The sequence below is a fragment of the Leguminivora glycinivorella genome, chromosome 5 (assembly GCF_023078275.1).
Source record: "Leguminivora glycinivorella isolate SPB_JAAS2020 chromosome 5, LegGlyc_1.1, whole genome shotgun sequence".
Lineage (NCBI taxonomy): Eukaryota > Metazoa > Arthropoda > Insecta > Lepidoptera > Tortricidae > Leguminivora > Leguminivora glycinivorella.
In genome coordinates this window covers 24,578,789-24,650,877 of record NC_062975.1, presented here as the reverse complement: position 1 = coordinate 24,650,877, position 72,089 = coordinate 24,578,789, and the positions used below count along the sequence as shown (strand labels likewise).

At 36.6% G+C, this 72,089-nt stretch overlaps 1 protein-coding gene across 2 annotated transcripts; it reads right to left on the bottom strand.

The window, feature by feature from the left end:
* Window positions 1-22,670: 22,670 nt before the first annotated feature.
* LOC125226620 (elongation of very long chain fatty acids protein 7-like) lies at window positions 22,671-71,626 on the bottom strand. 2 transcript variants are annotated; one of them, XM_048130653.1, is made up of 5 exons: window positions 71,510-71,626; window positions 68,665-68,855; window positions 66,636-66,710; window positions 65,242-65,538; window positions 22,671-23,023 (listed from the first exon to the last, which is right to left on the bottom strand). In XM_048130653.1, exons 1-5 carry the CDS (start codon window positions 71,529-71,531, stop codon window positions 22,748-22,750), a joined length of 861 nt encoding a protein of 286 aa, XP_047986610.1. In that variant the 5' UTR covers window positions 71,532-71,626; the 3' UTR covers window positions 22,671-22,747. The 2 variants fall into 2 exon arrangements, with proteins under 2 accessions (XP_047986610.1, XP_047986611.1); XM_048130654.1 differs by lacking the exon at window positions 22,671-23,023 and adding an exon at window positions 59,852-60,230.
* Between the last annotated feature and the right edge of the window lie 463 nt (window positions 71,627-72,089).

Genomic DNA, 72,089 nt, shown 5'->3' with positions numbered 1-72,089 from the left:
TTGTTAATCAAAAGAACAACTGTGATCATAACAGAAAGAAATGTCCTACCTAGGACTTTCGGTTTTATAGGCAGGATTTCTGCCCACTGAGCCAAACCGTTTGTTAATAAAATAAATAATTAAAAAATTAAAAACACGACTGCGGTTTTAAAGCGAACTGAAAAGATGAAAATAATCTTTAGATATGCTGGTCAGTTAACTTGATTAATATAAATTAGAATAATGAGTGTTTAGTCAGGTACATAAATAGCTAAAGCAAAAGTTAATGCTCATGGAGGATGTCGTGACCGTACCTGGATATTTTATTTCGATTGCTGTCGGGGGACAATGGACAAAAACCTGACAAGAAGGTCCCCCGACTGCAATCGAAATAAAATATCCAGGTACGGTCACGACATCCTCCATGAGCATTAACTTTTGCTTTAGCTATTTATGTACCTGACTAAACACTCATTATTCTAATTTATATTAATCAAGTTAACTGACCAGCATATCTAAAGATTATTTTCATCTTTTCAGTTCGCTTTAAAACCGCAGTCGTGTTTTTAATTTTTTAATTATTTATTTTATTTCTTACATTTTAGTGACCACACAAACGAACCATAATTATTTTATTGAGGTCATGGAGTCGGCTCTTATATTATTTATATATTAGCATGAAAGCATGAAAGCATTTTAGCATGAAAGGTGTAGGTAACTTTATTTAACGGCATTCGCTTTTAGACGCTTGTACTTTTGTTCTGTGCTTTAAGCACTGACAGCATACCTATTGCATAGCCATAACTCGGCTACGAAGGATAGAGAGAATGGCACACTGTAACAACAACACTCTTTCTCTGCATCCGCACACAAACAGATCCTTCACTTGTCCGCAAAACTACAAATACTTACGCTTTATTTAACTAATACTAATGAGTTACCACGTAAAACTCAGCAGAATAGTAGTGACGCAGCCCTGGCCCGGCGTTGTACCGTGTACATGACCTCACTCGATTCTAACTATGAGGGCCTTCAACCATGTGCGTCGGGCTTCGCCCGACTCTATGTATGAGGGCGCCTTGGGCGCCCGGCCTTTAACCGAGTGCGTCGGGCTTCGTCCGACTCTACGTATGAGCCTTGGGCGCCCGGCCTTCAACCGAGTGCATCTAGCTGGGACGCTATTGCACAACACCCTGCATTTTATGATTAAGCACTGAGACTTGGCACAGGTTGTTCCTTGGGTGGCCCTGAGTAGATAAAGATCGGGAGGCATCGAGAGCCCCCCTTAATTTAGGAGGGAGGAGGGGGGGAAGGCTGGCGCCTCCGCGCTTCCTTTGAAACCATATTTCTCTAAAACTATACAAAATAGGGCATGCGATATATCATTTTCGGATAAATGAAGGACGAGGAATTCATTTTTGGAACAAAACAAATGTACTTTAGAACAAAAATACAAAGAAAAATGGGAAAATCTTAAAGCGAGATTTTTTTTTAAACATATTATTGCACGTTTTATAAAAACCGTAATAGTTATTTTAAAATAAAAAATACTATTTAATAGCTACATTTATCTAGTTTTAGAAAATGTATAATTTGATATAGAAATATATTATAGGACGAGTGATAAAAATAATTTACATCGCCCGAAAGGGTGATTTGAATGCTCATTTCAATAAGTTTTGTCAATGATTTCAGGTATAATCACTATTTTTAACACACGGAAGCCGTAATCATTGTAGTTTATGCCAATTTTAGTGATTAATGTACTTAAAATAAAAAAAAATACAAAAATTAAAAAAAATATTAAAAATGTGATAATTTTTTTGAACATTATCCTATTTTGTTCTTTCTAAACAATATATATCTAAAAGCAATAAATATCAATAAAAAGCCACATCTATGCAGTTTATAAGAATATATAGTTTGTTATATAAATATATTACGAAATGCGAGATAAAAAATAATGAAAATGAAAATTTTAATGTACGAGTCAGCTTGCATTATTCGATGAGGTGAGGTAAAGGTACTACCCGCTGTGCAGTGGAGTTCGTCTAGTAATACAGAAATATACTTATTCTAATAACGTTTACACATGTAGGTATATCACGACCCAGTACAGAAAATTGTAAAAATCCTATAATATAGTTTATTTTGATTGTAAAATAAAATTGCATGTGACGTATAATGTAAAGGAAAAATTATCTTAATCACGTCACGTTCTCCTCTCCTAAAGCAGTTCTGCATGCATAGGCTTGAAGATTTTTTAGTTTACTAGCAGAACTTAGTTACTTCCTTTGGGCCCCCTTAAATCGGTTTTACCCATCCATAAAAGATAAAATAAAAATCGTCATATTCTTCCTTTCAGTATCAATGATAGTTAGTTATTGCGCAATAGTGCCATAAAAAATAAACTAGATTCGTATTAGCATTAAACATTAATGATTTTTGAACTAAGACATTGCTTTTGTACAAAGGAGAACCTCAAAAAATGGTCTGACTAGACGAAAACATGTGTATCGGGGCTAGTACTCAAGGCTCTCAAAAAGTGTAGCTATTTTGAGTTATTCAAATAAAACAACATGAATAGTCTGAATTTAATTATGTATATATCACAACACCCACTGCATAAGCACATCAGGGTGGCTAGCCGAATGGCACAATCGCTCACGAAACGCTCACGAAACGAAGCGCTAGTAGATATCTATCTCTATCGCGCTTGCATATTGGCGCGACAGAGCCAGCGGCGTATCGCTTTCGTTTGGCGTCGGAGAAATGCCATTCGGCTACGGGGCCAGCTCCGAACATTTAATTTAAAAAGTCTTTTTTTACGGTTGCACCTTATGCGCCACTGTTTTTTACACCTGCATCCGACAATTTCGAGGCATGTTTCTGCAGCAACAGGCAACGTTGCGGGCAAGTAGGCTCCCAAATCCCAATTGTTACAGACTTTCGTCCAGCCACAAGTAACAAATAATGGTAAATTTTGAATTGGGTTTAGTTGACCCCATACATGGACACCTTGATATACCTATAACCCTTACAAAAATGGTGTAAGGCAGCTTTTGTCAGTGAAATGCTGTTAATTTGGCGGTCTTTTTTGGTTAATAACTATTTTCGGCACTCGTTAACCAAAGCACAGGACGCAGATCTGGAATAATAAATATGTCAAGTAAGAATTATCCATAAATTATGCAAATCATATAGATATCTACTATTTCACAAGATGTATTAGGATCAGATGTATATATCTGACCTATCATATCAATCGATCATTTCATGTGATATCAATAGTTTAATTTGAAGTACTCTAAATAACTACACTTTTTGAGAGCTTTGAGTGCCTTTACCTCACCTCATCGAATCATACAAGCTGACCCGTACCGTACATCACGATCGCCCTGCCACGTCACTTTCATTATTTTTTATCTCGCGTTTCGTAATATATTTATATAACAAACTATATATTTTTATAAACTACATAAATGTGGCTTTTCATTGATATTTATTGCTTTTAGATATATATTGTATAGAAAGAACAAAATAGGATAATGTTATAAAAAAGTTATCACATTTTAATTTTTTTTTAATTTTTGTATTTTTTATTATTTTAAGTACATTAATCACTAAAATAGCCATAAACTACAATGATTACGGCTTTCGTGTGTTAAAAATAGTGATTATACCTGAAATCATTGACAAAACTTATTGAAATGAGCATTCAAATCACCCTATCGATCGATGTAAATTATTTTTTATCACTTGTCCTATAATATATTTCTATAACAAATTATACATTTTCTAAAACTAAATAAATGTAGCTATTAAATAATATTTTTTATTTAAAAAAAACCATTACAGTTTTCATAAAATGTGCAATAATATGTATAAAAAAAAATCTCGTTTTTAAATTTTCCCATTTTATTTTGTATTTTTGTTCTAAAATACATTTTTTTTGTTCCAAAAATTAATTCCTCGTCCTTCATTTATCCGAAAATGATATATCGCATGCCCTATTTTGTATAGTTTTAGAGAAATATGGTTTCAAAGGAAGCGCGGCGGCGCCAGCCTTCCCCCCCTCCTCCCTCCTAAATTAAGGGGGGCTCTCGATGCCTCCCGATCTTTATCTACTCAGGGCCACCCAATGAACAACTGTGCCAAGTCTCAGTGCTTAATCATAAAATGCAGGGTTCCCATACAAGACATAGCAATAGCGTCCCCAGTAATCGGGCTTCGTCCGACTTTACGTATGAGCCTTGGGCGCCCGGCCTTCAACCGCGTGCGTCGGGCTTCGCCCGACTCTATATATGAGGGCGCCTTGGGCGCCCGGCCTTCAACCGCATGCGTCGGGCTTCGCCCGACTCTACGTATGGGGGCGCCTTGGGCGCCCGGCCTTCAACCGCGTGTGTCGAGCTTCGCCCGACTCTATGTATGAGGGTGCCTTCGGCGTCCGGCCATGGCCCGCGTGCGTCGGGCGTCGCCTGATTCTAAGTATGAGGGCGCCGTCGGCGCCCGGTCTTGGACCGCGTGCGTCGAGCTTCGCACGACTCTATGTATGAGGGCGCCTTCCGGCCTTCGGCCGCACGAAATTGGTCAATATGCTATCTCAGGCTCGGAATAAATGGCTTTGAATAGGTATAATAGAACTATTTATTTAAAATTGCAAACGGGACTTAATCGCGTACTTACTATGTTTTAAACACTAACCTCCGACGTTAGAACTCTCAGATACTTAGAAACTTTTTAGAAAAGTTAAAGGTAGTAGCTTCTTCAATCCATACAACAAATTATACGCGAGTCCCAGAAAACTACCAGTACCTAATGCCAAATGATCTACAACTACAGATGAATATTATACTATGCGTAATGAGATTCTTCTAATTGTTATTCGGCCAAAGAAGCCGTCGGCGAACCGCTGTGGGTCTGCCGAAAACGATTGTATTTTTTCTCGGAAAATCAGTCGGGAACCTGCTTCGATCTGTAAGTCGACGCAGATTTCTTTTGTATCGTTATGATCGTATTGCCTAATAAACAGACGTAGATGTACCTAGATTAAGTTTTAACGTTTTCAACCCTATTCGCGCGATTCATAGTCTATTAACTATTTAGGTCCCCGAATAACACCTATTGTTGTTCCGGATACCTATATTTTCTATTATGCTCTATCTAAAGTCTTCATTTTAATGTCTCATATTTGTTTTTATTAGATTTGTTTAAGCTACATATTTTGAAAACTCTTAATCTCTCAAAACAAGACATAAACGCATATAATGTGTATATATTATTAATCGCCTTTAAAAGCTCTTCATTTTGATACCCCACTCGATAGGTTTGCAAAAAAATTTTTTCTAAAGTTTGCGCATTATGACGTAATACGCCCGCCATGTTGAATTTTAAGTGACGTCACATATCCTATGTTCATTGGGGTGACGTAAGGATTCCAATGATGCATCATTTTTTTAAATCGGTTAAGGCATTCAGAAGTTATGGTGGAACAAAGAAACTCACATACATACATACTTACATACAAACATGAACGCTGAAAACAATACACTCTTTTTTTGGGGCAGTCGTGTAAAAATGGAAATTGTATATCAATATTCTCATCGACATTTGAACCTTTAAAAAAATAATGAAAAGCGCCAACAAAAGACCAATGTCATTCAAAAATTTTGATACATTAGTCGAAAATTATGTTCTGGCCGACTAGCCGACTAGTCGGCCGACTAATCGGCCACCCAAGCGCCGACTAGTCGGTAGTCGGCCTAGTCGGCCAAATCAATAGTCGATACATCCCTAATTTTTTTATATATAGTTTATATCGTTTCGTATCGTAAATATCGTTTTTCTTAATAAGCCCTTCCAAAGCCGTAGATATTAGGCTCACTCTGAGGCAGTGGGTATCAACGCGTGTGTAAACAGCGGCTATTGATTTCTTCTTCGCAATCAATTTTATCCTTTTGTATTGACGATACAACTTAACTGTATGATATTATACCTTCATCCTTCAGAAAGCGACTGCCATGTGACCTTCCAACCCGAAAGGTAACTAGCTTTATTGGGACTAGTCCGAACTACGTTTTCCTTCACCGATAAGCGACTGGCAAAATAATTAATTTAATATCAAAACACGTTTCGCACATTTTTGGAAAACACATTGGTATGAGCCGGGGTTAGAATCTCCGGACAAAATCTGGTATTATTATATACTACATTTTGCCCGCAGCTTCGCTCGCTTTAGAAACAGAAAAAGTAGCCTCCATCCCTTCAACTATCCCCACTTAAAAAGTCACGTCAATTCGTCGCTCCGTTTTCCCGTGAAAGACGGACAAACAAACAGACTCATACACTTTCCCATTTATAATATTAGCACGGATTTAGGTATATCGCGTATAATAAACAATAAAAAAAATAACAACACGACGGCCCTTTTAGTAGTGACTCATTATGAACAAAAAAGATCAATTAAATAAAATCACAGTATAAAATTAACTTGAATCACCTAGTGTGGGAATAACCACAAATAAACTAAAAAATGTACAAAAATGTTGGTACTGTATGGCATAGATCACGTAATATAGACTCCGCATTGTAAATCGTTTAAAACCAATTTAGTTTTACTTATTTTGTTTTGTTATTTTATTCCAGATTCATGCTGACATACCTATTCAATAGTAGATATCTCGTGAATTTCTAAAACTTGTGTGCCTGGGGTTTTTAGAAAGTTGACTTTGTTTACGAAAAGCTAACATTATTTTCTTTTTCTACTCCCGAACTGTAATTCGTCATTTACAGGGTCGTGCACAGATCTTTAAAACCCTACATAAAAGTCTATTCCCCAAAGCCAGCGTCCGCCGGCTTTCCGCGCATGCGCGCAGTATCGAAAAAACTGAAAACGCATTGTTTGGCTCTGTAACCATGGCAACGCATTGTTATAACGATACTGCGCGCGTGCGCGGGAAGGCTTATGGCAGCTGAGCTGACAGTTCAAACCTTTGCGTCAAAATACAGGAAACAGTGTGAATTTCACGAAAGTTATTCAAGAAAACTATTAAAAACTAAGTGCATGGTCGTAGAAAAATTATTGTATGCAACGGTGTTTAACTGAGTCAAAAAACACTCGCGGCGTCTTAATAACAATTTTCAGCTTCGCCTCAAATTGTTACCCACGCCACTCGTCTTTTTTGACCTCCTTTAAACACCTGTTGCATAAAATACTATTAACTACTCCAATTCAGAATCGATTTTTTGTATTGCTTGCCTTATTGTATTGAGATGCTCAACGAAAATTGTTTACATACCTAGTATTGCTAATACCTACACTATCTGACAAGTGATCTGTGTATGTTGCTAATAAGAAAATCACATGTAAAAAATCGAGGGATCCTTCTCACGTGATTTTATATTGTTATTTTCCGTATCATGACTTCGTGACATTCGTGATTGTTGCTCATCCTATAGTTTACTACGAGCAAAGACGTAATCTATAGATGAAGTGCGTTTTCACATTATCCGATCCGATATCGGATGTAGGACCGATATCCCATACATTTAAGCCGCCATCTTTAATTTTTGCCTTTGAAATCCTTCCGAAATTCGGATCAAATAATGTGAAAACGCACTCAGTGTAACGGCCCAGCCACGACATTGGTCTAAGCGCGGCAGCGGCGAGCGGCAGCCATACGTGCGAATGAAAAGTCCCATCGCTGTGTCTCGCTTCAATGTATGGCCGCCGCTCGCCGCTGTCGCACTTAGACCAATGTCGTGGCTGAGCCGTAAGGCCTGAGCGGACGTTCGGAGCGGAGCGGGCAGCGGGGCGGGCGAGCGTGCGTCCACACTATGAAGCGTCAACTTAGGACACTTGTATGAGCTTCAGTTGTTTGATATGCACGCCGCACGCCCCGTACCGTCCCAATATTGAGCATGCAATCAGGACTTACGACAAAAAGTCGTACCTCAGAGAAATGTACGGACGCCTATATAAGCGTGAGTATATATTACTATAGTCAATAACCCCTCACTTTTTTTTTTAATACCACGTCGGTGGCAAACAGGTATACGGCCCGCCTGATGGAAAGCGGTCACCGTAACCTATGGACGCCCGCAACTCAAGGGGTGTCACGTGCGCGTTGCCGACCCATTAGACACTTGTACACTCCTTTTTTGAAGAACCCCATACTGTAGTTCATCGGGAATACCTCGACAGGGAGCTCATTCCACAGCCGGAGCGTTCGTGGGAGGAAATTCCTCTGAAATCGCACGGTGCGCGACCATTTAGGTTGCAAGGTGTGTGGATGAGCGCCCTGTCGATGGCGAGCGGTGCGATGATGAAAAGTGGCCGTTGGCATCATGTCAAACAGTTCTTCAGAACACAACCCATTGTACAGGCTCACTAATGTTATCAAGCCGATAGAGTTCGTTTATGTCCCTTTCCGACATATTGGTGTGATAAGAAAGGGACAAACGAACTTTATCGACTTAATAACTTTAGTGGACGTCTATGAATAAGGGGGTACGGTCAACCGGGGTGGCTTTAAAACGCAGGGCGAATTTGAAAATCTAGTCTTAAGAGGATACGGTAGTGAAAATGCTAAAATGGAAAGGAGCTCCCCTTGCAACTTGGGAATTTTAGTTAAATATACAAGTGTTATTAACTAGATTTATCGAAAAAAAATTGTCCATTAAGAACAACTCATATATTGATTTAGACGAACACGATTTGCACTCATAATTTTAGAACAAAACGGGACTTAATCGCGTAAACACTTACATTTATATTAGGCCCGACGTTTCGAACATCACATTATGTTCATGGTCACGGGTAGACTGGCGAGGAATTGCATCAACATCTTCTAGCCGCGCGAGTTTCTCGAACTACCCGCACTTGTTCTTGATTATTCACTTTTGCGCTAGGGTTGTCACTTTGCCTACACACAACACTCACGACATCAGCCGGTGTGTCCCTCGGTGTTTTTTCACGCTTACATTTGCTAATCACTGGATTCCACGAAGAAGAAATTCCCTGTCCCTCATTTTGAACATAATGTGATGTTCGAAACGTCGGGCCTAATATAAATGTAAGTGTTTACGCGATTAAGTCCCGTTTTGTTCTAAAATTATAAGAACAACTCAGTCAAGAGATATTTCAAAAAAATCTTTAGAATCGAAGTTCCGTTCTCGACTCTTTCCTCCTTTAAAACTTAATCAATCGGAACGAAATTTGAGAATCTGAATAACAATAAAATAATCTATGTCAGACCGTTTAGCCTTTTTGGTTAATTGTTACCAATCTTGAGTATCACACCTTTTTTGCGCTACAAAAAGGCCGTTTTTGGAAATTTTTGGCTCTAGAATCTTTAAAAAGCAGAATATCAAAAAGACCAAAACGGTCCGACACAGATAAAAATAATAAAAATCAGTGTTGAAAAAATCATTGCTCTATCTTCAAAAACCAGGGAGGAAATAGTCGAGAGCGTTTGTATGGAGAATTGACCCCTACCGCATCGTCTTAAAGTCATACTGCAAGTAAATTCGCGATTTTATATGGTAAGTCTTAAATAAATAAAAAAATAAATAATGAGGACACCTTACACAGATCAACTTAGCCCCAAACTAAGCAAAGCTTGTACTATGGGTGCTAAGCGCCGGTATACATACTTAAATAGATAAATACATACTTATACACATAGAAAACATCCATGACAGGAACAAATATCTGTGCTCATCACACAAATAAATGCCCTTACCGGGATTCGAACCCAGGACCGCAGCTTAGCAGGCAGGGTCACTACCGACTGAGCCAGACCGGTCGTCCAAATTTGTACGTGACATTTTCCGTGGCTTTCTTTCTAACTATCGAGTTCAGAACTCATAGTAGCACTGTTAGATAAACATGTCTCGTCCCATTTCCGGAGTAACACCACACATGCAACACCCTTGAGATTTCGCAGAAAAACTTTAACCGAGTTGTCAGAAAGGACACTCCAATTGCCAGTGCGGGTAGTTGAAGAGCTAGCTTCAGAAAAAAGTAAGTATCTAGATATTCCCCGGCTACTATACACCCTGTTATTATTGAATTCCGTTAACTTTAAGGGAAGGTTCTTTAGGTCAAATGCAATTAATTTCTCTACAAAACTAGCGTCCTAACTCTTACGGTTATCGAATTATTAAAAAAAATATTTAATTACTGAACACGTGTGTGGCATTCCTTACCACTTCCTTATGTTATTTGTTTTGACATTTGCCGTCAGAAACTTGACACTGACTTTAATGTTATGATTAAGGTCCTATGACACTAATTAATTCATTTATTATGTATGAAAAGGAACATAATGTATTTTTTTCCAATTTAACGAAAAGCGATATACAGGGTGGTCCCTGGTGATGAACACGGTGGCGAGTCGAATTTAACGGAAAACAATAAAAACACGGTGTACAACTCTCTTAGATGTGTTATATATATATATATATATATATATATATATATATATATATATATATATATATATATATATATATATATATATATATATATATATATATATATATATATATATATCCAACGGGGTAATGCCGCAAGCATTATGGGCACTTTTGCACCGGAGGCGGTGTGGAGCGGTATTGATTGACTAATTACTGTTTGTAATTATTTTTAGTTAAGGCTTTTTTTTTTGACATATATATATATATTTTTTTTTTTTTTCATAAAATAATCCTTATTACTTTTCTTAAGCGCACTGCCAAGCTTTGCTTCTTCTTTTCTTAAGCGCTCTGCCAAGGAGTGGAATTCGTTACCGACGGCTAAATTTCCGAGCTCATGTAATCCGGCAACCTTTAAATCTAGGGTGAACAGGCATCTTCTTCTGGGCGAGCTCACTTCATCGTAGGCATTTGCTTTTGGTTAGTATGACTGTGGCCAATAGTAAGCCCATTTATAATTTAAAAAAAAAGTCTATAATTTCATACGTCTAAAGGATGGGATTAAAAAATCGGTTTACTTTTCTGCGAATAGCTCGATCACAAAATTATGTATTGAACAATGAATGCTGCCTATGATAAACTAGATACAACAATTAACCTATGTAAAATATGTCATTTTCGAAGCTAGCTCTTAGTCTATGAAGTACCGAGCACAGTTGATCAGATATATAAATAAAATATAAATATAAATATTGGGGGACACCTTACACAGATCAACTTAGCCCCAAACTAAGCATAGCTTGTACTATGGGTGCTAAGCGACGATATACATACTTAAATAGATAAATACATACTTATATACATAGAAAACATCCATGACTCAGGAACAAATATCTGTGCTCATCACACAAATAAATGCCCTTACCGGGATTCGAACCCAGGACCGCGGCGCAGCAGGCAGGGTCACTACCGACTGAGCCAGACCGGTCGTGATATTCATTGAACTCCTACCTCTCAGGCATCGCTGGACACAGATACATTTTACATGGGTTTCGCTATATAAATATGTCACTTTTTGAACCTAGCTCTTAGCCTATGAAGTACCCAGAGCGCACTTGATCAGATATTCATTGAACACGCCTGCGTCTCAGACACCGCTGGATACCGATTTAGAATGCATGCTGTTTCTTAGAATGGTACCTAGGTTACACTTATTGATCTAGGTTTTGGATGCAACAAGTTACCAAATTTGAACGGCCTCTTAGCCTATTCTATACATAACTTGCTTAACCTTAGTCAGGTATAATTTGAATTTGAAATACGACGTTATGTGCTAACCAAGTCAGTAAAAATCACACAGAGCTGCAATCAAAAACGCCGACAACAATGTATGGTGGAATTCTATACTTACTTCTTATAATTATGGGTCTATAAAAAAGATTAAAATGGCATAAGTATAATGTTAATGGCAATGACTTCTCAGTCGCACCGAGCCTTCGGTCCTATGCAGAGCCCTGCCTTCAGCCTTCGCCTTTAGACATTATTCTGCGTTAGAGCTAGGGTTCCAAAAACGGTTTTTTTCGGGCTTGAAAAAAAAAACATTAAAAAAACCGTGAAAAACAACCAGTTTTTTTTTCTGGAGTATGTTTTTTTATAAAGTACGAAATATCAAAATTTGCAAAGCAGTTAATACTTTTATACGGTTTTTTTAGACTGGATGTTAACTATTAAATGAATTTAATCAAATAACTTTAATTTCTGATCTTATAAAAGTAACATTTATGAAATCTGTACTTCGTAGTTATCACTATTTACTGTTGGCAACACCACCGCCCCTCCACGCTGCACGCCGCATCGGGGATTCCCCAATAAACGTTTGTATACTGAATGTTAATCGAATCAAAATGTACGTTATTGTTATTGAAACACGTTACATTTCACGAAAAACCGTTATTGTCGAATTATTTGTTCATCTGAAAAAAATACATATTTAGAAAAAAAAAACGGTGGTGCTCGGTTTTTTTTTCATGTCTGTTTTCATAATTCTGCATACCTACAATTTTTTTTTCTATTTGCGACCCTAGTTAGAGCAACTGAACTTTCGCCCTCCTCAAAATAGCGGTGGTCCACACAAAGTTTCATGTTAACCATCGTGGCTGTGTCCCTGACGCAGCCAACCCATTTTTTTTACTAGGAAATTATACACGGTGTAACATGAGGAAACCGAATAATTTTAACAGCGTAATCCTCACCATATTAGAAGAGTAAAATGTCATGTAAACTTTTCTGGATTTCGCCTACTTTCAGAGTTATAAGCATTTAAAAAAATAACAATTACTTATTATTTCTAAGAACAAAACACTGTTTTGATGGCGATGATGCCGTTATTAGACATAATCTAACTATCCTCGTTGGTAGATGTCAAAAAATAATAAGTAGGTAACTTTTTAGAAAAAAAAAATGTTTTTTTTTTAAAGTGCCAGTTTCACGAATAACATTTACTTTAAATGTGAAAATAAATCCAAAAAAGCTAAAAAAAATTACCAAAAAAAAATTTTGTTTGGCGAAATTAGCTTCCATCATTTATAACATTTTATCTTTATTTTACCCTCAGAAATGCGTAGTTAAAATCTTTCGGTTCCCTCATGTTACACCGCGTGTTCGATATCTGGGCGTTTTCCAAAATAAATCTCGAATATCGAATTTCACCAGATCTGGACGTGTCTGGGCTCATTCTTCTCATAATCACGAGCTGATTCAATCCTGATGATAAAAAAAATGTGTCCTATTTTTTTTTCTTTTACGTCACGTTTTTAGTACCAGGTCCAGGTGGGATACCCCCATTTGCCAGAATTTCATTTGCCATAATTTTATTTGCCATCCTATTCAACAATCATAATATTGTTTCTCATAACATCTTATGCCATAATCATTGTTTACTATATTAATCTAGTGCCAGAAACTTTGTTTCCCATAAAGTCAGTTTCCATAATGTCATTTGTCAGAATCATCGAAATCCGTAATTACCACATTCCATACCATCATTTGTCATACAAATTAGCGTCCAGAAAAGTCAATTTCCATAATGTGCTTTGGCAGAATCGAAAACTACTATAATAGGTACTAGAAGGACTAGAGAATGAAACTGCCATCAGAAAGTAGGTTAGGTTAGGTTAGAACTGTGACCCCCTGGAAAATGAAACTGCTGTCAGAAAGTAGGTTAGGTTAGGTTAGAACTGTGAACCTCTGGAAAAGGAAACTGCTTGAAAAGTAGGTTAGGTTAGGTTAGAACTGTGACCCCCCGGAAAATGAAAATACTATCAGACAGTAGATTAGGTTAGGTTAGAACTGTGACCCCCTGGAAAATGAAACTGCTATCAGAAAGTAGGTTAGGTTAGGTTAGAACTGTGACCCCCTGGAGAATGAAACTGCTGGAAAAGTAGGTTAGGTTAGGTTAGAACTGTGACCCCTGGAAAATGAAACTGCTATCAGAAAGTAGGTTAGGTAATAATATGGGCAACAATTAATATGGCAATAATTGCTTATGGCGTTTGAATATTCTATGAAACCATATTATTGCACTTAATAATATGGCTAAAAAATAGTATGGCATTTTATGATTATGGAAGGTAATATTCGGATAAACAACGAGTATGTCATATGATTTTTATGGTAAACAAATCATTCGGGCAAATGAAATTCAGGCAAGTTAGATTCGGGCAAATGAATATTATGTTAAATGACTGTCGGGCAAACAATAGACAACCGGTACAGGTACCAGCTTATTACGTGCATGACGTATTGGAAACTCGAATTTTGTATGGAAAATTTGGGACACATTTTTTATTGTCGGGATCGAATTAGCTCGAGATTCTGAGAAGAATGAGCCTTAATACGTCCAGATCTGGTGAAATTCGATATTCGAGATTTATTTTGGAAAATGCCCATCTACCGCTCCCTACTATTATAATAATTATACCTACTCGAAACGACGAACTTTTTTACCTCTTCCGTAACCGGTTTCCATCAGTTTTTCCTGGTTCTATCATAAGTATCATAACATACAAGTAAGTAATGAACTTCAATCACTATTCCCTTGAATATAACTAATTTGCATAACGACTCATACTTGTTAGGAAGGCAACTGTTTTGGCTATATAAATAAACAATATTTTTTATTATGTCTCAGTCTAGTTTTTCCAATTTGACCAACCAAATGTGCGGGTCAAAGGTGTCTTTAACGTACTTACATAAAAATATAGACCAAGGATGTTAAACATGATCTAAATACATCTAATCCAATAGTTATCAAGCCGATAAAGTTCGTTTGTCCCTTTTTATCACACCAATACGTCGGAAAGGGACAAACGAACTTTATCAGCTTGATAACTTTAGTTAACGTTTATGAATAAGGGGGTTATTGACTATATAAATATACCTTCCTAATTAGGTGCACTTCCGTAAACTATAACATAATATACTGAGAGAGTCAGATATATCTACTCGGTTTTCAATCACTACTGTGGTAAGGCACCTACATCGGGACGATTTCGACTGAACAGCGTAATACAGTCGAAATTGTCCCGCTGTACCTTTACTGTCTTTTTTTATCGACTCATCATTTTATAGTATTTTATGCAATAGGCGTTTAAAGGAGGTCAAAAAAGTCAAGTGGCGTGGGTAACAATTTGAAGCGAAGCCGAAAATTGTTAATATAGACGCCACGAGTATTTTAGACTCAGTTAAACACCGTTGCATACAATACTTAACTTTCGGGAATTTACAATGTTTTGACGCAAAGGTTTGCACTGCCAGCGCAGCTGCCCAAAGCCATCCCCGCGCACGTGCGCAGTATCGTTATAACAACGCGTTGCCATGGTTACAGAGCCAAACAATGCGTTTTAATCCGGTCAGCCGGCGGACGCTGGGTTTGAGGAATAGACTCTTATGTAGGGTTTTAAAGATCTATGCACGACCCTGTAAATGGCGAATTATTTTTTTATTTATTTATTTAATTATTATAATAAAAGGTAACAATGGTATAAAATATACAGTGCTCCACAAAACTAAGTTATAAGTTTGACTGTGGAGTCAAGAAATCAAATAATTCTAAGGTTAACAATCAGATATCATCAAAATTCACATTTGAGAAACATTAAAATAACATAAACATAAATGCAGGAAGACGATCCCTTATAGAGTTTCTAAGAGATACTTTTTTAGCCGTCTTTTGAAGGTATTTTTGTTTTGTTCCTGTGTTATGTCACTTGGCAATGAGTTCAGTAAGTAGGGTATGCGTTTTTTAAGTGTCCTATCACCGTAGTAATTCGACACTCTAGGAACTACATATTTGCCTGCTGATACGGCTCTGGTGTTATGGCTATGGTTAACTTGTTCAATAAGGTCTTGATTGCCATGGTTCCTCAAAGCTAACATATATTTAAGCTTTAATGACACAGGTAAAATTTATTAGTTCAGGATTAGAAAAAAATTGTTAAATCTCAATTATAGTTAATTAGATAATTATTTAATTCATTAAAACTATCTTTAATTAATTATTTTATTGTATAATTAATTATAAAACTGCTCATTTAGGGGCCCCACCCAGGTTAGGGGCATTATCGCGGCATGCAGCTTGCGATTACGAGGCCATAACCGTAAAATTTCACTTTTAGCGTAATGAAGCAGTACTGTAACCCATGTTCGCCGAAATTACGGGCAACCGCGGGAAATTGCTTTGAAGATAATTGGTATATACTCGGTATTTTCTGTAATATGAGGATATGACTAACCCACATTATTGTACACCACTAGGGAAATATTTTTTTTTGTTTTTTGCATCTTTGCAATTCGTTCATAGGGGTGCGTATCGATCGATATAACTTTTTTTATATATTTTTAGTCGTTATAACGATCATTTGATATCATTATTGAATCATATAACAACAAATAATATACTAACAAATTTTATAATACTTATTTAATATAATGATCATTTTTTCGAATAACATTTATTATAACATACTTTGAGTATAATGCTTATTTCTGATAATAAATAAATTGTATAACACAAATTCTGTCTAAAGCACAGTAATAATAAAAACAAATTATACAATAAATTAGATGCATCATGTACCAAAAAAGTAGATTAGGTTAGAACTGTGACCCCTGCACACAGTGCACACAACGCGCTGCTAATAAATTAGATCCATCATGCACGAGAAAAATAGGTTAGGTTAGGTTAGAACTGTGACCCTTAAACATATGTAAGCAGCTGACATACAGACTATCTTTGTATTACAAAAGAGAGCCATTCGTTCTATTTACAACTTAGGAACACGTGAATCAGTGAGAGAACTCTTCAAAGAAATTAATATCTTAACTGTAGCTTCCCAATACATTTATGATAGTATAATTTATGTTGTTAAGAATTTAGACTGTTTCACTAAGAATTCTGATATCCATAATTATAACACTAGAAACAAAAATAAGCTTGCCATAAAGAAGTTTCGTGTCCGTAAAGTACAGAAGTCATTTGTTGGGCAATGCATTCATTTTTATAATAAGTTACCTGACACCGCTTTGAGATTACCCCTCCCAGCTCTTAAGAACTACTTAAAAAAATCATTGATGTTAAAGGCTTATTACAGAGTCGAGGACTATTTGACAGACAAACATGCATGGCCCGAACCAGAAACTACAAAAAACGAATAGCAATTAAAATAATTGTATTATGTATAGAGGACACAGTTCAGATAAGAAAGCACATCAAATATTTTATATTTTATGTTGTGTAGGTAAATTACATATTTAATGATATTGAGATTCATATTATCTTTTTCTTCTGTGACAATTTGATATGTTTTCTCTGAAGAAGAACGACGTATTATTAAGCAATAATATAATTTATTGAAATTAATTTCCATAGAGTACCTAGTCTGTTCATATTCTTTGATGAATACTTTTGCATGTTAAATTGTATCTTGTTATTTAATGCATGTTAGTTATAAGATGTAATGTTTTGAAAAGAAGTTGCCCGCCGAGTTTCTTGCCGGTCCCATAGTGGATACCCCCCTCCCAACTGAGGGGGGACTGAAATCTTCTCGAGGCTGAGGCGTAGGGTTAGAGCCGGCGTAGCTTTATTTGACGTTCATATGCGCATTGTAATATGCCTACTTGAAAAATAAATATTTCATTTTCATTTTTTCATTCATTTTCATATGTACTGCTATCAGAAAAGTAGGTTAGGTTAGGTTAGAACTGTGATCCCTTCAAAAAAGAATAAAATTAATTCATGAAATGTTTTATACTGTTCGCTTGTTATAATTATGATACTAGTCGTATAGCAATAGATAGTTATACCATATAACGGTTATTATAAATAAGTGTTATACGAAATAATGATTATACAAAATAAAAGTAGATATTTTGTGGTTATACCAAATGTTAATTATGTCAAATGAGTGATTATATCCTTTAAATTTATACCAAATGTTGTTATATCAAATGTTACTATACCAAAAAAAGTTATACTAATCATTACACACCCCGTTCATAGTACCTATCTTTGGAAGTTGTATCTGTCTGTCCGTCTGTCCGTTTGTTCGTTTGTCCGTCTGGGGTCCATATTGGCTCATATAAAATTATTTGTTATAAAATTATTGTTTATACCGATTTGTGCTCCGAATGATCATTTCTCATAATTTTAGTTATCATAATTTTGATTCATTATTATCAATAGTACTACTATCACTGTTCATAATAATCATTTAGTCGAAAATTTTTTATCATAAATTCTATACAAATATTTAATAACATTCATAATTTTGTGTTTAAGAAAATCATTCATCATAAAATTATTTAAAAAGATTTGGGGAAGTTCTATGAAAAACTTGTGCCATTTATAGAAACGCGCTTGAAGCTTTTACAATGACATATACAATTTACATTAAAAATTCGTTTCTGGTTCGCTCACAGTCAACCTAACACGCTCCTCCTCGCTACGCTCGTCGTCGCACCTAACTGGACTGTCACATGTCATTGTGATCTCTGTTCTGTTAACAATAATATAACTATAAATTATATTACTCGCAATCGTTATGATCAATAAGTATATAAACATAAACATTAGTATAAAACGTATTTATGATGAATGACATTATGAACATAAGTCATTCGAAGTTACGATAGTTATTAACATAAAATTGTTATAAATAATGATCGTTAAAATGTAAAATTGTATGAGAAACATTTTCGGACTACCAATAATCTATATAACAATTTTATATGAACTTTGGCGCACCCGTCCGTCTGTCTATCCCTCTGTCTGTCCGTCAGTCTGTCTATCTTTCTGTTATGAGCCTTTTTCTCAGGAACTCGTGAAAGTATAAAGCTGGAATTTACATCAAATATTCAGATCTGCTGTCCGTTATAGCTGTGAAAAAATTAAACTTCTAAGCCAAAGCAATCAAAAGATACAGCGGTTTATGTCGCAAATATTTGACACGGGCAAGAAAATCAAAACCTACAGGGTACTTCCCGTGGACTAAGCATCTTGAGTATTGGTACAAAGCAACGTTGTTTAGTATAGATAAAGGAAAAAAATCGAAATCTGCAAACTTTTAGTTACAATATGTAATAAAAATATTTTTAATATTTTTAAACTTTGTATGGAACACTCGGTACGCGATTCGGCGATCCGCACTAGTCCGGTTTTTAACCCCCGACGCAAAAACGGGGTGTTATAAATTTGTCGTGTCTGTCTGTCTGTCCGTCCGTCCGTCTGTCTGTCTGTCTGTCTGTCTGTCTGTCTGTCTGTCTGTCCGTCTGTCTGTCTGTTTATCTGTCTGTCTGTGTGTGTGTCTGTCTGTGCCATCGTAGCTCCCAAACGGATGAACCGATTTTGATTTAGTTTTTTTATCTGAAAACTGAGTTAGTCGGGAGTGTTCTTAGCCATGTTTCATGAAAATCGGTCCACTATGTCGCGGTCGGGGTTTTTTCAAAATTTTTATTTTGTGGTTAGGTTATTATTACTTTAATAACATCGGAAAGTTCAGCATATTTCTTATACTTTAGCCATTCTAAAGCACAGTATTGGACAAGGCGCTGTAATTTGATTAAACAAGGAAAATAAGATAATCTATTAAAACAAAGCCGTCTTTTCAGAAAGGGGACGACTAGCGCCAAGTTCTGTTACTGTTTCATACTAAGTTAGTCCTCATTTTCTTCTTTTGGATATTAACATTCCTGCGGGTGGCGCAGGCCAGGTCATTGTGGCAATCTTTGGGGGAGGCCTAATGACCAGCAGTGGACGTCTTTCGGCTGATATGATGATGATGATGATTATTGTAAATGTTTTGATTCAATTCTTTATACATACCTTTGCCAACCCCACCTATGTTTTTTTAATCAATAAACAGGGTGCGTAGCCGAATGGCACAAACGCTCACGAAACGAAACGCTCGTAGATATCTATCTCTATCGCTTTTACATATTGGCGCGGCAGAGCCAGACTACGTTTCGTTTTCGTTATCGTCGCAGAAATATTATTCAGCTACGACATCAGTTGTACTCACGTCATTTAGGAGACCCGTCTTCAGGCATAAAGAAGTGCTCACGGTGGTTACACGCGCGGCGGTTTATTGATTGAATATTTGAATATATCTCACGAAATTCTAAGGTTTAAAGGCTAGGTTTCTCATTAGGAATTTCATTATAGTTTCTCTGTGACGACCGGTCTGGCGCAGTCGGTAGTGACCCTGCCTGCTGCGCCGCGGTCCCGGGTTCGAATCCCGGTAAGGGCATTTATTTGTGTGATGAGCACAGATATTTGTTTTTGAGTCATGGATGTTTTCTATGTATATAAGTATTTTTATATTATATATATCGTTGTCTGAGTACCCATAACATAATCCTTCCTGAGCTTACCGTGGGCCTCAGTCAATCTGTGTAAGAATTCTCCTATAATTTTTTTTTTCTGTTTGCAGCTTCAGACATCGCTGCGTTCAGGCGTCTGTCTCGGCGGGAAAAGAGAACGCAAAATTCTGCTTTGACCGCCACGATGAGAACGCCCCGCTTTGTGAGCGTTGCAGTTATACCTCTAGACACGGTACATTGATAAGAACACAAAATTCAGAACTACCAACCGCTCTCTTCCTTTTTTTTTTTTTTATGGGATATGAGGCAAACGAGCAGACAGGTCGCCTGATGGTAAGCGATCACTGCCGCCCGAAACACTAGAAGTGTCGGAGGTGCGTTGCCGGCCTTTAAGATAGATGGGTGTGCGCTCTTTTCTTGAAGGTTTGAAGGTCGTATGTGTTATAAGACTTAGGCTGGTTAGGAGTTGATGAGCATTTGATTTTGAAAATTGTGCTTTTATCATTAGTATTTGTTATTTTTCGTACAAACATAGAAACGAAGCCAAATAAAAAATAATTAAAATAAGGTACAACGAGGCAAATCTCGACTGGGGGGCAAATGTAAATAGTCCATTTTTTACAACGTTTGCATTATTAAGTAGAATGTCCAAGTGTAGAAGTCAACATCATAGTGTAATAATGGAAAAAAACGGATCAGTTACAATTGCCCCCGACGACTGATCTAGACCGGTCGTCAAACCGGACGTGTCGTCACAATAATTATGTACAATTCTTGGAGAGGAAAATGAGGACTGTATTTGTATGGTGGACCGATCATCCCCTATCCTCCTAACGCGAATAACGAAATTAAATCTAGCCCAAGATACTTACTGTCTGTTCCAATGAGGAAAGGACTTTTGTTCAAATGAAATCCATTTCGGGAACTTGGATGATGTTACATTGATCAGTGGACCAAGAAAAGCCAAATTGAACCTTTATTGTGATATAAATTAATTAATATTGAATTGGACTTCGTGTTTCGGTGGGAAATGGATGAAAATGGTATTTGAATTTGGTTTAAGCAAAATACGAGTAGATATGATTTTAAAGTAACACTTATTAATTTAATATTTTAGAGATAAAAGATTGGTTCGAGCCTTAATAAGACAAATAAGACCTCTTTTTGCTCGACTTGGCGGGGGCACTGCCGTGCCCCCATCTATACTCGCCACGGGAATTCGAGTCCAAAAAAACTACGACAGATACGTCAATGTCATAGCTGTCAATATCAATTATGTCTTATGTCACTGTCAAAATATTGTTCAGGATTCGTCAACCTTTTAAATAAATACATTCTTTATAGCATATAAGAAACCCAAAATACAATATTATATTGCAACCAAAAATCATGGAAAATATTTTTTTTATTCGGGTGTCCTAGTATTTCTGTAAATAAGTAAATACTATTAATTATTTAAATCAAAGGATTGAAATTATTAATAAATAAATTATTTTTGCGAGTGCTTTTATAAAAAAAGATTATACTATTTACTATTCTTTCTACAAACATTCTCTTGCAGTGGCAACATCGTAGTAGATTTTTGGACTTGAATTCGCGTTTGGAGTATAGTTCGAATCTAATATTTACGTATATCCTGGAATGTGTAAATATCAAAAAGAGATTCCTGTTTTTTTTTTTTTTTTCATCGCTAGCACAAAGGCCTACGAAGACTGGGCACCTGCTGAAGTGGTAAGATGGAAATCAGTACCACTGACTAAAAAAAAAGAACCTATACAGAAAAAAAACATGAAAATGTTTTAAATAATTGGCCGGCACTGTACCTCGTACCTCCTCAAGTAATTACTTTTATTACGGCTATAAATAACTGTAACACTCACAAGTATTACTTACTTCGAATGAATACATTATTACAACGTTCATTTCGGGGTTTAAGAATTGAATAATAATCATGTTCTATTTTTAGACACCTTTGTAACTATTGCAGTGACAGGTAGGTTTTAACCCATATCCCATAGTCGCTAGTTTCGATGTTTGCCAAAGTGGCACTGAAACCTAGATATGACACAGGCGTGATGATATGTTTGTAACTATAAGTTATTTTAGGCTATGATGTTTAAAATTAGATTTGAATATGACGACCGGTTTGTCTTAGCTAGCGTCTAGTGACCCTGCCTGCTAAGCCACGGTCCTGGGTTCGTATCCCAGTAAGGGCATTTATGTGTGTAATGAGCTCAGATATTTTGTTTTCTAAGTATGTAACATATAATTATTTGTATATTTATATTTATCATTGTCTGAGTACTCACAACACAAGCCTTCTTGAGCTTAAGGTAAAAGTTTGTTAATCTGTATAAGAAGTCCCATAATAATTCATAAAATAAAAAAAAAAACTAGCAAACGGTTTAGTATCACAATTTATTAAGTAATTCTTATCAATAAATAATATTAAACTAATTTAATTTCTATATTATCATCACATGCCTTTAACTTTAAGTGTTTGGTTAGCCACATCATTATTAACTATAGAGGTAATATATCCTTTAGAATCTTTCTTATTATCAGTAACTTTTTTTTTCTCATTAGATTTTATAGTTTTCTTTACAGTGTATGCCTTGATGTAGAAATCTCTGAAGAGATATATCATGAGCCCTAAGTTGAAGAAAATTGTAAATAATAGAACGTATGATGTCTTGCAGTTTGAGACTAAGGCGCTTAAGGTGACTTGTATGGTGATGAGCCCAAATTGGATCTGAAACAAGAAAAGGCAAACTTTAAAAATGCAAATAAAACTTTACCCTAACAAAATCACCAGTAGGTAAGTATTAAAAAAATCGATAAATAATACACACAATATAAACACACATTGTACATTTGAATCAATGGAACTCTAAATATTTCTAAGATCCCATAACATGGGACCAAGAATGGGAAAAAAGTTAAAAATATACTTTTTTAAGGAATATTTTACACTGGCCAGTGGGAACCCGGACCAAGGCGTACCACTTTTTGCTGTCTAAGCCGGCACCTACTTTAAATGCTTATCAGTACATCTATTTCATCAGGCATCTTTAATTATTTACTCGATAGCAAGGACGCCAGAGAAAATTAATGCACTTTTTGGTTCTACTTATAATAACCTTATAAAAAAAACATGATGCTATATGTATCATCAGATCGATTTCATCGTTAGTGCGAGGTTTTGAAACTGTAATTAATCTTATTGAAATTGTTATAGTTACTAAATTCTTTCATGGACTCACATTGGCTATTGTACATGTTAAATATAACATGGTGTGACAAAGGGCGCGATGGCGCGCTACACAACAAACAACAAATAAGAAAACTATACTAGAAACCAACGCGATCCTGGAAGACTAGTACATAATTATGTTCCCAGAACAGCATTATATTCCAATCACTGTTTTGTCATGTGCATGAAAGTTTTAATAAGTTACCAAAATCTTTAAGAAAGCTACCTGTACATAGATTTAGAAATAAGATGATGCAGTTTCTGACTGAAAAGAGCTATTACAGTGTCAGAGATTTCCTCTTTGAAGATATACAGATAGAATAGTAGTTAATTTAAGATTTTTGCATGCTAGTGCGACCAGTATAGTACAAATAGCAGAATACGCAACCAAATGACGTCACCTACCAACTAATATACTAATGTACCTTATTCTTCGCAAATAAACTTACTTAATTACTAAGTTAAGTACTCACCAATTGAAACGAAGTAATATACTTCTTCCACCACAAATACTTCGCCAAACTAGGGTACGCAGACAACCCATAATACCCATACATGACCACATGCACCAGCGAGTTGATAGTGCCTAGAACACCACAGCATCAGTAGGGTTATACTTGATGGCACACCAGGTGCTGAGCATCATCAGAGAGTGGTGGTATACGTGGAGGAAGGTCACTTGGTTCATCTTCTTGCGGAGAACGAAGAAAACTGTGTCGAGGAGCTCTGTCACTTTGGCTAGGAAGTATATGTAGGCGCCGCGAAGTATCTGGAAATATTTAAGGATAGTTTAACATTCTAAAATGTAACTGACGACCGGTCTGGCTCAGTCGGTAGTGACCCTGCGTGCTAAGCCGCGGTCCTGGGTTCGAATCCCAGAAAGGGCATTTATGTGTAATGAGCACAGATATTTGTTCCCGACTTATGGATGTTTTCTATGTATATAAGTATGTATTTATTTATTTAAGTATGTATGTATGTCGTCGCTTAGCACCCATAGTACAAGCTTTGCTTAGTTTGGGGCTAGGTTGATCTGTGTTAAGGTGTCCCCAATATTTATTTATTTATTTATTTTATTTAATTAAAGGGTTCGTCTACGGAAAAATATACTTGTGTTAACTTACGGGGGAAAACGTTTGGATAGGTACCATTTTCAGAATTTGGGACCCCCCAATTAGCGTAAGTTGTTAACATAAATTAACTCGCTGTCAGTTCTGTGACGACAATTGAGCATTTCTTTTTTTTTGCCAATAATTTTTTTTTTATTGTTTTAGGGAATTTTAGGTCAATTGTACTCAGAATCACGAGTACTTTCAATCTCACTGGGGGACAAAAAGTGTCCCAGAATTTCCATAAATATTTTTACTTTCCTCTTTTGTCATGTTGTATGGGGTACATGTTGAACATGTACGGAAAATGGTAACAAAATAAGAAAAAATTGTATGGGACAATTTTTTTAACTAATAGGATTAAAAAGGCTAGTAATTCTGAGTAGAAATAGCATTTTTTTTTTCAAAAATATCACACTTCATAAAAGTGGCAAAAAAAAAGAAATGCTCAATTAACAATAAAATCTGTTTAATTTTTTTTTTTCACATTCTGAATGTAGATTATCGTTTAAGTTTATTTAATTAACACAAGAACAATATTTTTATAGAAATGTCATGCTTTTATCGTCACAAAACTGACAGTGACTTAATTTTTATTAGCAACTTACGCTAATTGGGAGGTCTCAAATTCTGCAAATGCCCCTATACTAGATAACAGCTCGCTAGTTCAGCCCAGCCCAGTTCGCTGTGAATGGTAGACGATAATCGGTGTATATAGTATATACACCGTGTTTTTTTATCTTCCGTTAAATTAGAGACGTCGTTATTAAGTTTGGTTACATTGGTTACATTCGATTCGAAATTTTTTTTTTAATTTCATACATAATAAAACAGGTTTTATGATACCGGACTGAGACACATTATCCGATCCGATATCGGATGTAGGACCGATATCCCTTACATTTAAGCCGCCATCTTTGATTTTTGCCTTTGGAATCCTTCCGACACCCGATATCGGATCGTATAGTGTGAAATCGCACTTAGGCAAAATGTTGAAGTACCAAATATAGATCAATATTGTCTGGTGAACTGATATTATGTGGGCTCCTTTAGTTTCTCTTGAATTTAAATAAAACCCACGCATTTCGTTGAAAAGATGTTAACATAAAGTAAATGTTTGTTCTCGAGTGTCTCGTCTGTGTTAAACGAATGAGACCTTTTTATTGCTCCTAATTGCATGTTTTATTTGTGTATGTATTATAAATACATTGTAAAAATATAATTGCTTTATACATACGTTTGGCTTTAACAAATAGATGATAAACACTATGAATCAGGGTGAGAACACACATATCGTAAAAGTCATTGACTAAATACGACCTGTTTTAATTGATTTCCGTTAGCTTTAAGAAAAGGTCCTTTAGATCAATTAAATACAATAGGGAACTTGACTGTAGTTAAAATAAAATATTTTGTACCATGCACGAAATAAAGCATCAGATAATTATAAGAAAAACATGGACAGAAGTTATTTTTAAAACCAATTTCTATTTAATAACTCAGGTAGAAATATATAAAGTAACTGAGTTGACCGTGACGTCACTCAATTCAATTTCATATAAATTCCATATTAGCAAGTCGTTCAAATTAGTTTTGACAGTTCTTAAAAAGAAGCTGATTTGACTAGGAGGCAAGTAGCCTATTAGTTTTTTTCTAAGGGTCACTTGCACCACCGAAAATGGAGGGGTAACCCGAGGATAACCCACAATTTTATATGGAATTTGACAGTTGACAGCCCACTAAACTTGAGTTAAGCAGATGGCGCAAGTGGCTCTAAGAAACTAAGTACAGATATACTGCGAAAAGCTTTTTCTTCGTATTTTCACGGAAACGTACGACCGTCTCATGCTATTCCAGTCAGTGTCAGTACAAAACGTACTAACACTGACTGAGCTAACATGACAAATGCGAATGTTTCCGGAAAAATACGAAGGAAAACCTTTTCACACTACACCTGTAGTATCTTAGCCCTTAATGTTACTGTAATGTATGTGTACACACTATGCCACAACCTTTATTAAAATAGTAAGATACAGCGGGGAAAATCTCGACTGTCGGCAAATTGTAACTGTTCCATTTTTTCAATTATTACACTTTAATGTTGAGTTCTACATGTATCCACTGAACACGCCTACCATATATAACCGGTGAACACTCTATGAAATAATGCAAACATTATAAAACATGGAAAAAATGGACCTGTTACATTTGGCCCCCCAGTCAAGATTTGCCCCGCTGTACCTTACATAGCAGGTATTTCTACTTACATAATGTTGTGAATCCTTTCCTTCCGTGGCGCACTGAGTGCTCACCAATCCCCAGTTCGTTAATATGTCTACACCCTGTAAATAATAAATAAACAAGTATTATATTAAATTTGTTTTTTATCATGCAGAAACGTCTGCGAGCGACATTACATATTTTAAAATTAAGGGGGAGGGGATGGCCCCGGCAAGGCCAAAGGTCGCAGGTTCGAGTCCTGCCGGACGTGTGAATTTTTCAATTTTTCTCTTAATTTAAAAATATGAAGCATTATATTAGTTATTAAACAAGTATTAGTAGTAAATAGTAGTCCCCTGTGTGGTGACGGGCAAAAAATATCACCACCCCCTTTCTTCCCGCATGTATCGTAGAAGTCGACTGTAAGATATGGGTTAAATTGTGGCGTAGGCGAGAGGCTGGCAACCTGTCACTGCAATATCACAATTTGGATTTCTTTCAACCCCTTTTCGCCAAGAGTGGCACTGAAACTTAGTAATTCATGTGCTCTGCCTACCCCTTTACGGGATACAGGCGTGATTATGGTTATGGTTATGGTTATGGTTATGGTTATGGGTTCCGGTTTCCGCACTTAGCCTCAAGGCGTGATTATATGGATGAATGTATGTTTTATCTGCCCCACGTTGCACAATGTACAGTCAACCAATTGGAACCCTAGGCCACTCTACAACCATGTCAAAATGACAAGCAGTAAGAGATTTCTTACAATTTGATTTATAACGTCACTATTACATAGTTCTGCAGTGGCCTAGGGTTCCAATTGGTTGACTGTACAGTCTGACCAAAAAGAGTAGAAATTAACATTGTAGTGTCATCCCTTTCAAATAAATATGTGTGAGAAAACGGGACGACACTACGATGTATTCACTTTTTAATTTCTATTCTTTTTGGTCAGACTGTACATCTTACTACAATTGGGTAGGTAAAGTTTTATGAAGATAGGCAAATTATATATTTTTAACCGCCTTCCAAATCTCAAGGGTAAGGGGTTCTCAATTCATCTGTATTTTTTTTTTTTTTTTTTTTTTTTAATGTTTGTTCCTCGATATCTCCGTCGTTACTGGACCGATTTTGAATTTTTTTTTTCTGATAGAATTCTTTATAAGGATCACGGAAAGGTGGCACTTTTATTTTTATATCGTATTATTTGTTAATTATATTTTTTAAGTGACCAAAATGACGTTTGTGACCGAAATGGCGGATAATATCTCTCATCTCCCGATTATGTTTTTACATTCAGGTACAGTACAGTAAACGACCATTATAAAGAATTCACATCGGTTTTTCGTCTTCGTAGAGCGTTGTCTCTTTTTAGCTTATTGTCTCTTTCCAAAAACCGATGTGCATTCTTTTTAACCCCCGACGCAAAAACGACGGGGTGTTATAAGTTTGACGTGTCTGTCTGTCTGTCTGTATGTCTGTCTGTCTGTCTGTTTGTCTGCCTGTCTGTGTCTGTGTCTGTCTGTGGCATCGTAGGTCCCGAACGGATGAACCGATTTGGATTTAGTTTTTTTTTATCTGAAAGCTGAGTTAGTCGGGAGTCATCTTAGTCAAGTTTCATGAAAATAGGTCTAGTATTTCGCGGTCGGGGGTTTTTTCAAAATTTTAATTTTGTGGTTAGGTTATTGGCCATTTATTGTATCACTTTTCGACAAAAGCGATAATTTATTTACACATAAAACCTATCAGAATTAGATATATTATTAGTAATCATTTTTATATTAAAGGAAAAAATGGAAAAATTTACGCTTCCGGCGGGACTTGAACCCGCACCATTTTTGCAATCCGTGCAATGCTCTTACCAATTGAGCTACGGAAGCCACGCCGGACCTCGCAAATCTTTCCATGCCTTTCCTTTTTGTACACACGTCTTGGGATGACGTCTAGCGCCATCTACCGACAGACTATTACATCTTGTAACAGCACTGGAGTCTCAAGTTATATTGAGAATTCACCAGTAACAATGTGCTAACCGTACTAAATTAATTTTTCATTAAGCAGAAACGTTGCTAACGATTCTAAACATTTTTATATTAAAGGAAAAAATGGAAAAATTTACGCTTCCGGCGGTTTATTGAACCCGCACCATTTTTGCCTTTAATATAAAAATGTTTAGAATCGTTAACAGACGTTTCTGCTTAATAAAAATTAATTATTAGTAATGTTCTCTTAACCCATTAACCTTGTTGACTTTAAATTCGTACCACATCCAAACCGGTCTACGTATTTGTTATTGATATTTCCTACTTATGACAAATAAAACCTTGTATTTTAACCACACCGGAAAAAAGGTTAGAAAAACTGGCCAAACACGTGTCGGGACATGCATTCCAAGCTTCCGTGTCTGTGCCTCAGGGTGCGTAGCCGAATGACACAAACGCTCACGAAACGCTCACGAAACGAAACGCTTGTAGATATCTATCCCTATCGCTCTTGCGTATTGGTGCGACAGAGCCAGACTACGTTTCGTTTTAATTTGGCGTCGGAGAAATGCCATTCGGCTACGGGGCCTGGGTGGCTAGCCGAATGGCACAAACGCTCACGAAACGCTCACGAAACGAAGCGCTAGTAGATATCTATCTCTATCGCGCTTGCATATTGGCGCGACAGAGCCAGCGGCGTATCGCTTTCGTTTGGCGTCGGAGAAATGCCATTCGGCTACGGGGCCTGGTAGCTGAAATGACAATGTTGACGCTAGACGCCAAACGAAACGCAGTCTCTCCCCAATTAGCAAAAATTGTTAACAAAAATTAACTCGCTGCCAGTTATGTGACGACAATTTAACATAAAATCTGTAAAAAAAAATATTTTTTTCGCATTATGAATGTAGATTAACGCTTAAAGTTTATGTAATTAACACAAAAACAATATTTTCATACTTAATTATCGTCACAAAACTGACAGTGAGTTAATTTTTGTTAACAACTTACGCTAATTGGGGGGTCCCGAATTGTGAAAATGCCCATCTTACTCATCAATTGTCATTGACATTGACCCTAAGACCGTTTTCACATTATCCGATCCGATATCGGATGTTGGAACGATTTCGATAGAAAAAATCCAAGATGGCGCCTGTAATGTATAGGATATCGGTCCGACATCCGATATCGGATCGGATAATGTGAAAACGCACTAAAGCTTATTGTCAATAAATTAATGTGATCATCGCGTGTGTCGTTGAGTTGAGGTTGAGTAAACGTCATAACTTTGACGTTTAAAATTACATTTTCACCGCCGATGTTGTCAAAATTGGAGCCAATTTTGAAAAAGTGTGTCAAAAAAGCAATAACAAGCGGTATTATTTATTCAAGAAATTTTAAAATATCTTTATTCGAAAGTCGATGATGAATGTCGGTTTACTTACGGCTTGGTACGAACAATTTTTCAAAAGATGTCACACAGATATTAAACTAATCTTTTAAAATTAAAATGTTTGTATGTCTTTCCCATCACGGAACAATGGTGTTCCGGACCTTTGGGAGGCGTGCGCGGGGCCGAAGCCAACACGTAGAGTCCCTTTCGACACTTTAATGAAATGTAAGGGGTACACCGAGCGGATGTTGCCCTTGCCCGTATCATGGGACACACGCAGAGGCAACACCCGCCAGGGTGTAAGGACTATTTGAGAGTTAATGGAATCTAAAATGAACTGGTCTATTTTGATGAAAGTGATGGACTAATTACTGGGCTATGGATAAAAAACCGGACGCCTGCCTAATAAAACGGTATCCAATTTTATTTCCGGCAGACGGTGACTCGTCCCCACAAGATGGGCCCCCACAAAAAGCGACATCCAAGATGGCTCAAGGGCAACACCGGTGTGAGAACTCAAGGGTGTCGAGAGGTGTACACCGCTTTCTGCCCAGTGGCTGTTAAGCCACTGCACCAACTCGCGTCTTATGCAAATTTTCACTTCCACCCCTGGGGCATATAGCCCTAACGACTCCACTCTGGACGGCCAGCCAAGGCAAGCCAGAGGTAGAGAGTACTGTCCCACCCACCCGCCTTACGGGTAACAGAACTCCCCAGAGCACTCGGGTACGTGGGGTCGCTGTTCCCCAACAGCTCGCCACAAGCTGCCCTGCGTTGACTGATTGCACTGGTAAAACCAATGTTTTATTATTACTTTACACTTTTTGGTTAATTTCACAATAGGCTACTAGACTCATATCGAATTTGGCACAATATGATGTCTTCTGTTGTATTTCACATTAAAAAAAAACAATTAAATTAGATTTTGGGTATTGAAAGTATACGATGACTACGTATTTTCGATTGAAAATGTGTGTAATTTTTTTATTTATTTTGGCCACGGAAAACGCTGTCAGCGATGTATGTGACGTCATCGAATTCGAACCTTACTTTATGTCAAAACAAACACTGACTTATTGAACTTTATGCCTTCATACTTAAAACGTCAGAAAATGTTGTTTTCGAATAAAATGACCTGATGCATAGATAATCTATAGATTAACATGACTGTGTTGTTTTCGCCTGATTACGTAAAAGTATAATTTAAAAATATTTTTTGCTGTTTTTAAGTCATAATAAAATATGGTAATATTTTATTTCGGTTAATTGGACAGTGCTTAATCATATAAGACCACAGAACTTAATTTAGATAGAAGAAACAAATTCATATATTTGTATAGTGGCCGAGCGTGTCAAATTTTGTACTGAAGTTGATTCTTGCCTGTAATTTTAAATATGTCTCAGGCTCTTGATTGTTCATAATTTTTGTGTTGTTGAAATTGAATATCACGTAACGAGGCATTTTTAACCGTCGCCTCATATCTCAAGAAGGACGGTTATCAAGTCGTCTGTATGTTTTTTTTATTTTTATTTTTTATTTTTTATGTTTGTTCCTCGATATCTCCGTCGTTCCTGGACCGATTTTGAAAAATTTTTTTTTGATTGAATGTATATGCATACAGATTGGTCCCATTTTTCTCAGAACCCAGTTCTGATGATGGGATCCTGGAGAAATCGAGGGAACTCCTCAAATCTGAAAGGCATACATATGGTGATTTTTGTGTTTTTAAAGGAACAGCATGCATTTAGGTACGGAACAGTGACATTTGGTGCAGTGGAACTGCTGATGATGGCCAGAACGGAACTCTTCAAATCTGAACGGCACGCTTATAGTGACTTTGGTATTTTTATACGAACAGCATGCACTTTCATCCAGAACAGTGACATTTGGTGCAGTGGAATTTCTGATGATGGTCAGAACCGAACTCCTCAAATCTGAACGGCACGCTTATAGTGACTTTGGTATTTTTATAAGAACAGCATGCACTTTCGTCCAGAACAGTGACATTTGGTGCAGTGGAACTGCTGATGATGGCCAGAACCAAACTCCTCAAATCTGAACGGCACGCTTATAGTGACTTTGCCATTTTTATAAGAACAGCATGCACTTTCGTCCAGAACAGTGACATTTGGTGCAGTGGAATTTCTGATGATGGTCAGAACCGAACTCCTCAAATCTGAACGGCACGCTTATAGTGACTTTGGTATTTTTATAAGAACAGTAGGTATGCACTTTCGTCCAGAACAGTGACATTTGGTGCAGTGGAACTGCTGATGATGGCCAGAACCAAACTCCTCAAACCTGAACGGCACACTCATAGTGACTTTGGTATTTTTGTAAGAAAAGCATGCATTTAAGTTCAGAACAGTGACATTTATTTAGTTATGTTTGTTAAGCATATGTTTTGAAGTCAAAGTTTGTCAAGCTTCGATTTCTTATAATATAATCGGATTCATGAGGAATTGAGGAAACTCCTCAAACCTTAACGTTATACGTATATTCATTTGTGTTGCCATCTAATAATTAAAGCATTAAAAGCAGTTTTAAAAAATACACATTTCTACATAAACCAACATTCGCAAGTAGCTTTCACCAGAACCCGAAAGGCGACGGTTTTTTTTTCTTAAAAATTATTTATGTTTTGGTTGACTTCAACTTACAAAAATTGACGCCCGAAAGCTGCAAGCTGCGAGTAAAGACGGACAACTCAGTGGATTTCACTGAGTTCATTTGACACGCTAAGTAGATACGTTTGCTTGATCTATGGTATATATGACATCTGTGTATAAGACAGAGTTTAAAAAAGGGTCAAACTAGTAGTAAGACTTTGCTGTTCATTGCCTGTTTAACAAGGTAATATTGATGGATTATTAGTAACAATGTTATTTACTTATAAACCCAAAAATAGGTACAGAATTTTTCAGTGTCAATGTCTCTGTACACTGCGATGAAATAGCCCAATGTAAACTCTGTCAAACAATTCAGAAAACTATAGGTATCCTTTTCTCTAGCACCCTAAAGAAAAGGATGCATATAGTTTCCTTTGTTCTTATTTACTGACAGACTTGTTTGACAGAGTATATGTCATCATCCTCCTTGCGTTATCCCGGCATTTCAGCAATTCCCGTCAACTTTGTACAAAAATTAAGAGAAAAGTTAAATTTGTTTTTATTAATTCCTATTTTGTTACCAAGATTTTGTTGATTAATTGAGATTTTATTAAGTTTTATTTCGTCATTAAGGTTCTCTAGTATCTATATTTTCTTAATTATAACAATTATCCTGTATATATCTTACGAAAGTCGAATTATATTACTAAATGTTGGTAACAAAATAGGATCAATTAAAATTTGCTGACGTGGCATTGTACAAAGTTGACGGGAATTGCTGATTTGCCACGGCTCATGGGAGCCTGGGGTCCGCTTTACACAACTAATCCCAAGATTTGGCGTAGGCACTAGTTTTTTACGAGAGCGACTGCCATCTGACCTTCCAACCCGAAGGGTAACTAGACCTTATTGTAATTAATCCGGTTCACGAGGTTTTCCTTCACCAGAAAGCGACTGGCAAATATCAAATGACATTTCGCACATACGTTTCGAAAAATTAGTTGGTACGAGCCGGGGTTCGAACCCGCGACCTCCGGATCGTAAGTCGCACGCTCTTACCGCTAGGACACCAGCGCTCGAAATCGCTGAATAGTATGCGACTTTAATTAATACATACATACATACATACCAAATATCAAAAGTAGTGTCGATATTGTCTGGCGAACTGATATCCTTCTTTCCCAACAGTTCGGCCAGGCTACACTGGCCGTGGTCGCGGACCACGGTAAAATACATACATACATAATTACGCCTGTATCCCATAAAGGGGTAGGCAGAGCACATAAACTACTAAGTTTCAGTGCCATTCTTGGCAAAAAGGGGTTGAAAGAAATCCAATAGTGACATTGCAGTGACAGGTTGCCAGCCTCTCGCCTACACCATAATTAATATGTTTACAAAACGCGAGCACTTTTTATAATTGATATATTTTACTTACATAATTAAAAATATATGCAGACAGCACCACTTGAGATATGTTGTATAAAAGTAGAGTATTCTTGAGGTGGTAAGGGGGCCGATTCGACATATAAGAAGGGCCCAACTTGAGTACGAACGCGATGTACGCCAGCCATATTGCTATCACTGGCCATGGAGAGGTCATCAGGAACCAGTTGTCTACGTAGTCCACTGTAAAAAAAAAACAATTAGATGATGAAATGATAGACAGCTGCCGGCGTATCATGCTGCCAATTTTATCACTTATGCACGTGGATAAAGCATCCGTCACGCTTTAGCAAGTATGTCAATGTGAGAGTGACAGATGTCTTATCCACGTGGATAAGTGATAAAATTGGCAGCATGATACGCCGGCAGGTTAGCAAATCAAGACGCTACATGAGCGAAAATGCTAAAATGGAAAGGAGCCCCCCTTTCAATTTGGGAATTCCAGTTTAATATACTAGTGTTATTGACTTGATTTAGTTATCGAAAAAAGTTGTCCATTAAGAACAACTCAGTTAAAAGATATTGCGAAGGAATCTTTAAAATCGAGGTTCCGCTCTCGACCTCCTTCAAAACTTAATCAATCTTAACGAAAATTGAGAATCTGAGTAAGTAACAATGAAATAATCTGTGTCGGACCGTTTAGTTTTTTCTCTAATTGTCACCCATTTTGCATGTCACACCTTTTTTTGTGTCATAATCAAAACGGTCCGACACAGATGAAAATTACACAAACGACATTTTTTTTTTTTATTAATTTATTTAGAACACAAACAGTCACATAAACAAATGAGTTGGAGTACTACAATGTAGGTACTAAGTAATTTGGATAAAAAAACCGGCCAAGAGCGTGTCGGGCCACGCTCAGTGTAGGGTTCCGTAGTTTTCCGTATTTTTCTCAAAAACTACTGAACCTATCAAGTTCAAAACAATTTTCCTAGAAAGTCTTTATAAAGTTCTACTTTTGTGATTTTTTTGATATTTTTTAAACATATGGTTCAAAAGTTAGAGGGGGGGGACGCACTTATTTTTCCTTTAGGAGCGATTATTTCCGAAAACATTAATATTATCAAAAAACGATCTTAGTAAACCCTTTATCATTTTTAAATACCTATCCAACAATATATCACACGTTGGGGTTGGAATGAAAAAAAAAATCAGCCCCCACTTTACATGTAGGGGGGGTACCCTAATAAAACATTTTTTTCCATTTTTTTTTGCACTTTGTTGGCGTGATTGATATACATATTGGTACCAAATTTCAGCTTTCTAGTGCTTACGGTTACTGAGATTATCCGCGGACGGACGGACGGACGGACGGACGGACGGACGGACGGGCGGACGGACGGACGGACGGACGGACGGACGGACGGACGGACGGACGGATGGACGGACGGACGGACGGACGGACGGACGGACGGACGGACAGACAGACAGACATGGCGAAACTATAAGGGTTCCTAGTTGACTACGGAACCCTAAAAAGACCTGGAGGTTCATTACTGAATATAAAGATTGTTAACATACTAACAAAATTAGGTATGTAAGCTAATAGGTAAGCAAAAGAAATCATGAACTTAGGTAATACTTAAGAAATTATATATTTCTTCATTTTATAATCATGATATTATTCACGTCAATATACGTTTTGAAAAAAATAAATTTGTAGGCATCATCGTCATTAGTGTAGTTATGATAGTATTTAATAGGTGGCGTTAAAAATTTAGGTATGATTTTTAGTATGAATGAAGTATGTATCATTGGTACATATGGCCCTTTGAAGTTTCTATCTGAAAAGAAATCTACTACATATTTTGCGCACTAGTGTGAGAAAGAACACTACCTAAGCTACCTATATTATGTAGTGAAAAAACATAAACGTTGTGACTAGACTAGGTTATCACCCAAACCGGCAAAATAGTTTGTTGTCGTTTTATATTAAATTAATTTGGCATATTTAGATGTTATTTTAGTAATCAAAATGACTCATTTAAATAGTTACCCGCCAACTTGCCCAGTGCCCACGTCAATTCTATAAAAACTTGTTTATCAAAAGTTAATTTCCCATCATTATTCACCATTTTTTTCTGAAGGAACCGTTGCGGTCCAAGTTTAAATATAAATCTGTGTTCTCTTAATCGGCATAGATTTCAATAACGGTTAATTCGTACACAAATGTGTAAACACTTGGTAGTGATAATTTAAGTAAATAAGTAAGTAAGTAAATATTCTTTATTGCACCATTTTACATGTTATAAATATACAGAATGTTGATACAATTTTCCTAGAAAGTCTTTATAAAGTTCTACTTTTGTGATTTTTTTCATATTTTTTGAACATAATATGGTTCAAAAGTTAGAGGGGGGGGGGACGCACTTTTTTTCCTTTAGGAGCGATTATTTCCGAAAATATTAATATTATCAAAAAACGATCTTAGTAAACCCTTATTCATTTTTAAATACCTATCCAACAATATATCACACGTTGGGGTTCGAATGAAAAAAAAAAAATCAGCCCCCACTTTACATGTATGGGGGGTACCCTAATAAAACATTTTTTCCCATTTTTTATTTTTGCACTTTGTCGGCGTGATTTATATACATATTGGTACCAAATTTCAGCTTTCTAGTGCTAACGGTTACTGAGATTATCCGCGGACGGACGGACGGACGGACGGACGGACGGACGGATGGACGGACGGATGGACGGACGGACGGACAGACAGACATGGCGAAACTATAAGGGTTCCTAGTTGACTACGGAACCCTAAAAATGGCAACTTAAGATAGAGATAGATAGTATAATTTAAGCTGATTTTTGAAAATTGGAAGAGATTTTGCTAGTCTTAATTTTACTGGTAAGGAATTCCACAACCGTACAGTCCGGAAGGTAAAAGAGTTGCTTAATAATAATAAATATCTGGGCAACCGAGCTTCGCTCGGTTCTGTTTCGTATCCTTGACATGTGTCGCCATCTAGTTCAAAAATGAATAGTACCTACATCGAGCGAAAGAATTCTCAGCCTTAACAACACAACTACTCCACACGAGATGGCGCGCATTTCGCCACAAAAACTCAAATAGTGTATTTTCTATTCGTTTTAGCCTTGACCTGTGTCGCCATCTAGTGTTTGCAATAAATAGTACTTACATCAACCGAAAGAATTCTGTCTTAACAGTACAACTACTGCACACGAGATGGCGCGCGAAGAAAAACGCATGAAAACTCAAAATTTCGCGTTTTCCGGGACCTAAGGATAAGTTAGACCAATTTTTCACCCCCAAAAACCCCCACATAACAAATTTCTGCGAAATCGTTAGAGCGGTTTCCGAGATCGTCAGTGTAAATAAATATATATATAAATAAATAAATAAATAAATATACAAGAATTGCTCGTTTAAAAGTATAAGATTTATCACTGTCGATAAGATGGTAAGACATGTACGGTGCATGATCAACCACATTAACTCGACAGCTACATTCTGGATGGCAGAGTGGTTTTACAGGCTATATCCGTCCGGTTAACGGAGTACGCTGGTTTTTTTATACTACGTCGGTGGCAAACAAGCGTACGGCCCGCCTGGTGGAAAGCGGTCACCGTAACCTATGGACGCAACTCAAAGAGTGTCACATGCGCGTTGCCACCCCATTAGAAACTAGTACATTCCCTTTTGCTGTGTTAAATACACAGCAAAAAGGAGTGTACAAGTTCCAAGGAGGGTTCGGGTTGCCGACGACTGAAAGGACAATAGACGGAATAAGTCAGTTCCACGCCGCACCCTCGTTGAGCTCTGGCAGCCTTACTCGCCGGCAGGAACACAACACTATGAGTAGGGTCTAGTGCTATTTGGCTGTGGTCTTCTGTAAGTGGTCGTGGTTTGATTCCAGCTCGGAACACTTGGAGGCCTTGGTCACTTTTTCTTTGTATATGACATTTTATTTAATGTTTAATATTGAGAATGTTCTGAAAGTTTGTAAATTGATAGATGTAGACACGTTTGGCCAATCCTACATTTTTTTTATACTACGTCGTCGGTCTTGTTAGCACAAGTATATACGGTCCGCCTGATGGAAAGCGGTCACCGTAACCTATAGACGCCTGCAACTCAAAGACATACATGTCATCGAACGCGACTCCGCCCGGAAAATCACGGTAGGTAACACAATTACGGCGACCAGTCTGGCTCAGTCAGTAGTGACCCTGCCTGCTGTGCCGCGGTCCTGGGTTCGAATCCCGGTAAGGGCATATATTTGTGTGATGAGCACAGATATTTGTTCCTGAGTCATGGATATTTCTATGTATACAGAGTGAGGCCTGTAACTGTAACAAAGGCGGAGAATTGAACTATAGGCTATTCTCCTTATACTGATCAACATTTGTTCGGCGATTTTTAAAAATAACTTGTATTTTGATATTTATCACCCTTGAAAGTTTTTTCTAAGAGGTAATGTATTGCGAATTCTGTTAAGTCTAAAGTGTGACAGACAACGTCAATAACAACAATAATGGCGTACATTGAAGCAAATATTTATTTTGTAAAAATGAAAAATTTGAAGACTTCATAATTTTTAAAAGTCACTGAACAAATGTTGATCAGTAAAAGGAGAATAGCTTGCAGTTCAATTCTTCGCCTTTGTTACAGGCCCCACTCTGTATAAGTATGTATTTATTTATTTAAGTATATATATCGTCGCTTAGCACCTATAGTATAAGCTTTGCTTAGATGGGGCTATGTTGATCCCCAGTATTTATTTTATTATTATTATTAATTCTCTCAGTTTTGGTAGTAACTACACCTTCGGTTGTCATATCTCTTATTGTCTCAAAAATTAAACAACATTTTAACGTAACTATTCAGTTTGAAATCGTAACGTTATATTATAACTAGTTAAATCGGTATTCATATAATTCACATCGTTATGTTATTACCGATATAATAGTACTGTCATTATGATGCAACTTTGCATACCATTTTTTGTCGGCTTCATAATGCATCATGCATTTGCTAACGATATATTGTCATTAACTATTATTTCATTTGGTATTTTAATTTAATGAGATCGTGAAATCAAAAGGTAATTAAAGACTAATAATATTGGAATTTTTGGAATGCTTTCTATTTCTGTATTTCATTAGCAATATTAACCGTTGTAATTATATTTAGAACTATAATTCATTTAAAAATAATTGTTTTTCACCACACCAACTGATAAAGGCTTTCTTTGCTATTCGGAAACTGATAGCAAAATTGCATTTTATCCACAAGAGTGCAAAGTAATTTCATACAAAATAAATTTTAACATGATGTCTAAAACTGGGTTGGAATTCACGTAGGTATGTGATGATGACGAAACATAATTGTTAAATAAATTGAAGTATTTTATTTATTTTGATGTTTTTTAGTTCATATTTTCATAGGGTTGGTATAGCGAAAAAATGTGTGTTTCACTCGGTGGCAAAGCTTGTTTAACCTTCGTGCCTTGATACCCTCGCAACGCTCAAGATTCCACTTTTTGGAATCTTTCGCTTGCTCGGGTGTCAAAAATGGCACCTGCGTTAAACAACAACCTCCTTGCCTCCTTGTAAAACAAATAACTATTGTTAGTTAAGCTCATAACTAGCTTCTTGGAGATTCTTCTTACTTTGTTTTATATCGTTTCTGCAATAGTACATTACGATACAAGTGCGTAAAAAAGGAAGTTCGAAACGAGTGGCGATAAATTAAAACACAACCGAAGGGAGTGTTTTAAATCGACACGAGTTACGAATTTCCTTTTCGCACGTGTATCGTACGACGTTTTTCAGTACAGATAGCACTCCGAAGTTTCGACCTGGCATATAATGAACCACTTCTCGAACTAGTGCGTAAAAAAATGACCATCTGTACTGAAAAAGTTCTTTTCAATTTGCTACAAAAGTGTCAGGCGGAATGCTAAAATTGCCACAAAAATGCTTATGAGAGTTATGAGACAAAAATCAACCAAATATCAATTCAATTGAAAATGAATATACAGAATATACAAATAGTTTTTTTTTTTAATCTGTCATAGCTATCACGTCAAACCAAAATGTACTAAAAATTTTTTTTTATTCATCGAAGTGAAAGTCTGTAATAAAATAAGCACATTTTAACTAATGCGCTGACCTTTAAGAATTATAATGCTAAGGTCAATAAACTTTCATATAAATTTAGACATGTGACCTTGATGCAGGTGCCTATTTTTATTGTGCGTGCTACAAAACAAACTTGTTTTATTCTTTGTGAAAAAAAGGTTTTTGGCAAAAACTTCATTCTTTTTAAAAAGATAACCGCCATAAATCTACTTAATCCGCCATAAATCTAAATATACTTAATGTTGTATTTTTTGTGATGTATTTTTTTGTGTACACACATAGTTTAACACCTCAAGCGCCTTGTTCCAGATCTGTCCCAGGCAATTAAAACTGTAATTAACAGATTGAAAGTTATTAATTCTTTAGCGAATTTTTGACAACGGCGTTCCAGGGGTTAATTATTAAATATTGCACTTTAATGACCACAATACAAGCTTACTCAGAAACTGTGTCAAAATGCGGGCAAAATTATAAATCAATCAATCATAATTCAATTATCTCCTTCTCCATGCAATTTCGCAACTCACTGTACAATAGACTATTTTCCTCCTAGTCAAATCAGCTTCTTTTAAGAACTATCAAAACGATTTTGGAATACTAGTTATGAAAAAAAAGCTGCACTTTTAGATGGAAGCAAGCCGCTTTGCATGGTGATAGTAGACATCATAGTAAACGATTTTTTTCGAGGATATCGAAATTTCATCCCTTAGGAAGCCGAGCGCAGCGAGGTGTTTTATGAAAATGAAAAAAATTCTATCTTTTTATCATATGGTCCGATTTTGACAAATCGTATCTCAAATGAAAGATATTGATTAGTGCAACTTAAAAAAAAATTAAAAAAAATATTGTTCAGAAAAAGTAACAAAAAAATTGAAAAATGTAAATTTACGTATCGCATTAAACAACTTCAAAGAATGAATGACAAAATGTAGAATATCGATATACGAGTTTTTTATATCAAAGACAGATAAATTCATAATTGAAAACTAAAAACCGCATCGAAATCGGATCAGTAGTTTTTAAGGTACATGTTGCCAAAGTTGGAAAAGTTTAGTTTATATGATCACTTTGCAATTCCTTTGCCAGAAAGTCAGAAATAATCTATTTTTCTTAGACATTAAAGTACACAGTGACAGTACACATCAAAATAAAAGTTTTTTTCTCGAGGATATCATAATTTAAGCCCTTAGAAGGACGAGCGTAGTGAGGACTATTAAAAACTGTTAAAAAAAATTCTATTATTTTTGTGCTTTGTCCGATTTTGACAAAAAATGTGTCAATTGAAAGGTATTGTTTAATGTAATCGAAAAAAAATTAAAAAAAAAATTGCTAAAAACGTGTAAGAAAAAATTAAAAAAAAAAACTTAAATTTTCGTATCACGCTGAATAACTGCTAAGAACGACAGATAAGATATACAATGTCGATACATGAGTTTTTAAAATCAAAGACAAATAAATTCATAATTATAAACTGAAAACCGAATCGAAATCGGATCAGTAGTTTTTAAGAGACAAGTTGCCAAAGTTGGCTTAGTTTGTTTATATGGTCGCTTTTAAATTATTTAGCCAAAAAGTCAGAAATAATATATTTTTCTTACAGCTACGAGTATGCATTGATAGAAGACATCATAATAAATGATTTTCGCTGAGGATATAAAAATTTCATCCCTTAGGAGTCCGAGCGTAGCGAGGTCTGCAACGAAAAACAACAAAAAAACAAGTTTTTTTTTGGGTGGTCTGATTTTTACAAAACGTGTGTCAGTTGAAAGAAATTAATTTATGTAACATAAAAAAAAACCAAGTTTTTCGTTGCAGACCTAGCTACGCTCGGATTCCTAAGGGATGAATTTTTTATATCCTCAGCGAAAATCATTTATTATGATGTCTTCTATCAATGCATACTCTTGCTGTAAGAAAAATATATTATTTCTGACTTTTTGGCTGAATAATTTAAAAGCGACCATATAAACAAACTAAGCCAACTTTGGCAACTTGTATCGTTAAAAACTACTAATCCGATTTCGATTCGGTTTTCAGTTTATGAATTTATTTGTCTTTGATTTTAAAAACTCATATATCGACATTGTATATCTTAGCTGTCGTTCTTAGCAGTTATTCAGCGTGATACGAAAATTTAAGGTTTTTTTAATTTTTTCTTACACGTTTTTAGCTATTTTTTTTTTAAATTTTTTTTTCGATTACATTAAACAATACCTTTCAATAGACACATTTTTTGTCAAAATCGTACAAAGCACAAAAATAATAGAATTTTTTTTAACAGTTTTTAATAGTCCTCACTACGCTCGTCCTTCTAAGGGCTTAAATTATGACATCCTCGAGAAAAAAACTTTTATTTTGATGTGTACTGTCACTGTGTACTTTAAGTCTAAGAAAAATAGATTATTTCTGACTTTCTGGCAAAAGAATTGCAAAGTGATCATATAAACTAAACTTTTCCAACTTTGGCAACTTGTACCTTAAAAACTACTGATCCGATTTTGATGCGGTTTTTAGTTTTCAATTATGAATTTATCTGTATTTGATATAAAATAACTCGTATATCGATATTCTACATTTTGTCATTCATTCTTTGAAGTTGTTTAATGCGATACGTAAATTTACATTTTTCAATTTTTTTGTTACTTTTTCTAAACAATATTTATTTTTTTATTTTTTTTAAGTTGCACTAATCAATATCTTTCATTTGAGATACGATTTGTCAAAATCGGACGATATGATAAAAAGATAGATTTTTTTTTCATTTTCATAAAACACCTCGCTGCCCTCGGCTTCCTAAGGGATGAAATTTCGATATCCTCGGAAAAAATTGTTTACTATGATGTTTACTATCACCATGCAAAGCGGCTTGCTTCCATCTAAAAGTGCAGCTTTTGGTCAAAAATTCTCCATAACAAGTATGACTATAATATGGAATTAATATTAAATTGAATTGAGCGACGTCAGGGTCAAATGATTTACTTTATATATTTCTATCTGATTTATAAAATAAAAATTGGAGTTAAAATAACTTCTGTCTCTGTTTTTCTTATAATTATCTGACGCTTTATTTCGTGCATGGTATAAAATATTTTATTTAAGTACAGTCAAGTTGCCTATTGTCTAATTTTATATTTGAATGTACGCACAGTTCGTCAACCTACACTAATTAACACCATAACTCTAATTAAACAATAATCTTTATGGTAAACAGAATGAGATCCTCCACGTGTATTGGATTTGGAGGGACTCTGTGCTGTTGGCTTCAGCCCCACTCTGACTCCCAAAGGTCAGGGACCCCATGGTCCCGAGATATGGAAAGACATACAAATATTATTAAAAAAAAACTTATGGAACATTTTTACACAGATTGACGTGTTCCACGGTATGTTCAAGATTTTTTTTGCGTATGTTTTTATTTTATCCTAGAAAAGCACAAAGAATGTCGCCTGCGGTGGTTTGGACATGTCATGCGCAGAGATGGAGAGTATGTGGCAAAGAAGGCACTAAACCTGCTGGAGAAGAAGAGGGGTAGAGGCCGGCCACCATCAACGTGGTGACCAGCAAGAATAGCCTTTTAAATAAAACATAAATCTTCCTGACCCAACAACCCTTGATAGGTTTTCGGGGGGGTCCATATCGGGTCGCATATATTTTTTTGTAATCTCTTCTATGCGCATACTTTTGGCATATTTTTTGTCATACTTCTTTTGCTCTAATAATTAGTGTCATACTTAATAGATGTCAGTAAGACTTACTTCTTATTCATTCAAACTTAGATTATAATGAATCAAATGTCATACTAACTATCAGCACACTTATTAGGTATGATAATTGTTTTATGCATAACGATTTATAGCATACGTGAGTTGAGATTGAGAGAACGCAGCACGTTCGTGAGTTTTCGTGAAAATACGAAGGATAACCTTTCGCACAATGTCCATAACATAACGATAAATTCGAAAGTACCTACATACCTATCCTATTAGTTTCTTTTCTAATTTATTTCTTACTTCAATTATGATATTTCATTCCATTTATTACCGCTACATAATTGCCGATATTACCTATGTCATAATGTCATTATGTTATAGTAAATTAATGAATTATATTACAGTTAATGCCTTTTCCCCTAATGACGTATCAACTAACGGAAGGATCTAGAAAGATGCGTAATCTGTTATGTCACGTAAAAAATAATTAACGCAAAAAGTTAACCTAATGAAGCGTATTTGTTTAAACAATTCACGTACTTCGGCAAATATATAAATATACGTTATTTGACATCGTACCAACGTTATGTAAACTGTTCCTTATACAAATACGACTAAGGTTAACTTTAGTTCGTTCAATGTTGATTACAGTCAAGGTATTAAATATAAATAAATAATAAATTAATAAATAAATATTATAGGGCATTCTTTCACAGATTGATTGAGTACCACGGTAAGCTCAAGAAGGCTTGTGTTGTGGGTACTCAGACAACGATATATATAATATAGAAATACATATATACATAGAAAACATCCATGACTCAGGAACAAATATCTGTGCTCATCACACAAAATAAATGCCCTTACCGGGATTCGAACCAGGGACCGCGGCTTAGCAGGCAGGGTCACTACCCGCTAGGCCAGACCGGTCGTCAAGATGCGGATAACTAGCCAAAGATATGTATAGGTACATGACTTTATTGCCCGTACTGTCATTGATAAAATTTACAAATACATACATACACATATACCTAACTATTCCAGACACATAACGTTTCATCACAGTTTGCAGAAAGAAACTTTAAATAAACATGCAAAAAATACAGAGTGGGGCCTGTAACAAAGGCGAAGAAATTGAACTCTAGGCTATTCTCCTTATATTGATCAACATTTGTTCGGCGACTTTTAAAAATAACTTGTATTTTCATTTTTATCACCATTGAAAGATTTTTCTAAGAGGTAATGTATGGCGAATTCTGTTAAGTCTAAAGTGTGACAGACAACGTCAATGACAACAATAATGGCGTACATTGAAGCTAATATTTATTTTGTATGAAAAATTAAAAATTTAAAGACTTCATAATTTTTAAAAGTCACTGAACAAATGTTGATCAGTATAAGAAGAATAGCCTACAGTTCAATTCTTCGCCTTTGTTACAGGTCCCACTCTATATACACGATGTAGGCAACTTGACTGTACTTAAAATAAAATATTTTATACCATGCACGAAATAAAGCATCAGATAATTATAAGAAAACAGGGACAGGAGTTATTTTTAACTCCAATTTATATTTTATAAATCAGATAGAAATATATAAAGTAAATCAGTTGACCGGGACGTCACTCAATTCGATTTCATACATACATACATACAATCACGCCTGCATCCCATAAAGGGGTAGGCAGAGCACATGAAACTACTAAAGTTTCAGGGCCACTCTTGGCAAATAAGGGGTTAAAAGAAAACGAAACTATTGCATTGCAGTGACAGGTTGCCAGCCTCTCGCCTACACCACAATTTAACCCATATCCCATAGTCGCCATAGTGCCTGTGTGGTGACGGGTTAAGAATTTCACCACCCCCTATCTTCCCATGGGTGTCGTAGAAGGTTCGATTTCATATTAATTCCATATTAGCAAGTCGTTCAAAATCGTTTTGACAGTTCTTAAAAAGAAGCTGATTTGACTAGGAGGAAAGTAGCCTATTGCAAATGTTAGATACAAGCCAATGTGTCTTCGCTCTAAAAATTGATGGAGACTACCAGTGGGCTACTTCACCACAGAGACATTGACCAGAATTGACACTTCTTGTGAGTCTTCTGACTGACAATACAGTGCCTATTTCTGGTGCCGTAGCCGAATGGCAATTCTGCGACACGAAACGAAAACGAAACGCCGCGAAAGGTAGGCTCTGTCGCGCCAATTACACACGAGTGATAGAGATAGATATCTACGAGCGTTTCGTTTCGTGAGCGTTTGTGCCATTCGACTACGCACCCTGGGTTGATAAGTAACATTGTTACTAACGGCCCAGCCACGACATGCATTGGGCTAAGCGCGACAGCGCTTAGCGGCAGCCATACGTGCGAATGAAAAGTCAAAAAGCTGTGTCTCGCTTCAATATAAGGCCGCCGCTCACCGCTGTCGCGCTTAGACCAATGTCGTGGCTGAGCCGTAAGCGTCAATATTTCCTTGTTGAACAGGTAATAAACGGCCAAGTGTCACTGTCGGGCGACAAACGCTAAACTAGCGGGCAACTTGGCAAGTTAACAGTATACTCTCAGAGATAGCAAATATACCGGTATCGGTACAAAGTTCATTCTAGAAGCCTCTAATAATGGTCGAATATTGGTCGCGGAAGCCTAAATACACACTCCAAGCTTCATATTTACCGGAGTATGACGTTATTACCGTGTCAACAGTTTTTAGATTATTATGGGCATTTCTTGCATATCATTGTGATCAGAACTGTGGTTAACTTCTTGTATACTTGGCCACTTGAAATTTTACACACCATATATTTTCAGTATAGTATAGTTAGTAGAGTGGAAGGGTCAGTTGGAAGTGGAAGACCTAGGCGAACTTTTCTTGTTCAAATCGGGGAAATATTGCAAAAAGGCCAGGTCAGAAGTACTCGAAACCGACGAGCGTGTATGAGAAACGTTATGAAAGCGAAAGTGATTTGTCAGGATCATAGTAAATGGAAATTTTTGATCTCTGCCTACCCCTCTGGGAAACAGGCGTTATTGTATGTATGTATATTATAGTTCAATCCAATTATATAAAAAGATCAAATAAGCGTATAGAATAGTAAAGTTATATAAAATAATGTTGCTGAATAATTTACCGTCTCTGAATTAACAGAATAAACTAGCTTTTTCCCGCGGCTTCACTCGCGTTAAATTCGAAAATTGCGGAATGCTCCACACAAACTACCCCCCCCCCCCATTCAAGGGAAGTGGGGGTGTTAGAAAGAGAGATAAAAAGTAGCCTATGTCACTCTCCATCCCTTCAACTGTCTCCACTTAAAAAATCACGTCAATCCGTCGCTCCGTTTTGCCGTGCAAGGCGGACAAACAGACACACACACTTTCCCATTTATAATATTAGTATGGATGATCAAAAAAATGTATGTGAATTTTGTAACATTGTTAGTCTTTAATTTTGAATCTATCTTCTAAATTTAGTGAAAATGATAATTTGAAAATTTTTGCCAGCAATATTGAGCAAAAAGAAACCTACATTAACATTAGATAGGTACTTTACTAGTAATCAATTTTAGGCAAGCCGGTGGGAATCGGTTTGTATGGACCAGTCGCTGCTGGTACCTAGCCCCACAGGTGGCAGAGCTACAAGTTGCATAGGGGAGAAGTGGCGCGGTCATTTTATAAAACATTCCGTTAAGTGGCAGGCGCCGGGAGCCGGACTCTGGGAAAAACAAGCTGTTAAGTGGCAGGGACCGGCTCCCGGACCCCGTGCGACGATATACCTAAATATATAAATAAAACCGTCTAAAACTATATCTAGCTTCCTCACACTCACACTTGCACGAACTATTCGTCACTAAACAAGGACGGCATTCAGTAAAGGTTCAACACCTTCAACTTCAAAACAACTTGAAATATGACCCAATTTGATTGGACCACCCGCCTGCCATATTTGAGACACGTGTTAAAAAACCGTTTTTTTCGCAAAAATTGTACTGTAATATGTTAAAAAAACCGGCCAAGAGCGTGTCGGGCCACGCTCAGTGTAGGGTTCCGTAGTTTTCCGTATTTTTCTCAAAAACTACTGAACCTATCAAGTTCAAAATAATTTTCCTAGAAAGTCCTTATAAAGTTCTACTTTTGTGATTTTTTTCATATTTTTTAAACATATGGTTCAAAAGTTAGAGGGGGGGGGACGCACTTTTTTTTCTTATAGGAGCGATTATTTCCGAAAATATTAATATTATCAAAAAACGGTCTTAGTAAACCCTCATTCATTTTTAAATACCTATCCAACAATATATCACACGTTGGGGTTGGAATGAAAAAAAATATTAGCCCCCACTTTACATGTAGGGGGGGTACCCTAATAAAACATTTTTTTCCATTTTTTATTTTTGCACTTTGTTGGCGTGATTGATATACATATTGGTACCAAATTTCAGCTTTCTAGTACTAACGGTTACTGAGATTATCCGCGGACGGACGGACGGACGGACGGACGGACGGACGGACGGACAGACAGACATGGCGAAACTATAAGGGTTCGTAGTTGACTATGGAACCCTAAAAAGGGATATAAGTGTAAATAAATTTATATTTAAGTCCCTGGATTACTGTTTTCTACAATCTACTGTTTTTTTTACCTAAATAAAGTTACTTTAATACATGGAAGTGGAAAATGTAGCCATCTGATATTTGATCGAGTCTGTCAAAATTCACATAAATGGAATGTATTTTTTTGCTATGGAATAATTTTCGCCGTTTCATAATGAATCCAGTGATATATGGTTTATGCACAACATCCCTACATTTTTTGACTAATTATAATTTTTGTAACATAAGTAACATTCGCGATGACCACCCGCGAGGGCCCCGCCACTCAAGGGTAAACTTTTTCTGTCATTTTATCGGTATCCTTGCCACTCAACAGCTTTTTATTTCAAGTCCGGCTCCCGGTTACCTGCCACTTTACGTGCGGTCGGCTCCCGGATTTCGCCACCTGAAGGGCTAGATCTATGTTGTCAAAAAGCTAAATCTAAAATTTTCTCTTTAAGTATAACAGTTTTATTTTTGTAGTTAAGTATTTTCATAGGGAGCTTGTTATTTAGTTTTATTTTTAGGTTTAATTTTAATTTTAATGTTATATAGTTTTAATTATTTAGTCATATTTTTAGTATCTACCTATATTACTCATCACTATCCTCCTTGCGTTATCCCGGCATTTGCACCGGTTCATAGGAGCCTGGGGTCCGCTTTGACAACTAATCCCAAGATTTGGCGTAGGCACTAGTTTTTACGAAAGCGACTGCCATCTGACCTTCCAACCCGAAGGGTAAACTAGACCTTATTGGAATTAGTCCGGTTTCCTCGCGATGTTTTCCTTCACTGAAAAGCGATTGGCAAATTTCTACCTATATTACTATTTTTGAATAAATGACTTAAGCTAGGAACATACTACGCGGACGTCCGTCGTAAAACGACCGCGACCGCGACCGAACAGTGTGCACGGAACAAAACATCCAGCGAGCCAGATTTCGAACGGACGTCCATGCGCTCAAGGCCACGTCCACGTCCGTCGACCGATAGTTTGCACGGTTATGTGTAATTTCATTGCCCAGATTCCCGTCCGCGGTCGATTCACGACGGACGTCCGCGTAGTGTGTTCCTAGCTTTATTCAGAGATCGGACGGATTTGCGACATTCTTAGTGACTTACGTCATTTTAATGACTTTTAGTATGAGATGACGCACAAAAATCCGATCTCTGCTTATTATACAAAGATAATAGAATTTCATGATAGTAGTCTATCTTATTGTATTTCTAGAAAACCATCATTCATACCAACAAATGTGGTCACTCAGGTTACCCACGTCATTCAATAATTATGTATTTAGGTAGTTATAAGTGTTAACGACTTATAAAACACATAAATACCTGTGATGTTTGAAGGTTCTGGAACTTCACATACAATTTAATAGTTAGCTATTTGTTTTACAAGGAGGAAAAGTTGTTGTTTAACCGCACGTGCCAATATTGATATTCGAGCAGGCGAAATATTCCAATATTGAACCGCGCGCGTAGCGAGAGAGATGAGGCTCATAGGTGGCTCTCTGAAGTCCTTTGGTTCCAGCGTACGAAGCCGAATGGCACAAACGCTCACGAAAGGAAACGCTCGTAGATATATCCCTCTCGCGTATTGGCGTGACAGAACCAGGGTGGCTAGCCGAATGGCAAAATCGCTCACGAAACGCTCACGAAACGAAGCGCTAGTAGATATCTATCTCTATCGCGCTTGCGTTTTGGATCGCTCTTTCATTTGGCGTCGACAGATGCCATTCGGCTAGACTACTACTTTCGCGGCGTTTCGTTTTCGTTTCGCGTCGCAGAAATGCCACCTGGTAACCTACTCCAAAGTTCTTCTTTGTCTGGCGAGGGCGTGACATTCGCACGTTAGGTGTCCACACATACGACGATTGACGCCAGACGCCGACAGAAATGCAGTCTGGCTCTGTCGCGCCAAATGCTCAAGAGCGATAGAGATATTTTAGATAGCTACTAATCTTTTTTTTTTTTAACAAAAAAGACAATGTACACAATCATATCATTAAAGTTTCGCCAAACTGTAAAACAGTTTGTTGGCGATGCGCTCCATCTTATCTAATATTCTAATATCTAAATAACAATCCACCTATTAGATATACACTACCTACAGACAGTACATCTGTTTCCAATAATGAACCGTATTTCGACGCCACACAAGTAATTATGCCGGTAGATACATACGCAACGGTCGACCTGTTAAATTAGGTATTATCCTGCAAGATAACGTGCATACTATTGAGCCTAAGCATTTTAATGGTTTTAGTACCTATAGCAATCAATCAGATATTATCCTGAGCGTTTGTGTGGTTGGCTACGTAGCTACGTACCCAGTGTTGTCAGTGTTTCCCGTCTTGTCTAAATTTCTTTTGACCCGGACCGTAAACCCGTTACATGTATTTTGAAGGGGTCTCTATTGGTTCCCATAATTTTTTTAGTCCGATTTTTACAATCCATAACGTTGTTAGTCATAATTTTTATTAGTCATATTATCATTAGTCATAAAGTTGAATGTCAGAAATTGGAGGTCAGATTTTTGCAAGTCATCATTATTGTTAGTCATAAACATTGTTTGGCATAATAATCAAATTGCATTTTGTATTATGGACATAATGTTGAAAGCAATAAACATGTTTGTCATAATTGTCGTAAAGTATATTTTCGCAAGTAATAATGATTACTGTCCACATTAACTTTAAGCATAACATTCAATGGGATCTATATTATTTTTCATTATAAGGAACACAAGGTAACTAACGAACCTACCCGAGAAATGAAAATTTTCCCGCCATTTCGTCTTTTACATGTTATGTGTTTAATTTTTTCATGTTGCTTTTAAGAATATTAGGCCCGGCCAGCGATTCGACGGAGCCTCGCTATGCGGGGCTCCTATTTCTGCTCTGAATGACACAAGGTAACTAACGAACCTACCCGAGAAATGAAAATTTTCTCGTTGGGCTCACTGATTTTCCCGCCATTTCGTCTTTTACATGTTATGTGTTTTATTTTTTCATGTTGCTTTTAAAAGTATTAGGCCCCGCCAGCGATTCGACGGAGCCTCGCTATGCGGGGCTCCTATTTTTGCTCTGAATGACACAAGGTAACTAGTGAACCTAGCGGAGAAATGAGGATTAAAATACTCAATGAGCTCACTGTATTCCCGCCATTTCTTCCTTTGCATGCTGATTTTTGTAGTATTCGGCTTCGTCAACGAGTAGAAGGGGGGCAGGGGTCCTATTTCCGTTCTAATGGACGCGAGGTAAATGCGGACTACCAATAAAGTCATAAGGTATAATGTATCGATTGTCCACATTTTCGTTAGTCATAATTTGGTTTTTCTCAAAAACGCGTAACTTTTCAGGATTGCCATAAAACAAACCTAACCTAACCTATCTATAGGTGACCCTAATGAAACCGTTTCAGAATTATGACTAATGATAATCTGGCTAACAAAGGGATCCGTTTTAAATGTTATATTCATCAACTTTCTTGATTCTAAGATTATAGTATTCTATAATATGGGTTGTTAACGTTAGAACTATTAAACGTTATTCGTAACAAAGATTATGACTTACGAGGTTTATGCCTTAAAACTGTATGCAGAACAATCAGTAGGGCTTCAAAAAATATGCCTAGTAATATTTCTGGATAATTATTGTTATGCCTTTCAATTTTATACTCATCAACTTTATGATTTTTAAGGTTATGGCATCCAATATTATGGGTTGTTAATGTTAGTACCATTAAGCATTATTCGTAACAAAAATTATGACTAGTGATGTTTATGACCACAAAATATATGAATAACAACTTATGACTAACGAAATTCTGACCAAAAAGTTTATGGGAAAGAAAGGGGTCCCATTTTGAAGTTGTCTTTTACTTAGTTTCCTTAGATGTTTGCTTCACCCGGAGTTCCCACAATACGAGCTTTCTTGAGCTTCGAAACTTGTGTAAAAATGACTTATACATCGACATATCGTCACTACTTTAAAAAAAACTTGTATCTTCGTCTGTCAATGAAAAGAAAATTGTAATAAGTATGTATGGAATGCATATAGACTTACTGCGTTTTAACTTTGAGGAGCAGCGTGAGATACGAGATTTTTTCAAAGTACAATACAATACAATACTCTTTATCTTTATTTAAGTAGTGACGATATAGGTCGACATATTTTACGTATTTATTTATATGTATTTTAAAGCATTTCAGTTTCGAGCTTTTATTTTTTATAGGAACTACCACGACAAAACTCGAATATGAATATACTTTGGTGTATTTTATTGGGTGACGATGAGGATAAAGTACCTGATGTCAATAACCCATGATTTTGGACGTCCTTATAAAGTTGTATACACAAATATTAAGTTTATTGGTTTAGTTTTTGACGCTAAGTTTACGAGTATATTAGCTCGGCAAACATTCTTGAGGGGCACGACAGTAGTTTCCAGATTTTGATGAAATATGTAGGAAAGATATTGTAGTTTTATGAATTTAACTGAATTATATTTTGGTTCTAAAATATTTAGTTTGAAAAGTCGAATAATAAAGAACGGCTCGAAATAAAGCTTTCGATAGTTGTAAAAAAATATGGACTGTAGTTATTTTTAAGTCCAATTTCAATTTAATCAGTCGGTAATTTCAAATATAAAAGTAAATGAATTGACCGTGACGTCACTCGATACGATTTCATATTAATTCCATAAGGAACAAATTGTTCAACTTCATTTTGACAGCTCTTAAAAAAAGTAGTTGATTTGACTAGAAGACAAGTAGCTTGTTATCCTTAGAAGACCTTAACATACAATAAAAACAAAAACATGGCAGCGAATTTTGACACTGTACAGCAATGTCAAAGAGTTCGTGTCATTTTGTTTGAAAATCGAACAAAACAAATGCAATCTACTTATAGAGTAGGCGAGCGTTAAAATATTGAATGATATTTTGTCTTTTTTTGTAGTTCTTTTCTATAAGATTTGGCTATAAGTACCGCCCCGCCATATAGTAGCGCCCTCGGGTTACGAGTATATCCAAAAATTGCGGAATGTTTGTACAAGAAGAAACTGACTGACTGACATATCAACGCACAGACAAAACCGCTGGTCCTAGAGATTCAGCATTTGGCAAGTAGGTTCCTTATAAGGTGTAGAGGACCAGTAAGAGAGGATTTTTTAAACATTCACCCCATCTAAATATAAATCGAAGAAAGTTTGAATAGAATAGAATAGAATAGAAGAAATTTATTCAGAAAACGCTTAAATTTAGGAATTACATAGACAGTACTAATTTATTGTTAAGCGTCACTGAAAGGGTCTCCACTCAGCTTAATTGCATGGGAAATCAAGATTATTTTGATAATTTTATTCGAAACGTGGGCGAAAAAAGTTGGTATTAATATAAGCAAAGACATAATTATGTAACTCCGTATAGACAGATAAAGTCTAAGCGTACCTCAAAACCATACCGAAAAAGGTACGGTGACCTAGATGGCGATACACCTTTGGGGAACGCTCGGCTAGACGGCGCTAATATTCATATTTGACATTTTAACACATATCAAGCTAAGAATATGGGCCAAATTGTCAAAACTGAGGTTCAAAAGTTTTAAGCTTTTGTCGAGAGATGGCAGTCTATGCACTGTGATTACACATTTTACAGTAACTCTCTATAGAGGTAATACTCGATCCTCTTTGATACAAGTAAGTGTAGATTTTTACTCACCAACTCCTTTAGAATACCACGCCATATCAGGGCTCTCAGTTGCATTGTCCATCTTCGAATCCTTGACAGTGATACCGACCGCACCACAACACTCCTCGCGACAGAATGGCTCTCGGGTCAAAATGATATCCGTAAATGCTTACCTAAAACAGGTTTGCGTAAATTGCGATCTATTAAAACTATTCAATGTCATACTAACATATTTACGTTGGTCTCGATTGGGATTTGCGAACTTTGTACTTGGGTCGAACGGAATTTTTTATTAGTCTGTAATAAAAACTATCAGTAAAAAAGAAAGATTTATAAAGGTTATAAAGGAAAAGTACTGTAGATGATTAATTACATAATTATAGTAGGTATTAAGAGTTATCGTCCACCTCCGTAACGGAAGCGAGGGCCGGTAAAAATAAATAGGTAAGTAGATATTAATAAAAATATGTACCTCTATTAGGCAAATATTACACAAAAACCAAAAAAATATATAGGTACTAAAAATTATGATATCAACTGTTATAGGTATAGAAGAAAAAATCTTGTAATATACTGTATGAATTCCTAAATAAAATAAAATATAATAAAACTATGGAAACGGATTAAATGGCGTATAATGAATTTAAAATTCATCCCGCATTGCAATTGCACATTGTAATTTTTCCTCAGTTGACTACGAACGCTGTAGTGTTCGAAATATCGGGATGAATTTTAAATTCATTATACGCGATTTAATCCGTTTACATAGTTTTATTTCATGAGTAACTATCGCGGTAACATCGAGTACATACCCTAATAGAGTAGAAATGTTATTTAATTTGTTCGAGAACAATTCCGCTAACTCGCAGCTACTCATATCCCCTCTCACTGCGCTCCCATTGGCTGATACAAGGTCAAGTGATAGGTGCTAGGGATGAGGTAGTGCGTAAGTAAGGTTTATCGATAACGATATTTTAACCCCTTACGCGCTTTATGCACCACCGTCTGTGCAAGCCCCAAATGTCCGTAACATTACATGCACATACGGTGGAGCAAAAATCTGTTACATAAAACACGGTATACAAAAAGGGAAAACTATTTCTTGGAAGTCAAAATGGTATAATAATCAGATTATAATTATTTTAAGTAAAAATCATGAAATTTTCCAATCCCTAATTATGTATCTTCGATTTTTTCAAGTTGTGTTTTTTATTTCGATTTAAATAGCAATTTATTATTTTACAAATTACTTCAACGTGATATTTAAATTATTACATATATCAGATAGAGATTTTACGAAATCGTGTCACCTAAATATACCCAAAACATATCTAATTACACCTAAGAATTAGGTACCTAATACATCAGTACATATAATCAATCAAGCTTAACATAATCGATAATATACAATTATTCGACATAAACCATTAATTTAATGCAAACATAAGTGCAAGATAACTTTCTCGTTTGTTTATCTAAATAGAGTGTGATCATTATGTAGTAGGTACACACAATAATATTCCTTACTCATTACTTAAATATCGATACACCACTTGATGCTATAAATTAAGCATGTACAACACTAGTGCAGACTGGAAAGAGATGGTGTGATGTGAATTGAGTTACGTGGAAGCAAGAGATAACGACATACGTCTAGCCTGCGTCATCACCTTTCACTTTTGTTGTCCAGTTTAACTTGATCTCCGGACAAAATTTAATATAAAGTAGTTTATAATTTAAAATCGTAACTTACCGATGAAAAGTTATTCCTTATGTTTTAAAGTCAGATGTTTTGCTGTTTTTTCTACGAAACTGAATAGAAAAGCACGCCATTATAATAATAGTAAAACAAACTATAATTTATTTCGTAATTCGCAGAGACGTACGCACGGATCCAATACTGGTTTTGTACTGTTTTATTGAGAGCGAGCGCTAACATTTATAAGTGACAAATCACATATCCGTTGCGCAGACGGACAGCCCCATATTACCACTCTATTGGGATATGTCCTCGATGGTCCTATATAAGTATTTCACAGCCACAGTTTCGTTTTCTTTCAACCCCTTATTTGCCAAGAGTGGCCCTGAAGCTTTAGTAGTTTCATGTGCTCTGCCTACCCCTTTATGGGATACAGGCGTGATTGTATGTATGTATGTATTTTCTTTTTTTGATGTGTAGTTTGTTATTTAGTTTTATTTTATAGGTTTAATTTTAGTTTTCATGTTATTGTTTTAGTTCTTACTAGTTTATATGATTTTGTGTTACGTTTTTTTATTGTTAAAAAAATCGCATGCGAGTTCATTTTACACACCTAGTTAGGAGAGTTGATTTTGACGACTGGTCTGGCATAGCGCGTAGTGACCCTCCTGCCTCCACAGTCCTGGATTCGAATCCCGGTAAAAGCATTTATTTGTGTGATGCTGATGCGCACATATTTGTTCCTGAGTCATGGATGTTTTATTTATTTATTTATTTAAACTTTATTGCACAGTAAAAAAATGTACAAAAGGCGGACTTAATACCAAAAGGCATTCTCTACCAGCTAACCTTTGGGCCAAACAGAGATCAATAAGGAGCTAATAGGTGCAAGAAATATAACAAGACGAGAAATTGAATATCTACTTAATAAACCTAAATGGTTACATACATATTACATCATACAAACGTTTACAAAAATAAAACTACATAATACGAGTATACCTACTTACAAATTTACATAAATATCTAAGTTACATATACTATACATATATACATATTATATACCTGCCCTATAACTATTACGACGCTTGATTAAGATACTTTTCTAAAAGATGTCTGCGCAACTTGATCTTGAACAGAGACTTGGTCTGAGTTTGCCTTATCTCAAGAGGGAGATTATTCCAAAGACGAATTGAATGTAATGTGAAAGAGTTGGACATAGATCCGGTGCGATAGAGAGGGACTGACAATATGTAGATGTTTTCTATCTAAATATAAATGTATTTGTATACAACACAAGCTTTCTTGAGCTCACAGTGGTCTCTGTGTAAGGACTTCTTTCACAGATTGACTGAGCCCTTACTAAGGACTCAGTCAATCTGTGTAAGAAGTCCTAAAATATTTATTTATTTCATGAAATGAATTTTAAATAACCGGCATACAGTTGTCCAACTTGACCATGAAATTTAACCTTATTACGAAGATGTATAGTTCACCAATAGTTTATGTTTATTAAGTATTGTCAATAAAACCAAACATTACCTAACTAGAAGGTCATTGATTCAGTACGTGATTGACATTAAACATCCGGTAATTACTTAACCTGTTTGGTGTTAATTAATATTTGTAATGCAGTTAAACCACTTTCTGATGTACAGTCAAACAAATTGACATGCAGGTAACCTGCCAACTTTTTAAATGCTGAAACCACCATTAAGGGCCTCCCACATCTAGCGCCTCGCGAGCGTAGCGTCGGGCCAACTGTATGACAAAGCCGTACGACGGCCTTATCCATACAGTTGGCCCGATGTTACGCTCGCGAGACGCTAGCTGTGTGGGGGGGGGGGGGGGGGGGCGTAGGGGAGCGCCGGGCAGCGCGAGTGGCAATGGCACTGGCATGAGAAGTATCGCGTTTACACACTCGTCCTGTCCACTTCTGACAGACTGCCGGCAGACTGCTCATCACGCCATGGTTTGTGCGGACGACGGTCGCGCGACGCTGATGCGACGCGACGAAATCAAACCTTCCATCTCTATGGGAAGTATCTTAGGTGGGCGACATCGATGAACTATCGATGATAGGCGATGCGATGCGACGCGACCACGCAAGCGACGGTAGGTAAAGGTTTGGTCTGTCTAGGACAGAGCACATGAAACAAGTAAATCAGAGTGAGATAGGAAATGAATCGAGACAATGGAAATGCGGTGGTACTGGAGGGGAAAACGTTTAGAGTAAGTATATGGCGCCTTACCAATTTGTAACAGCAAAACGTTCGGACAGTGATTAGACTACAAAATGTACTGCGAAAATATATGCCTTCGTATTGTTACGGAAACTTACGAACATGTCTTGCTATTTCAGTCAGATACAACGATACAAGATGTACTGACATTGACTGAACTAGCATGACAAATACGAACGTTTCCGGAAAAATACGAAGGTAACCCTTTTCGCACTACATCTACATGTACGCTACGCGCCATGTTGCGGAATGTCATTAGAACTATTTTGATTTATACTAATTATACTGAACTGTCACCGCATACATCAAAATAACAGCGCCCTCTTGACTGTAGTCAAATGTTATAATATATTACTTGGGCACATTTCTTGAAGCTACAAGTTACAAGTTACAAGTGGTAGTATGTGTAATATGACAAGTTGGAAAGAGATTTCCGCTTATAATTTGCAGCTTGCAGTTTTGAGACATGGTCAGGCTTTATAATAATTTAATGCTAAAAATAGTTTTTCTTCTTCGGAGTCTTTGGACCTAGTTAATTTTACTCAGGATTTATTATACTAAGTATGACTCTCATAGTTCGCTTTCCATACATAATATTTTATTGTGTTGTTATTTTCAAATGTTTATTAAATTTGTGTCTTTTCCATGATTAGATTTCTTCATAAAACTATTCATTGAGCTCAAAAGTAAATAAATAATTACTAAAATAAATATTACTTAAATATTAGGAGTGTACAAGTTTTTAATGGGTTGGCAACGCGCATGTGACACCCCTTGAGTTGCAGGCGTCCATAGGTTACGGTGACCGCTTTCCATCAGGCGGGCCGTATACCTGTTTGCCACTGACGTGGAATAAAAAAATAAAAATAAATAAATAGATAAATAAATATTACTTATACAGAGTGGGGCCTGTAACAAAAGCAAAAAATTAAACTGTAGGCTATTCTCCTTATACTGATCAACATTTGTTCAGCGACTTTTAAAAATAACTTGTATTTTGATTTTTATCACCCTTGAAAGTTTTTTCTAAGAGGTAATGTATTGCGAATTCTGTTAAGTCTAAAGTGTGACAGACAACGTCAATGACAACAATAATGGCGTACATTGAAGCTAATATTTATTTTGTATGGAAAATTGAAAATTTAAAGACTTCATAATTTTTAAAAGTCACTGAACAAATGTTGGTCAGTTTAAGGAGTATAGCCTACAGTTTAATTTTTTGCTTTTGTTACAGGCCCCACCACAGGGTGGGGCCTGTAACAATATAGAACTATATACAGATATAGGACATTCTTACACAGATTGACTGAGTCCCACGGTAAGCTCAAGAAGGCTTGTGTTGCAGGTACTCAGACAATGTACTTATAGTCATAGAAAACATCCATGACTCAGGAACAAATATCTGTGCTCATCACACAAATAAATGCCCTCACCGGGATTCGAACCCGGAACAGGCAGGGTCACTTACGCGCTAGGCCAGACCGGTCGGTCAAGCGATGTTTTCAGACAATAAAAAGCATTTCAAAATAAGTTTTTTTTTATTGATTCTGTTTTGGTGGTAGTGCATACGATGTCTTGATACACAGTTTGATACAATTATTTTTTATGCATTTCTATTAAAATTTATAGAAAATAATCTAAGTCTAGGAGTTTAATTAAATAGATTTTGTCTCATCACACCTACTCGGTTCTCCTAAAGAGTTTACAAAACTATGGCTAAGTCTTCTAATATCTAGACCTTTTTTCCCTTCATTTTTAACATAAGATTTAATATAAAAGTCGCGGAATAGATATATCATGAGACCTAAGTTGAAGAATATTGTTATTAGAAGAACGAAGGAGGTCTTGCAGTTTGAGACGAAGGTACTGGTGAACGCATGTAATGTAATACATCCGAATTGTATCTGAAACAAGCAAGTTTTTAATTTTTTTTATGTAAATTAAATACATAATTATTATCCCCTTTCTTCCCGTGGGTGTCGTAGAAGTCGACTGTGGGATATGAGTTAAATTGTGGCGTAGGCGAGAGACTGGCAACCTGTCACTGCAATGTCACAATTTGGATTTATTTCAACGTCTTTTTGCCAAGAGTGGCACTGTAACTTAGTATTCATGTACTCTGCCTACCCCTTTATGGGATACAGGCGTGATTATATGTATGTATGTATGTATAATTATTATTTTGAATTTACAACTTCCAGCTTGTATCAAGCAAATCAATATAATCTCATTATGGTTTTATTTGAACCTAGATGGAGAACTGAGCCTCCCTTGTAGTAATCCAGTTTCTTCACGATGTATGTATTCATTTACTGTTGTGTTGATAGTTATTTTCACCACACCAACTGGTAAAGGCTCTCTGTATTCTTCGAAAACAGAGAGCAATATTGCATTTCATCCACAAGAGTGTTAGGTACTAGCAAAGAGGATCGAGTATTATAGAGAGTTACTGTCGAAGTAAAATGTGTACTTAATTACAGTGCATAGACCGCCATCTCTTGACACAGGCTTAAAACTTTTGAACCTCAGTTTTGACAAATTGGTCCATATTCTTAGCTTGATATGTGTTAAAATGTCAAATATTAATATTAGCGCCAAAGGTGTAATGCTATCTAGGCCACCGTACCTTTTTCTGTATGGTACTGAGGTATGTCTTTTTCTTAGACTTTATCTGTCTATACGGAGTTATATAATTATGTCTTTGGTACTAGTGAGAGTAATTTAATTTTATACAAATTTTAACTTGATGTCTTAAGCTGGCTGGTGGAATTTACTTATAACTGATGATTTTGAAGCAAATAACTATTGTTTTAACAAGGGGCAAAGTCGTTGTTTAACCGCGTGTCAATATTGGTACCCGAGCAAGCGAAAGATTCCATTATTAACACGCTTTTATTAGGTCGTCGTGTATGTAACTATGTATGTAATGGAATCTAAGGAAGCTAATTTAACCATCTTCCAGGAGTCGTAGCGTAATGAAAATTGGCAGCTATATGTAGTTCCGATGACAATACAATAATATGGTACTGTTGAGCTGATCTGATGATGGAGTCGGAAGATATGAACTGGAACTACATGATGGAACATCGTATCATAGCCGTTTTTGGGTTTCTTAGAAAAGTCTTGTAATGAACTTTGACTACAATTAGGTTTCAAGGTCTGATGATGTAGCCGAAAGATATGAACTGGAACTACATGATGGAACATCGTATCATAGCTGTTTTTGGGTTTCTTAGAAAAGTCTTGTAATGAACTTTGACTACGATTAGGTTTCAAGGTCTGATGATGGAGCCGGAAGATATGAACTGGAACTACATGATGGAACATCGTATCATAGGCTGTTTTTGGGCTTCTTAGAAAAGTCTTGTAATGAACTTTGACTACGATTAGGTTTCAAGGTCTGATGATGGAGCCGGAAGATATGAACTGGAATTACATGATGGAACATCGTATCATAGCTGTTTTTGGGCTTCTTAGAAAAGTCTTGTAATGAACTATGACTACGATTAGGTTTCAAGGCCTGATGATGGTGCCGGAAGATAAGAATAGAAAAAGGGGGGGGGGGGGGGGGTCGAGGGGGGAAGCATGAAAGAAAGATCAACGTAGTATTTAAAATAAGTTGGGTTAGCGTTTTCTTGTGACCTTTCAGAGCAAACAAAGGGGGGCTCGGGGGGCGAAGCCCCCCGCATAAAAGAAAGATCAACGTTGTATTTAAAATAAGTTAGGTTAAGGTTTTCTTGTGATCCTTAAGAGTAAAGAAAAGGGGGCTCGGGGGGCGAAGCCCCCGCATGAAAGAAAGATCAACGTAGTATTTAGAATAACTTGGGTTAGCGTTTTCTTGTGACCTTTAAGAGAAAACAAAGGGGGGCTCGGGGGGCGAAGCCCCCGCATGAAAGAAAGATCAAAGTTGTATTTAAAATAAGTTGGGTTAAGGTTTTCTTGTGATCCTTAAGAGTAAAGAAAAGGGGGGCTCGGGGGGCGAAACCCCCCGCATGAAAGAAAGATCAACGTAGTATTTAGAATAAGTTGGGTTAGCGTTTTCTTGTGACCCTTAAGAGTAACGAAAAGGGGGGCTCGGGGGGCGAAGCCCCCCGCATAAAAGAAAGATCAACGTAGTATTTAAAATAAGTTGGGTTAGCGTTTTCTTGTGACCTTTCAGAGCAAACAAAGGGGGGCTCGGGGGGCGAAGCCCCCGCATGAAAGAAAGATCAACGTAGTATTTAAGATAAGTTGGGTTAGGGTTTTCTTATGACCCTTAACAGTAACGAAAAGGGGGGCTCGGGGGGCGAAGCCCCCCGCATAAAAGAAAGATCAACGTAGTATTTAAAATAAGTTGGGTTAGCGTTTTCTTGTGACCTTTAAGAGCCAACAAAGGGGGGCTCGAGGGGCGAAGCCCCCCGCATATAAGAAAGATAAATGTTGTATTTAAAATAAGTTGGGTTAGGGTTTTCTTGTGACCCTTAAGAGTAACGAAAAGGGGGGCTCGGGGGGCGAAGCCCCCCGCATGAAAGAAAGATCAACGTAGTATTTAAGATAAGTTGGGTTAGCGTTTTCTTATGACCCTTAAGAGTAACGAAAAGGGGGGCTCGGGGGCGAAGCCCCCCGCATAAACGAAAGATCAACGTAGTATTTAAAATAAGTTTGGTTAGGGTTTTCTTGTGACCCTTAAGAGTAACGAAAAGGGGGGCTCGGGGGGCGAAGCCCCCCCGCATAAAAGAAAGATCAACGTAGTATTTAAAATAAGTTGGGTTAGCGTTTTCTTGTGACCTTTAAGATCAAACAAAGGGGGGCTCGGGGGGCGAAGCCACCCGCATGAAAGAAAGATCAACGTTGTATTTAAGATAAGTTGGGTTAGCGTTTTCTTGTGACCTTTAAGAGCAAACAAAGGGGGCTCGGGGGGCGAAGCCCCCGCATAAAAGAAAGATAAACGTTGTATTTAAAATAAGTTGGGTTAGGGTTTTCTTGTTACCCTTAAGAGTAACGAAAAGGGGGGCTCGGGGGCGAAGCCCCCCGCATAAAAGAAAGATTAACGTAGTATTTAAAATAAGTTGGGTTAGCGTTTTCTTGTGACCTTTAAGAGTAAACAAAGGGGGGCTCGGGGGGGCATAAAAGAAAGATCAACGTTGTATTTAAAATAAGTTGGTTAATGGTTTTCCTGTGACCCTTAAGAGCAAATAAAGGGGGCTAAATAAGTTGGATTAGCGTTTTCTTGTGACCTTTAAGAGTAAACAAAGGGGGGCTCGGGGGGGCATAAAAGAAAGATAAACGTTGTATTTAAAATAAGTTGGGTTAGGGTTTTCTTGTTACCCTTAAGAGTAACGAAAAGGGGGGCTCGGGGGGCGAAGCCCCCCGCATAAAAGAAAGATTAACGTAGTATTTAAAATAAGTTGGGTTAGCGTTTTCTTGTGACCTTTAAGAGTAAACAAAGGGGGGCTCGGGGGGGCATAAAAGAAAGATCAACGTTGTATTTAAAATAAGTTGGTTAATGGTTTTCCTGTGACCCTTAAGAGCAAATAAAGGGGGGCTAAATAAGTTGGGTTAGCGTTTTCTTGTGACCTTTAAGAGTAAACAAAGGGGGGCTCGGGGGGGCATAAAAGAAAGATCAACGTTGTATTTAAAATAAGTTGGTTAATGGTTTTCCTGTGACCCTTAAGAGCAAATAAAGGGGGGCTCGGCAAAAAAGAAATACTTAAATTTTGTTTGAATTAGTTGAAATGTGACAATATTTTCTAATCGAGTCAAACAAAATCCCACTAGCTGAGAGCTTCAAAACAATATATGGCGAAAGTATGTCTCTCTCATGTCTTCAAAAAGTCCGCGATGGCACATGTCTATATTGTCTATCTTTTACGGATAACTTACTAGGTATAAACATTTTTATGATAATACCGTAATAAGAAGGTAGCCGCTAGTTATTATTAAGTAGCAATTAGCAATAAGTACACGTTAAGCCATAAATGGCATGTAAAATCCGCCTACTTGAAATAAATTTATGTATAATTGTTAAAAGTATTTCATTTTTAATGACTAAAAAGTATAAAATAAATTAATAGTTTAAAAAACACTATAAAACACGCTTTTATAAATGCACGTAAAAGCCAAAAATAAATTATGGATCCTTCAAGTTATCTCTATTTGTGAGCTGAAGTTTAAAAACTATGTGCTTTTAATTATAATATTTGATTGTAAAAGCGTGGGGCGCTGGAACAGGAAAGACTTTCTTGTAAACAAATACTAATCCGAACTTCCTGGCGAATGAAGTTGCATAAGAACATAACGTTTACATATGCCGCCTAAGGGTTACTAAAGAGAACCAAAGATATCTCGTCCACGAACAAGAACTCTGCATCCTGTCACTGTAGACACTTTCCCCTTTTGTACTTTGATTACCGGAAAAAAGCGGCGTTCTAAGTGTCGGCGACTGTCGACTCTCCTCGCTACTAGCGCATATTTTGTCTGAGTTCGACAAACTGGTACCTACTTTGAACACTGACTTTTAATTGATTTGACTGTTTAATGTAGAACCTACTAGTCATGCTGCAACTCCAATTAGCGCGTCAATCTGTGTAACCTCCTTCCCGTAACATAGCATAATTTGATTTATCAGCAAGTTATACAAAAAGTCTTTCCTGTTCCAGCGCCCCACGCTTTTACAATCAAATATTATAATTAAAAGCACATAGTTTTTAAACTTCAGCTCACAAATAGAGACAACTTGAAGGATCCATAATTTATTTTTGGCTTTTACGTGCATTTATAAAAGCGTGTTTTATAGTGTTTTTTAAACTATTAATTTATTTTTTAAATAAAGTAACTAGGCGGCAGACTTTAACACGCTTTGTCCTTGTTACTAAATATAACTTTTTCAAAACCACGCTTCACATACTCATAAATTGAACTTTTTAAAATACTCACCAACTGAAACGAAGTAATATACTTCTTCCACCACAAATACTTCGTCATACTAGGGTACGCAGACAACCCGTAGTATCCATACATGACCACGTGCACAAAAGAGTTCAGAGTTCCCAGGAATATCAGAACATCCGTGGGGTTATATTTCAAGGCGAACCAGGTGGATATTGCCATAAGGGAGTGGTGGTATACGTGGAGGAAGGAGACCTGGTTCATCTTCTTCCGTAGAACGAAGAATACAGTGTCTAGCAGTTCGGATATCTTTGCTAAGAAGTATATGTAGACTCCGCGAACCATCTGAAAATGTTATTAGAATTGTTACTTACTTAAATAATGGTTTTGTGACATACATCGTGCTTTTTTTATTTTCCGTTAAATTCGATATGTCGTTAGGTTCGTTATCAAGAACCAACCTGTATATCACTTTTAGTTAAATTCGCAAAAAAATTTTTTCATCGTTTTCATACAAGTGCGAAAGACCCTAAGGAATAATTGTTCAAGTTAGTGTCAAGTCATTGACGGCACATGTCAAAACAAACAATATTGGGAAGTGGCTGTCACACACGTGCTCAGTAATTATTTTTATTTTTTTAATAACTCGATAACTGTAAGAGTTAAGATGCTAGTTTCTTAGAGAAATTAATTGTATTTAGTCTAAAAACCATCCCTTCAAGTTAACGGAATTCAATAAAAACATGGTGTATATAAAGTAAAAAGTGACTAAAGATTTTGGTTCCCATCGGGATTTATTGTTGAAAACTATATACCTACTTACGTATTTTATTACGATGCATTGCACGCAGTACCTTAACATGTGCCAAAAATATACTACCTACATAATTATGCACAAATGCGTTTTTGGGGTATATACCACAGAATATCTAATAGTACAAGTACAGAAGGCTCACTCCTTTGATGTTCACAAAACGCCGCCATTCTAAATTCTTACCTACATTAACAAACGGACCGCACGCGTGCAGACGACATTGAATTCTATTGCGCCGCGCGAAGGTCGTCGCCACTGAATGGGCCGCGAACTCGCGGCCGCCGGCTTGTACTTGTAGCGCGGCGAAAGGATCGCGGAGTGAGCCGCCCCTGTATATACTAATAACTTGTCTTGACATCTATAAGGTAGAGTTTTAAAAATATGTGCACGACCCTTTAAATCCATCCATACTAATATCATAAATGGGAAAGTGTGTGTGTCTCTTTGTTTGTCCGTCTTTCACGGCAAAACGGAGCGACGAATCGAAGTGAATTATTAGGTGGAGATAGTTGAAAGGGTGGAGAGTGACATAGGCTACTTTTTGTCTCTTTCTAACACGAGCGACGCCGCGGGCAAAGCTAGTTACAAAAAAAAGTAAGCGAGTAGAAAAAGTTAAAAAATAACTTACATAAGGTTGAGTATCTTTCGCTTCAATCGCGCAATGCGAGCTCACCAAACCTTCTTTGCTCATGATGTATGTACCCTGAAAATAAATACATATTTTGACCTTTCATTTTGTATTTGAAAAGATTTTCAAGGATTCGTTTTCAAATTTTCACATGCCTTTTAAAAATAGGTACACAAAAATATTTTCAATCGCTAGAAGAATATATTTACATTTTTTATCATGCATGGATTGACGATATTATTATTATTTCTTATTCCATTTATGTAACATCTTTTTTTATAGATAAAAAAAAACTCTTATAAATACAAAAACAAAAAAAAAAGACAAAAAACAAAAACTTAATTTCTGGCCGGGATTCGAAACCCTGACACCTACGATCTATCTGATTTTGTGTTTTTTTTACAAATGCGAAAGAAAAACTCATGAAAACTCGAAAATTCGTTACGACGTTTCCTTTTTTCGTAATTATGCAGTAATTTGATATTGAAATAGTATTTAAGATTGTTTACATTATAGTTAAATAAGCTTTTTAACAATGGCTACTTGTTTCGAGTGACACAAAAACTTAAATTAATATTGATTAAGTATATTTCAAGGCTAGAAGTTCACATCACACAAATATGTGTGCATGATATAAGATTATCTCCTCTCTTTCATGTTATAATTATAAAGGTGTTGGATGTTCAGTTTTATGTGGGAAAACTAGATATTTATCAAGATTATAGGCAGCAAATGGGTAGAAAATAATCGCCATCCTTGGACATAAGCAACATCAGAGGAGCCACTAAAATTCGTTGCCGACCTTTGAGAACCCTTAATACGCCGCATCTTGAAGCGCCCAATGTTCGAATCCACAACTTGCACGTTCTGGGTGCGTAGCCGAATGGCACAAACGCTCACGAAATGAAACGCTAGTAGATATCTATCTCTATCGCTCTTGCGCATTGGCGCGACAGGGCCTGACTAGCTTTCGCGGCGTTTCGTTTTCGTTTCGCGTCGGAGAAATGCCATTCGGCTACGGGGCCTGGGTGGCTAGCCGAATGGCACAATCGCTCACGAAACGCTCACGAAACGAAGCGCTAGTAGATATCTATCTCTATCGCGCTTGCGTATTGGCGCGACAGAGCCAGCGGCGTATCGCTTTCGGCTCGTTTTTCGTTTTCGGCGTCGGAGAAATGCCATTCGGCTACGGGGCCTGGCCCCGTAGCCGAATGGCATTTCTCCGACAGCGTTTCGTGAGCGATTGTGCCATTCGGCTAGCCACCCTGGGCAGAAACGAGCGAGAGGCCCGTTTGTTCTTAACTTGCCACGTGTATCATGTTTGTATGTAAACTTGTTCGTCATATAGGTACACAAGAGGGAACACGGTGTGAAGATTTTAACTACGCATTTCAGAGGGCAAAATTAAGATAAAATGTTGTATGTTGTTAAATTTCGCCAAAAAATTTTGTGTATTTTATTTTATATTTTTTTGGATGTATTTTCACATAAAAAGTAAAAAAAAATATGCATAAAACTGGCACTTAAAATAAAAAAAATGTTTTACTTTTTTGCAATGAGTTCCTACTAGTTATCCGATAACTGTATCATCAATTTTTATTAAGTAGAAACGTCTGCTAACGATTCTAAACATTTTTATATTAAAGGAAAAAATGATGCGGGTTCAAGTCCCGCCGGAAGCGTAAATTTTTCCATTTTTGCCTTTAATATAAAAACTGTATCATCGCCATCAGAATAGCGTTTTGTTCTGAGAAATAATTAATTGTAAAATTGTGGATGGATACAATGGTAGTGGAAGGCCTAAGAAAGATGGATGGAATGTGTGAACAACGATATGAGAGCGAAAGGTATTAGTATGGAAATGACGGCTGATAGAGAGGAATGGAGGAAGATAATCTGCTGCGCCGACCCCAAATAATGGGAAAAGAGCAAGAGAATGACGATGATGTTTATAACTCTGAAAGTAGGCGAAATCCAGAAAAGTTTACAATATGACATTTTAGTCTTCTAATATGATGAATATACTTACCATGTAAACGATGTAGCAAGACAGTCCGACTTGAAACAGATTGTACAAGGCTAGAGCGCTGGTGAGTTTGTAGGGGGGCCGCGTGGACATGTAGGAAGGGCCCACTTTGAGCACGAACGAAATGTACGCGAGCCATAGCGCGAACAGTGGCCATGGTGTGCGCATTAGGAACCAGTCGTCGACATAGTCAACTGAAAAAAAAATTAAAAGGCTCACTTGAGCATTTTTTTTTGCCATTTTTTTATTTTGATTGTTTAGGGAATTTTAGGTCAATTGTACTCAGAATCACAAGTACTTTCAATCTCACTGGGAGACAAAAAGCGTCCCAGAAATTCCATACATTTTTGTTACTTTCCTCTTTTGTTACCCCGTACAATAATATATGTACGGAAAATGGTAACAAAATAAAAAATCGTATGGGACAATTTTTTTAACTATTAGGATTGAAAAAGCTAGTAAATCTGAGTAGAAATAGCATTCTTTTTTTCAAAAATATCACATTTCATAAAAGTGGCAAAAAAAAAGAAATGCTCACTTATCTCTTAAATGCCTAGTGATGTACACTGATGTGCCGACGGAAAGATTCCAAAATTCTGAAATTTTCACATAAGAACACTTCGGAAACTTTACATACCTACTTTGTATGGATAATTGTATAGATGGAAACTTTCCATTTCATAAATTTAAATTCCCTTTATTTTTTGCGAAAGTTTCGTGAATTTTTCAAGAAATTTAAGATTTTTTTGGAAAGTTTCTGCAACTTACACATCGCTAGCTGATGTATATGTCGCAGTAAGATAGATAAAACCGTTATATAGTTATAACCCTAGGAATATAATTATACGTCGTAACATAGTTAAACGAAAGCGATTTATTGCTATCTTACTAGGAATATAACTATAATACGTTACTAGTTTAGTCAAATAGTTATATGACTGGATTCAGTCTAGTGAAATGATTGTAGGCAGGAGTGCGGCGCTGCGGCAGAGGTATAGTTATAACCCTAGGGATATAATTATATGCCGTAACATAGCTAATCAAAAGCGATTCATAACCTAGTAAGAACTAGGAATATAATTATAATACGGTAGGTACTAGTTTAGTTATATAGTTATATCACTGGATTAAACTTAGTCTAGGGATATAATTATAATACGTCTCTAAGTGGGACTGGAACCAGGAGTCCCGGTTCTTTATAGTTCTATACCAAAAAAAAATCAAAAGGAACCCTTATGTCCTTTTGACGACCGGTCTGGCGCAGTCGGTAGTGAGCCTGCCTGCTACGCCGCGGTCCCGGGTTCGAATCCCGGTAAGGGCATTTATTTGTGTGATGAGCACAGATATTTTTTCCTGAGTCATGGATGTTTTCTATGTATATAAGTATGTATTTATATATTATATATATCGTTTTCTGAGTACCCACAACACAAGCCTTCTTGAGCTTACCGTGGGCCTCAGTCAATCTGTGTAAGAATGTCCTATAATATTTATTTATTATTTATTGATGTCGCGACTCTGTCCATCCGTCTATGTGTTTAGAGAGAATAAGCACATTGAATTGGAAATAATTAACAAATTCTTGCCCTAAACAATTCTTCACTGTGGTTTGTTTGTTTAACGCATATAATTATATCCCTAGGGTTATAACTATACCTCCGCCGCACCGCCACACTCCTGTCTACAATCATTTCACTAAACTGAATCCAGTCATATAACTATTTGACTAAACTAGTAACGTATTATAGTTATATTCCTAGTAAGATAGCAATAAATCGCTTTCGTTTAACTATGTTACGACTTACTGCGACATATATATGCATCATGTATTTTTGACTCTATTGACAGCATGTCAAAATTCAAATTTTGAAAAAATCTTTGTCAAGGTCATGCATTTAAGGGTTATGGCACTGGACTTAATAAATGCGCGATGATCGTGCGAGCGATCTCTTTATTATTATACTTAGTAAGGAACCTTGACTTGGCACGACTTTGTCTAGATTTCATTACTTTTTAGAGATAAAATAAGCAGCTCCATCACCTTGGCTAGTTTTTTACAGAATGTTTTTGGTGGGATTTCACTTCTTTTTGTTGAAACGAAGCGGCCCACCAAGTTAAATATTTTTGGTAAAGGCGGTATGTCGATCTTTAATAGTTTGGTTACGTTGTTGTGTTTTCTATATTCTTGTTTCTTTTCTTTGTTCCTTTTATTCTATATTTGGGAATATTCTACAAAAGTCTGTAATAATCTAAGTCATCATAAATAGCAGATGAAATAATATCATCTCGCTCGAATCTAGAGACGAGCCCAACTGGGGAAGTACCTCCGCCTTACAGAAGACCGCAGCCAAATAGCACTAGACCCTACTCATAGTGTTGTGTTCCTGTTGGTGAGTAAGGCTGCCAGAGCTCAACGGGGGTGCGGTGTGCTGATGACGGGAGGACCTACGGATCTAATTTGTTCCATCTTTTGTCCTTTGAGTCGTCGGCAACCAGTACCCTGCTTAGTACTTGTACAACTCCTTTTTGCTATGTACTTTACACAGCAAAAGGGAGTGTACAAGTTTCTAATGGGTCGGCAACTCGCATTCGACACCTATTGTGTTGCACGCGTCCATAGGTTACGGTGACCGCTTTCCATCATAATCATAATCATAATCATAAATCGTTTATTTGCCAAAAAATATCTATATAGGTACATTTCCAAGGACCATAATTACATTTTTGTATGTCTTATCTCGTAGATTTAACTGTGGGACTTTGTCTAAACGGAATATGTCATCAGGCGGACCGTATGCTAGTTTGCCACCGACGTAGTATAAAAATAACACATCAAACTTCTACTTACCAGCTCCTTTAAACCAATCCATGTTGATGTTAGCACAATTTTCAGTGCATTTAACACAACACTTTTCAAGTCTGAACTTAAGGCACTACCACCACACGGCGATTTTTACGGCCGAATGCCAAATCTTTTACATATTTAATTATGTAAAATCTACGATGCTCTGTCTACGTAGACAATTATATTACGTGGTTAATATACATATATTATTTTAAAGTGAGTTAAAACGGTGGCCAGTAACTAGAGGTCACGGATCTATCGCCAATAAGTCGTACAACTACTGATGTGCCGATGGAAAGTTTCCAGGATTCTGGAATTTTCACAAAGGAAAACTTTGGAAATTTTCCATTCCTTATATGGACCATTTTATAAATTTAAATTCCCTTTATTTTTCGTGAAAGCTTCGTGATTTTTTCAAGAAATTTAGGAATTTTTTGGAAATTTTGCGGAAGCAACTTGCACATCACTACGTACAAACATCTCAATTGAAAAAAAAAGACATGCTTTTGCTTAAAACTTTCTTAATAACTTTAACTAACATAGTGGTGGATTCGTTTATGAGCATATATATCGTGTTCTGATT

Bases quoted from the DNA above. Each gene is read 5' to 3' on its own strand.
- LOC125226620 (XM_048130653.1), bottom strand. From the start codon at position 71,531: ATGGATTGGTTTAAAGGAGCTG. The intron at 66,711-68,664 runs GTAAGTATATTC...ATTTATTTTCAG, and splicing joins CTTGCTACATCGTTTACATG to GGTACATACATCATGAGCAA. The intron at 65,539-66,635 runs GTAAGTTATTTT...TAACATTTTCAG, and splicing joins CGAAAGATACTCAACCTTAT to ATGGTTCGCGGAGTCTACAT.